At 40.6% G+C, this 72,089-nt stretch overlaps 1 pseudogene; it reads left to right on the forward strand.

The window, feature by feature from the left end:
* Positions 1 to 20,410: 20,410 nt before the first annotated feature.
* Positions 20,411 to 20,574, forward strand: LOC118758889 (U2 spliceosomal RNA; annotated as a pseudogene).
* Positions 20,575 to 72,089: the final 51,515 nt, after the last annotated feature.

The following is a 72,089-nucleotide window of genomic DNA, read 5'->3' on the forward strand; positions in this document are numbered from 1 at the left end:
TATTATTATTTTTTCTTTTTTTTAATTTTTATTAATATTTTGCATTATGTGACAGTTTCATAGGCTCTGGGAATCCCCCCACCCCTCCCCCCCCCCCGGTGGATTCCTCCACCTTGATGCAGCATTACAGTTCAAATTCAATCAAGATTCTTTCCTTGCAAACATATACTAAGCATGGAGTCCAGCTACTTATTGTCCAGATGGGTTGAACAGTTTCTTGGGGAGACCATTTCTGGTCCGAAGTCAGAGCTGGTATAATATCCTCACTGTCAATTAAGAGTCCCAATATAACATCAACAGCAATTTGCAATATTATGGAATTGACATGGTTTTGAGTAACCAGTATGTTAAAAAAACAAAACAAACAAACAAACAAACAAAAAACAAACAAACAAACAAAAAAAACAAGTCCTAACCACAACCTATGGTTAGCTCATTGACATCTCAATTTTAGTTTATATACAGGACCGGACCGGCTGCTATATACCTTGAAAAGGCTATAGGGTACCATTCAGCTGTCTCGTGTCTATTTCATTTTAGTATTTAGCCATTTGTTGTGTTGAAGTATAATTTTGTTGATCTTGGCAGATTTTGGGATAATCTAAACTGGCTTGTAACTCTAACAAGATATTTGTCAACATTTAAGGTGCAGAACATTTTTTTTGGGGGGGGGGTGGTGTGCAGGAAAATCCTCAACACCATGGTGAGGAGTGACTAATCTTTGTGTCCCACCCAGCAAGATATGATGGACTTCTAATGGAAAATGTACTGGAGCCATCACAAGTATTTCCAGAAAACAGGCCTTTAAATTAGTGGTAAGGACATGCATCTACACAACAGGACCTATATTTGATTTCCTACCCCAGTTTCTAACTCTATCTGCATGCTAATGCAGACTCAAATATTTGAGTCTGTGCCATTCAAAAGGAAGATATGGATTATATTTTTAACTACTGCCTTTGGTCCTAGCCTATTCTTAGTAGTTGTGGGAATTTAGAGAATGAACCAATGGATGAGGGCTCTCTCTGTCATTCTATCAAGATAAATAGGTATTTACAATGAACAGTTGCTAATATTCTTTGATTGTTCAAAACTTATGCAAGTTGATGTCATACATCTCTCTCACACACATTTTTTTTTGTTTTTTCTAATAATAATATATTACTGGATATTTATTGTATGGCAAATGTTTGGATTTTAAATGCATCGTTTTACTCAATTCTCAATTTCTGATAAAAAGTGGTATTACTGTATATTTCATACGTTATACTAAATACACATTATGCAGGTTAAATAACATGATCAAATTGCCCTAACTACCTAGTGGGGGAGCCAAGGTTTTAAGCCAGGTATTCCTGACCCTGAGATCCTGAACACTCTGCTCTTCTGTCTCTTCATAAAGATTAATGCATTCAAAGTGCCAAAAATAACTTGGCTCATATCCAAAGTAACTCAGTGAGAGTTGGAGGGGTGCTGAAGATAAACTAAAATAATATTATGATTTCTCTGTCATGAATATGACAGTTCTGCTCCATTTTGCCCAAGGAAGTAAATTCTCTCATTAATGAGAAAGCAGCTAAGATTCACAGCCCCCACAGGAGAAAAGCTCCCAAGTTTGAGTGATTCTTTATTAGTTTTAGATGGAGGAAGCTTCTTAATGTCAACCTAGTTTATGGCTATGACCTTGACATTTTCCTGGAGGAGCCAAGATCAAAGCAGGAAGGGTAAAATAAGGGCCAAGTTTGTTTCCCACCTCCACTATCCCCAGGAAGTACCTGTTTAATTGCAGAGCTATTGGGAGTTTGAATAATGAAAAATGTGTGTGTGTGAGCACATAGTGTGCTATCCCTATGATGTTGTAGCTGTGACTTCTGAGCATCAGAATTGCTTCAGCAACTCCTTGAGGAGGAGCCACTTCAAATTTGATTAGATTTTGAAAGACCCAGAATAAAGAGAAGCTCTCCTGGACCTGATCAGACAAGCAAAACATGCACACAGAAGTTTTTGAGTCAGGAGGGGTCAGTTAGACACATTATCACAACCACCTTGAAATGTTGTGTCAGACTTTGTACTACTGAAAAATTTTGTGATCTGCATTCTAAGAGAAGCTTCCAATCAACTTTGCCTCTCTAAGGAGACTATTGTATGCCTGGGATGCATGGGATACATGAGGCTTCCTGATGATACACGAGGCTTCTTGAGACCTTTGAATCCTCAAGACTCAAGAACTCCCTGGGAAAAGCCTCTACGAAATAAAGGCATTACCCAAGGTTTCCCAGAACAGGGTCCAAGAAGAAAAGCAGGGTTTCAAATGTTGTCTTAAAATACAATTGCATTTCCCTTCAAAGAAACAGATACATGAGACACATGCCTTGTCCCAAGGACAAAGCATATGAGGAAGCAGTTCATAACAGTAAGTCTGAAAACAGAGTGAAGACAGTGACAACACAAAGGCCCTTGGGATTGGGTTTGGGACCTGGACTATGCACCCCCTACAAACCTCATCTCTGGTGGGGACAGGGTGCTGAGAGCAAAAGCAGAGAGTTTAGCCAGGATCCCAAATTGAAATCATTGGTACTCCAATTCTTTTTCTCACATAGACTGCCAGGAAGTTATCTGCACATTGCAATGCTGGCTATCCACAATGTCCCTTCAGTACATGGAATCATTGCATTACTCAACTGAGGATGCTAGATACATTAGGACTATTATGATGTGTGTGGCCCAAAAAGGGGAAAGAGACACAAGAATCTTACTCCAGATTTCCAATTTCTGTCGCAGGGACCTTACTTGTCTGGCCTCCAGGCAGAATATTTTATTTTATGAGAAAATTCCTGCTGTAGGGAAACTTAAGAAACTCAGAGGCAAGGCCCATGGATGCCAATATGTGTACTCCACTCCAAGGCTGATATGATGCCTGAGACCTCTATAGGAAAGGAAGAGGGCCAACATATCCCATTCACACTCATAGAGACATGTGAACAAGTTATCAAGGACACCAGACATCAGAAAACTCTTCAATACAGGTCAGAGAGATTCCAGCAAATAGATTTCTAAAACAAATCCAGAGGACACAGAGGCAGAAGAAAATTAAATATTAGAATTTATAATTAATATCCCCAGGGAGTAAGAGCTGAAACAAGAATAGAATAGACAGACCCCTTTGAAAATTAAAATATTATCATCTCTTAAGTAAAATCTCAATGAAAAATCAACAGATGAAATCGAAACAATATATCAGAAACAGATAATAGGAGAAGTGAAAAATAAAGCAACAATACCTAAAGAAATTAGAGAAAATATAGTTTCACTACTTGGGGTTCCAGAAAATGAACTTAATGGAACAGAAGAGAAAATAATGAAGGGTCTGGTTCAAGCACTGAACTCTGTGTCTTCACATTGGAAACATTAAAGAGGGCTCAGCTCAGAACATATTACCAGTGGAGGTCACAGAGAATTGAAAACAGGCTAAAGATAAAAGATTCTAAATGAAAAAAAAATCTACACATCAGTGTGAGCAGGGTGGTACTGGAAGCTGAAAGACAATGCATAATTCTGTTTGCAAAAATATGCAGGATGATGCTTCTCAAGAGATTTTTATTCTCAACTATGGGGTAGGTAGCTATTGAAACATAGAGATTGCTCCCTCAACCCTGAACTCTGCTAGTTCAGTGGCTCATTGACATTAGAATTTCAGCTGTCCATTCAGTGGCAGCACAGATGTAGGTGGGACTAGAAAGACAGTCCAACTTCACTAGGATTCTGGGAGACCACTTCCCTCTGCCCAGATACTCTATTCCCTTCTAGCCAAAGTCATCATCCACCTTTGTCCAAGTGCCAAACCATGAGCAGGGGGAAGAGAACTTCCTCTTAAGGACGGGTGGCAGGATGTACACACATTGATTCCCTACATGTTCCCTGGCCATGACCTAGTTCTGTAATCACTCCAAGCGTTTAGGCAGGCTTGAAGTACAGACTCCAGAGAGGGCAGAAACACAGCTAAACTAAACACAACTAAAGGGAAATAGTTTCGAGGGGAGTGGAGGGTCTCTGTTACAGAATAACGTCAACACAGAATATCTGAAATTGATAACGCAAAGAGAGATATGCATGTTGTTCAGAAATAAGAATAAGTAGTGAGTAAATGGATGCAAGGGGTGAGGGCAGGTGATGCTGGCAAGTGGGATTAGATTGGCAAATAGGGAGAGTTAGAGGAAGAGCTTTCGATCTTCATGATTCTTAAATCATCTTCAACTTCAACTACATGCCTATACATGTATATAATAATTTTTAAAAATTAAAACTAATTCAAAGAGAAAGACTGTGTGAAAAGGAGTCTTAAAAACCGCATAGTGTGAAAGTTTACCAAAATGAGGAATTCAGGAAGCAATATTTTAAAAATATTTGTAGTTATAGGAAATGAATTATTTGAAAATCCTAATTATCTCAGTTTTGTTTGTAATATTGAACCAAAATTTTCTGTCTGCAACTGTAACTCTCTCTGTTACTCCCCTCTGCTTCCACTGACAGGTCCTTCAGGCCTAAGGCCTGCACGAGGTTCATTTCCAGCCCATTTTTTCACTGGTGGAGGGGGGAGTCAGTCTCCCCGTGGCTTCCACATGCCTGCCTGTGATCTCTTTAAGCATTGTAGTCACTGAGCTCCAGCTCAATCCCTCCTCTGTAGAACATCGTAAAAGTTTGCTTGGTAATAGCTATGAGTCATGCTGGTTGAATCACTTGACCTTTTTGTGCCTCTGGTCATGGTATTTCCTAAAATGTGGTGCCCAGGTGAAGTAATATCTGTGTTAGAGAACAAACTGAAATGCTCTAGACTTTCAGAGAACAAAATAGCTTTGACTAGGCACCCTGCCAATGGGCAAATCAAACTACCCTTCTCTAACATCTCTGAATTAGTGTGTGGAGAGAAGTAAGACTGTGCCTGAAGTGTTCTATTCACAGAGTTCATGGAGCAGCAGTAGTCGTAGTGTGGTCCAACTTCTGTTGCTGTTTGGGGAATAGAAGGAATCAGTTTGTGAGAGTAACATGGTCAGCATACCTATCATTGCACAATTCGTACGTTATGAGAGTCTCACAGTAAAGAACAGATAAGGATACTCTACTATCTTCAAAAAGAGAGCATTCAAGCAGAAATTGAGGATGAGTTTTGGTTAGCAGGGGAGAGCAGAACAACAGCTCTTACTGGTGGGAGGGCTCAATGATCTGAGCTATGATTCTCTCCCTTTTGGCAGAATTCGTATTTTTCTCATGGCCAAGGCTCTCTATGTTACAGAGACCTCTGGGAGAGAAGCTTTACTTAACCCAGCTCTGGCCTGCATCACACCCAAAGACCTCATTACTATGTTTTTGGAGGTTTGTTGCCCTGGCATGGCAAAGCCCAACACATTGAATCACCCTGATGATGCTGAGCTGCTTCTGTTCAGTGTTGTATCAGAACAGGAGACAATGCTCAGGCTTAGCAAAGCAGTGGATCCTATCCACTTCCAGCAAATTAGCTTTTAGATTTAGTGTGATGAAGTAGCAAGCTCAAAAGAAATGCTAGATATATCAGGCCAGAAGCTGGGTTTTCTGATTGCTAAGAGTGTACATTTTTTAGAGAACAGCTAGAGAAGGAGGTTGCAATTTTCTTCCTTGCTCTGATTACGGAGACACTGTCATCCCCATGAAACAATTGTCATGTGCCTTTTTTTTTTTTTAAGGAATGGGAGCCCCTTCATTGTCTTTGTAAAGAATTGTGGCCAGCTTGAAACTCTTAGTCATTATGTTACTTTGAATCTTGTACCTGCTGCTCCTCAAAATATATCCACTCATGTTTTGAAATCCTTCCTTCGTCTCTAACCTCCTAAATTTAGTATAAAAGTACTCATTTTAAACCTCCCCAAAGCCAAGCAAAAACATTTTAATGGGCCAGATCTGCTCTCGTGATATCTTGGATTCATTTGAAATCTAAATAATATTACTCACAACAGTTAAGAGGCAGCCTTAATATGTATAATGGCTCAAAGGGGAAAGAAAAAGCGTGTCTTACTCACGTAATGGTACGCTTGGGTAAAAATTTTAGCACTGTGGATTCTTCCATAGTGTCATTCTTAGACACAAGCTGACAGGAAAGTTGCCATCCAGGACTCCCTGGTATCATCTCCATCTCTGCCAGTCTTGTGGAAAAGAGAGGGAGACCTGTATGCGAGAGATTTGTGGGCCAGGGTGGTAAGTGATGCATATCATTTCCTTGCAAATTTTTGCTGATGAGAGCTCATTAAAATGCCCAAATGAACTGTTGCTTGAAGTTAAGGAAAAGTAATGGGGCTAGGAAACACAACACCTGGGTGGACACCCAGTTTCTAGCTTTAATCCTCTGCCAAGGAAGAGAGGTCATATGTTTGGGTGGGCAGCCATCTTTCTCAAATAGGCATTTTGTTGGTATTTTGGGGGGGCTTAAATCAAACTAAAACAGAATGTTCTCAATTGATGTCACATGACTTAAACAGGACTTCTTCCAACAATTCTAACACATCTTATTCTTCATCAGTAAGTCATTACCATACTGAATATCCAGCCAACTTTCACATGGCTTTTGTCTCTAAAATGGTAGCATCCAACTACTTCTGTTCATTAATTTATCTAAAAAACTAGTTTTTCTTCTCTACGTGTCCAGTGGGACACTAGATGATAAGGATTAACCAATGAGCAAGACAGACAAATTTCCTGCTTGAAGGAGCCTACGATGCCGATGGAGAACAGATGAAGAATAGTCAACAAAGTGGATTTTCAAAACCAGGCAGCAGTAAGCGAAGTAAATGAAGCAGGGTGGAAGAAAGTGAATGGCTCACTCAGCAAGGAATGAGGATAATGAGGATATACTAGAAAGAAAATGAGATCTCAAGGGTTGAGCTGACCCTTTGTGAGATCTTGGGTAAAACCTTTTTCAGGCTTGGAGAGAGATCAGTGCAAATGTCCTGGAATAAGTATCTTATCCTTAGATTTTTCAAGGACAAAACCTCTTGGAGTCTAGGCAGGAACTTTGGAGACCTGGTTCTTGTTTTCTCTGACTCGCTGTAATATTTATCCGCAAAACCCACCTTGTGCTCTTTAATTTTTGGAAGAAAATGAAAATGGCTTCTTTTATTTAGCTAACAAAACTGGTGAAGGGTGATAAATGGGATAATATTCTCTGTAACAAAATTTTAGTAGGAACACAAGATGTGCTTCTAGCTGAAATACGTCCTGCACATTTGAATTTTATCAGACCGTGGCATCTTTTCCTTACCCTTCTGCTAAGGTGATGACTCACTGACTCGCACGTGGGCGAGGAATACATGAAACAAAACCACTTTTGACTTAAAACTGTTCTTATCTCTTCCTTGAGTCACAGCTGCATAGACCACAACTGGATATGCACACGATTCTAGAGGGAATTCTTCATTTTATAAGGAGGGTTATTTCTCCCTGCTTTGCTGCCCCTTTCTCTAATTTGTCTTGAGCTACAGAAAAGTAGCCAGAAGTGCAGTGTGTGTGAGGTGTGATTTCATAATCTGTAGTATCAGCTGTCACTTTCTATAAAGGGGAGACGCCTGTAGGTCCCAGGACTTGTGAAGTGAGCATTCTCACTGCCCTCCAAAGCAAAGCACGGTTGCCAATCAGCATTTCATATGTAAGATTTTTTGAGTCTTAAAAATCATCTACGCAAACAGCAAACACATTTTAGTGATTTTGTGCAAACTCCTTATTTAATAACCCCAAGTAATAGTTTTGTTCTCATAGTGCAAATTCTGTCCCTTATCATGGAAGAAAAATACAAAGAAAAAAAATTCTGTATGTCCTGAGGAGACTCATCTTCTGTAATCTCTATCTTGCAGCATTTTGCATCATCATTCAAAACTAATGTTCTCTTATATTTTCCCCCCTTCAAGCTACTTTGAAATATGCTGCTCTGGTCTTGTAACATATTTCTTAAGTGGATACTTAAGACTGTAGGAGAGAAAGCTACATGGCTTTTCATACCACAAAGAAAATTCTTCCGATTATGAATGTCTGCAAAGGCATTTTTTTAATTTTCCTCTTATTCTGTTCCATGAATGAACAAGATGTATTATGCAGTCACTATTTCTAATTAATCTGTATAGTTTATTCACTTCATTTCTGTAAATTATCTTTAAAAAACTTCATAGTATATAAAATTGTCTATCTTTTATTACTATCTCAAGTTGTTTAAAGTCTTTATACTTCTTCTGTCCATACTTACCCTGCATTCTGGTCGAATTTCCTTGTCTTTTCTTTTTACAAATAGTTATTTATATTGTTTCATTTTATTTGAAAGAAGCAGAGAAAGAGACGCAGAGGGAGATCTTCCATCTGCTGATTCATTCCCTCAACAGGCAGGTCTGGGCCAGGCTGGAGCCAGGAATCTGGAACTCCATTCAGGCCTCCTACGTAGGTGACAGAAGCACAAATGCTTGAGTTGCCACATGCTGTGTATTTGCAGAAAGCTGGAACAGAAGTAGAGGAGATGGGACTTTAACCAAAGCATTTCAGTATGGGTTGTGGCATTCTGAGTGTCATCGTAATCTGTTGCACTCCTCCCCTGCTTGGTTTTTCTAATATTAGGTTTTGAGATGAACTTCTTTTATTATTATTATTATTTCCATATTGTTTCCTTCATGTATCTGAGGTAAAGGGGGATACTAAGGGAGAAGCCCCACCCAGTTTCCCACCCACCCCAGGTCCCGGATGTGGGGCATGCTCCGAGATTCTTGCTCAAGTGGTTTCGATAGTTCACCAGTTATGAATCGTTGCCAATCTTGCCACTCCAAGCACAATGAGGTCATTGAAGAATCCACTGATTGACATAGTCCATCATAGAGTCTCCATTTGCCCAGTCTTTCGCTGCCAACATATAGCTGAGGTGGTTGATTGACTTGTTCTGTCTTCTGTCTTTTCTTGGTTAGGGTTCTGAGTCTGGCAGTTCCTGAAGGGAGCAGCCCCCGGAGCCCAGGCAGGCCCGGAGACAGCTCATCACGTGCACGCAGTGGCTGGCATCAGGGATCTAGGTATGAGATGCCCCGTCCTGAGACCCACCCGCAGCCAGAAGGCTGTAGGAAGTCGAGATGAACTTCTATATAGCTTTGTCCACACAAATATTGTGAATCGTGGTTAGGATTTTGCAATTAATTTTGGGAAGTATTGCTGAATTTATCTATTTATGTACAAATAAAATCTCTGAGAATACTTTCATGTAATACAGACTTGTTGCTAACTGAAGTCTGTATTACCTGATGCTCACTTTCTGTTCCAGGACCCCACCCAGAATATAACATTGCACTTAATCCTCATGTCTCCTTGGACTCCTCTGGGTGCTTAGTTTCCCACCCTCTCCTTGTTCGTGATGACATTGACCCTATGCTCATGTACCTAAAATGTGTCATCAAAATCTGTGAAGATAAGTAGTTCAAATTACAAGCAAAAAATGGCAGAACTACTATCATGTATGAAAAATTTCTATGCTCCTCCCTCAGATTTGATATTCCACTAGATAAAAGTTTAGGAAGAATGTAGAGCATTGAAGTACTACAGTTATGAACTTGAGCTAATGCATGTTATGAAAAAGGTATGAATAAATTTCAAATATATATTTGCACCAAAATTGACTTCTTTAATTCCACTTTCCATGAACTTTTTGAAATCCTTTTGCATATAGAGTCCCCCTCCTAGGAAGCTTCTGAAGGCTACTTTCTCAAGAACACATAAAATATTTACAAAGATTGACTGTCTGCTCCCCCACAAGCCAGATTTCAACAAACATAAAAATCAGGCATTGTTCTTTGACCACAGTGCATAAGTTAGAAGTTAATTACCAAAGATAATTGAAAATCCACATGCATTTAAAAACAGAAGAACACACATAATTCATGGGTCAAATAAGACACCAAAATTAAACTTGGAAAATATTTAACATTGAAGGAAAATTTAGCAAAACTTTTGAGATACAGCTAAAACAAAACTTACACATTTTTGTTTTAAAATTTATATCAGTGAGGGGGGAAAAACCCTTAATTTGATGCACTGAGAATATTTGCTTTTTTAGAGGATTTATATGTTTTTTGAAAGTAAGAGATGCACAGAGAAGAAGAGAGAGAAAGAGTGCTTTTGCATCACTTGATTCACTTCCGAGGTGGAAACAATGGCCAAGGCTTGGCCAGGCTAAAGGTTGGATCCAGGAGCTTCTCCAGGGTCTTCCACATGGATGTAAGGGGCCCACCCAAGTACTTGAACCATTCTCCACTGCTTTTCCCAGTCACATTAGCAGAGAGCAGGATTGGAAGTAGAACAGTCAGGCTCTGTACCCTGGTTCCATCACAATTTCAACAGTTGAGACTACTGAAGAAGTCAGAAAAAGAAGAAAATAAGATCATTGAAGTGGGGGAAGGATGCTGTGATCAGCATGGTTTTGCCAAGGATGTAACAAGAGTCACAGCTGCACTCACAGGGCAGGCAGGGATTAGAAGGAAGTTTGGAACATTTCTACCACACATGCACAAAAGACTAAATTAATAATATGTTACTATCCATATGCTATTCAAAGAGATCCCATGATTTTAACATTTTTTTTATTGTTTATTCATTTGAAAAGCTGACAGAGAGAGCACGAGAAAGTAATATCTTCACCTGCTGATTCATTCCCCAAATGCCCTCAGTTCTTGGGGGTAGTTCAGGTGGAAGCCAGAAACTTAATTTGAGTCTTCCACAAGGGCATCTGGGACCCCACTGGTTAAGTCATCATTTGATGACTCCCATGTGGTGAATCAGCAGGAAGGTGGAGTCAGGAGCAGAATCTAGGGATTATAATATGAGAAGTGGGTGGCCTAAGCATGGTCTTATGTCTACTGGACCAAATGCCCACTTTACTTCTAACATTTTGTGGGATGGTTTTGCTTTTTCTCTTTCTCTCTATGTGTGAATATTTTTCTTTCTGTATCAATTCAGAGCAAGTTGTTGACATTAACTCTTTACATGTAACTCACTCAGTATTCATTTCCTTAGAATAAACTAATCCCCCACTTAATTACAATATCATTGTTACTGCCAAGAAAATTGATAGTGATTCCATAATATCATCTAACATAGACTCCATATTTAAATACCCCTAATTTCTGCAAGGATGTTTCTATAGCTCATTTCCTTTTCTTTCCTTCCCTTACAATCAGATCTTTCCTTCCTTTTTCCAATCAGATCCCAGTCTTGGCTAATATACTGCATTTAGTTATGTTACTTCCCTTCAGGGTAGTCCTTTAGCACAGTCTCACAAGCAGTTCTTCCGAATTATAAACCAAACAAAGCTGGTTTTTTTTTTTCTTAAAAGGACTTCCCTATTTTTTTTATTGTAGCATTGAACTCAACCTCGTATTTCTTAAGAAGTAGAAGTTAGATCTAGAAGCCTTGACTACATTGGGCAAGAAGACAGCATAGGACATTTTGTGAATCCTGTCCTGCAGAACACAGAAAGACACCATCACTAAGGTATTCCATCATCAGTGAGGCAGGGTTGGATCTCTTGGTGAATGTGCTGATCATCTGGTCGCTCTGCTGCGGCCATGATGTGCTTTCCTACACGGTTAAGTGTACAGTGGCATTTCAGCACTGTGTGAAGATTGGTTTCCCACAGGATTGTGCTCATTTCCCTTGATGATCTTTGCCTGAATCAACTCTTAGAGATCACAAAATGATGTCGTTTTTATGTTTCTATTAGTGCTGAGCCTTTGAATATAATTTAAGGAGTCTAAATTCTTCCAGTGCATGCTAAGTAGAGTCCATGAAACTATATGCAAAGAAATTTTAAACAAAATTAAAATACGGAGTGCTTTTTATGGAACTAGGAACAAAATTTTGGAATTTTGTAGGAGTTTGAGGATTCCTATGGAGATAATGACTTTAGTCCAACGGCTGCTACTAGAGAAGTGAGCTTTTCAATACCCTGGCTGGAGGATTTTCTAAGGGAACATTTGACGTAAACATTGTTCAATGAATTTCGTTCCTTAACTTTACAAATAACAAATACTTGCTTACATGCAAGAAGATCTGTACGTAATTTTGGTTACACTTGTGACATATATTTGTACATAAAAATGCTCATAATATAAATATATTATGTAAACATACATACATCTGCAAATGCAGAGTCAAAGGAGGCATATGGACAAGATTGTTTTAACATGCAGTATTCATATTTTCTACTCACAAGATTCTACTCACAAGAATTCCTCCAAAGGAAAAATCAGAAAAACGGGAAAGAAAATATGTACAACATCTCAGTATGGCTTATTTAAATAAATTATGCAGTCTTATGCCAGGAAAAAAGATAATAGTTAAATAAAACCTTGAGTAGCTATACACTGGATATTATAAAATATTGGAGATGGTATGGGAAAGTATCCTTACTGATCATAACACAGCTTCACCATATAAATTAGTTGTTGCAAAACGGCAAAGGACACAGAGCAAATGCTTTGCAGAAACATCCAAACTCTCTGTGTAAAGTGTATGTTTGAAATGTGGGCTGCCACATACTGCTTCCTGTCTGTATTGGGGTTTCCTTCTAGCTGGGCTCTCAGTGCCACGACTGTAAAGGGGATTTCTCTTCGTCTGTCTCACAGCATTTACATCCCCATTCCTTTCCAGGCCAAGTGCAGACACATGTAAACCTCTGCTGGATACCCACTTCTGCCCTTGTGCTCTCCTTTTTGAGTTCCTTTCATATTAATTTTACTCCTAAAGGAACAAAGGGCCATAGACAACCCTGTGGAACACACAGAGGTGAAGAAGATGGGCATTTCACAGTGCCAGGCTTTGTCCTCAAGTCTTCCCAGGAGACAGGATGTGATGCTTGCCTGCATACTGTGTCTGTACTGTGGATCTGCAACTTCCCTAGGCTGCCTCATGATTGCTGGCTCCTGCTCCATGAGAAATTATTCTGTAGGGCCTCTTAATCTCTCCTCTTCTTTGGCAGAGCAATTTCTCGCCTGTATTTCCTCTCCACTTTGTATTATCAGCTTATAATAGGTATAAAGCCATTATAGTGAGAGGAAAGAGTTTTGTGTAAATCCCCCAGTTACCTGAGTTTTAATTTTTATGTAGAGAGAAATTATAAATAGCAACTATTTTTCTCTAGCTAGCAATGTCTGAAATAAATAACATACTGTGAATACACATTTGTATGTAATGCATGTTCAACAAGAAGAGTGTTTTCTCATCAGTTATTCTAAAGCAGGACCTGATCTCCCAGGTAGAGAGCAGGTCAAAGTTGTAAGTAGCAGGTAGGGGTCTGGCAATAGAAATAACAGATTCTTGTTGAGTGATGAGATCAGAACCCTGGGACAGGGACCAAGGCAAGGGCTGTGTTCCTGGGCTTGGAAGAGATGCTGAGGGATTAAAGTTTCAGTTAGGATCCCTTTGGTTATAAACAACGGAAAAACAAATTCAAATATAGGCTAAGAACTGAATTTATGAGCACCTTGACAGACGTAGCAAATGTGATTGGATCCATGGCTAATGAATTGGAATTTTTTTGGTATTCTTGGTTTTCTCCTTTATTTCAGCTCTATTTTCAATCAGACTCTCCCAACAAGGGCTAATAAGACTGTCAGCAGACAGGGGAGAAATAAGAAGGCTCTTTCTCCAGCCAGCATTGCCAGCAAAATGGGTCACTTAGGGAGCATACCCATCCACTTACTGGCATGTGTTCTCAGCTTATGCTCAGGGTTCATGTTTCTTCTGAAAACTATGAGCTGCAGGTGAGGAAGGGCTAGATCCCTAAGTACTATTGCTGTTGCAAGACCCCTGGGAAACGGGTACCATGGAGGTACACAACAAATGCTGCTTAACAACTCTGAGGAGTGACGAAGGCCTGCGCCATTGCATAGGACTGAGAGCAGAATTTCTTAAAGCAGAAAGTTTGGGTCTCCAAGTTTGCTGATGTATGTCAAGTGGCACATGATAATGATTTTACAGGGTAGACACAAAGGAACACTATTTCTTGCCTGCTCTCAGTGTAAGCAGCCAATGGAGAGGCCTAATGAAGTAATATATGAATTTTATTGCTAGAATGACTCGTCTATATAAAGGTTTTCATCCCTACACCACTCCATAAAAATTATCCTCAGAAATATAAATCTTTCAGACTCCAATAATATTAAAAGCCCTCATTAAGTATGGCTTTTTAAAAGCTGTTGCTCTTCCTACCTACGCATCTTGCTTTAATTGGATGAAATTTTGAAATAGGCAGGTGAGCAAGTGAGGCTGAGAGATGATATTTTCCAGATGCATTGTAATTGAAAGTTACTTTTCTAAGGCACTTGCCTAGCCTGCAATTCTCAGTTAATCTTTTCTAGAAAATTTGCACTATCTCCGTTCTGTTTTCAAGTCCCTCATTCATGATAGATGAGCATTTTACAAAAGAAAACTGGAAACTGTGCCTTAAAACCTGGTGACCCAAGGTAAAACCTGAATACTATTATTGATTTTGTGACCTTAGAAATGTCTGTTTCTGAACTTCAGTTTCATAGTTCATAAATGGTAATGACAGCCTACAGGATAAACCTGAAGGTTAAGTGAGAAAACACTAGCAAAAGACTAACAAGAGCCTCTAGCACTTAGAAGATGCTCAGTAAACTCTGCTTCCCATTCTCGTCTTCTCCAACTTACACCACAGCAAGGCCATTTTCCTTTGTCATGGGAGGACTTTTCAACTCCATCTTCTAAGGATGGTTAAAAACTCATGAGAAATATTTTTTGAAAGATATATATATATATATATTTATATTTGAAGGAAGACATTACAGAGACAGAAGAAGAGAGTGAGACAGAGAGAAATCTTCCATGTGGTGATTCACTCCCCAGATAGACACACCAACCATGGCTGAGCCAGATCACATCCAGGAACATTTTCTGGGTCTTCCACATACATGGCAGAGTCCAGGGACTTGGAGCATCTTCTATTGCTTTCCCAAGCTTATTAGCAGGGATCTGAATTGGAAGTATGGCAGCAGGGACTTGAACTGGTGCCCTTATGGGACATTGCCTGTGCTGGTGATGGCTTTATCCACTACACTATTATGCCAGCCCTGAGAAATATGTTTTTAATCTGGCTTTGCTGCTTTCTGTGAAACATGTCTATAGAATTCACAAGTGTCCATTTGTAGGCCACACTCCAAATAGGAAAAAGGCTATTGCCTGAAGGATAGCCAAAAGAATTTGGAGAAGGTATAGTGCTACCTCTTCTGAAAAGCCTCCCTTGATACGCCAACCCTGGTGGAGGTAGACAGAGCCCTTTGTTCCCACATACTCCCAGGAGTGCAACCCTTAGAACAGGAGCTACTAACAGCAATCCATGCACCAAACCCAGCCTGCCACCCACTTTCTGTCAAATGATTTTTGGCATTTTTATATGGTTAAGTAAAAAATCAAATTAACAGTAATATTTTGTCACACATTAAATTGCATGGCATACGAATTTCAGTGTTTGTAAGTCACATTTTATGGAAACATCTGTATTTATATATTTGTGTATAGATTATCTGTTGCCTTGGTTGTTTCTACATTACAAGGGTAGAATCAAGAAATTGTGACAGAGACCACAAGCTCCTTCAGAAAGCTCACCTGATCTAGAACATTCATGGTTGAGTTATATTACACTTCTTTTTTCTGTCAGTATATACAACCTTTAAAAATTGAGATCAGGGTCCAGTATTGCAGCGTAACTGGTTAAGTCATCGTTTATGGGTGCCAGTTCAAGTTCTAGGTGCTCTGTGCTCTGTTTCTGATCTAGCTCCCTACTTGTATGCCTGGGAAAGCAGTGGAAGATGGTCCAGGTGCTTGGGCCCCTACCTTCACATGGGAAACTTGGATGAAACTTCTGGCTTTGGGCCTGAACCAGCTCCAGCCATTGTAACCATTTGGGGAGTGAACAAATGGACTCTCTCTCTCTCTCTCTCTCTCTCTCTGTAAGTCTTTCAAATAAATATTTTTAAAATAAATTCTGTATTTTTCATGATATAGTTACCTAGGTTCAGGAATTTCCCCCTCCACCCTCCCTAACCCTCTTCCCTTAACTGTTTTCCCCTGTATTGTAACAAGAGTTTAGTCCTTCAACAACAGTCAAGTCCATCATTCTGCTATTTAACTATATCCTGCCATATATACAGAGAGAAAGGTTTAAAGTCCAGCATTCTATTGTCAAGATATATTTATCAAATAAATCTTAAAAAAAAAAAAGAACTGAGATAAGCTCTTGTTAGTACTCATGAGCTATTAGTACTAAGGACACTCCCTGGAAAGTGTTAGATCTCCATCAATTTGCATCTGCTCCCTCCCTGTCCCCTGGTCCTTTTGGGGACCTAGAGTAAGATGTCCTTTTACTGTATCCCACAGTAGATATATCCCAGGTTCTCCAACCTCTGAGCACCTTGTAGTCTGTGGGTACTTATAATATAACTGTATATATAGTCATTGCCTGTTGAGTTCTTTATACACCTAAAAGCTAAACACAGAGTACTGGTGGAATGTCTCCTTTGACCTATCCTGGCCCTTGAGGGAGTGCAGAGGAAGAAATCTTAAATGTTGAGAATTTATGTAATGGAGTTGAATCCTGGACTGATGCATTTTAAGCTACGAATCTTCGGGAATACATCTTCTCTTCAAATGTCACATCCTTTATTACAGACACCATTCTTGGCTACAAAAGCTTGTTGAATTTCTGCTACCTTGGAGTCACCTGGGGAGCTTTCCTGCCATAACAGAGCAGAACTCAGACCAAATGATGGGAAGATGCTAAGATGGGTCCTGGACATCATGCTTCATTCTTAAGTTCCCTAGTACTAAGAGCCACTGCTATAGAGAGCTCGTTAAATGTGTGCTGAAGTGGGGCTGTTCCCAAGGCATTTTCCTGCTCTGTTCTTTGAAAGGCTGACAGCAGCAGCAGGTAGTTTATGAGTCCAGAGGACTGTGTGTGGCTCCTGTAACTCTAATGGGATTGCTCTCTGGTTCAGAGGTCCACCTGCAGCCTTTGCAGCCCTTGCAGGCATGCTCCGCTGACTATTCTCTCATTACTGCTTTCACTCTTCTGTGGCCCTTGCCTGTTTTGCTCCACTTACTTCTGGTCACTTTTCTTTTTCTCCTCCGTGAACTTCTCAGCCTTTTTCCCCTCTCACGGTTGCTATGTTTTCTGACAGCACTTGCTTATCACCAGTTACACCATGCACCTTCAAGTACTCCTACTTTTTACTGCTGCTAAATGGGTTTTATCCTGTGCTTCACTTTGGAAAGTAAATCTCTAGACATTCCTTTCTTCACTGTAAATTGCTGTCTCTGGAAATAGGTATTCTCACAAGGTTTGAGCTGGTTGAAAAATCAAATTCCATCTCCAGTTTATAAGAGAGGATACTGAGGCCCAATGAGGAGAAAAGTGGGCTCTGGGTCATCAAGTGAGCTCGCAGCAGGACAGGGGCTGAGTCAAAGATTTAGTCACACAGTCAAAAATGTAGTCAAAGATGTAGACCCAGTTCACACTCTTGTCAGGCAACCACTCAGCCTGGATAGCAAGGCCTGGGGCTCTTTGGACACCTGGATGTTTCTCTGTCCCTGGGGCTGACACCTTCCAAAGCCTCACCTTGCCAAACTCTATTAATGTAATCACTCCAGGAGACAGGAGCATCACCAACTGACACATGGAGGGTGGGAGGATGAAGCTGACTACCTCCGACTACTGACAGAGGGCATTTCAGAGGACCCAGCCTTGCATGCTCAGGAGAACCAGGTGCTAACAGACGGCCTGGGGCAGGCAGCAGTACAGTGAGAGAGCTCTGCTCCAGAACTACCTCCAGCTGCCCCCAACGTGTCAGAAAGTGCTGTCTACTTTCGTGTTACAGACCTGCACTGTCCAACACGGTCGCCATGAACTATACCTGTAATAAATTACAATGAAATAGCAGTAAAACTTGATTTCCTTAATTACAGTAGTCACATCCCAAGGGCTCAGCAGCAATAGAGCTACCATACTCAACAGCACAGCTATAGAATGTAACACTGCAGTGAATTCTGTTGGATGGTATCCTACCCGAGCTCTGGAAGCTTGAGTAGGATAAGTTAGTGTGCAGGCAGAACAACATGACTGAGGAATGTCTAAAAGAGACCATGCAATGATATCCCCCTTCAGGCTCTGCACTGAGACTCTAAGGCTGGTGCTGTAGTCACTCAGCCAGACCCCTCCCTTCGTGCTGCACCATGTATGTCTTATCTTCCTACTGGACTATGAGTTCTTTGGAAGCAGTCTCTGTTTCTGATTAATGATATTGTTCCCACAGAATTGAGTACAGGTTCTGGCATCCAATAGGCCTCAGTAAATCTGTGCTAAATACATTTTTAATTTAATGTTCTTATCCACTCAGTATTATCAAGAAAATACCCAGGTTTAGGACAGTGGTACAAATATGTCTTTTTGGTAAAGAGGAACAAACGTGAAAGCTGGTTGCTGTTTAAATGAAAATCAATGTGAAGTTCCTGCCCCAGAGGAAGAAGCTCTGAGTTGGGTGGAGGTAGATGGTAGGCAGGTGGAGTAGAAGGAGTGAGAATCTGTGCCTAGTGCCCTAGCAAACATGTTTGCAAATATGAACACCACCTCTCTCTGGGAATTCATTTTGATCTTACCGGGTACAGTAATTCAGGGTGCAACTTGGATGATCATCTGATACAGAGTGCTTACTGGGCTAGGAGCTCAAGGTTAAATTGTGGCTCCAACGCCAATAAACTCTGCTGTGAAATTCAGTCTCTTCACGGAGTGTGGGATACCGGCCCAGAAAAGCAGTACAAGCATAGTGTATAAGCAAAAGGGACATAGCTGCTAGCGACCCCTGCTGGACATGCCATGCTTTACATCTGGCAACTGATACTTGAGCTTTGCTAACCAGGAGTCTGGATCAACCATAGACTTACTGAAATAATGTGACAGGCACAGAATTTTGGAAAACTCAACAAAAACAGCTTCAGAACAGAATTTTGTTAATGTTATTTGAAAAAAGCTTCTGTCAGTATACCTCCAAAAGATAATAATTTCTACTCCCCTTTGATGTAAAAAATTATGCAGAAGTAAGTAGGAAGGGGTCAGACAGGACAAGAAGGAAGAAGAGTCAACTCACACTGAGGTCACTTACACAGATGGCACTTAATATGTGTTACTTAATTTAGTTTCTAAAGACTTTAATTTTTTTCCCAAAGATTTTCATTTATTTATTTGAAAGTGGAATAACAGGGGCACACACACACACACACACACACACACACACACACACACCTGCTAATTCAGTCCCTAAATGATCACACCAATCAGAGCTGGACCAAAGGTCAAAATCAGGAACCTGAGATTTCATCCAGGTCTCTGACATAGATGCAGGAACTCAAGCACCTCTGTTGTTGGCCCTGGAGAACTGGAGGGGAACAGGAAGTAGAGCAGCCAGTACTCAAACCAGTGCTCATATTAGGTGACAGCAATGTAGACAGTGGTTAACCTGCTGCGCTACAATATTGGCTCTAAGATTTTTAACTTTTGAGAAATCTACCCAAGTTGACACAGTTGCGAGTGACACCCTAAGGCAAGCCGACATCTGTCTGAACTTTGCCTCTCAGACAAAGCAATGGAGTCAGGGAACAATGTGTCCCTTTTCTCCAGTACGCTCTGGATGTGAGAGCGTTACTTTATGTTCAGTAGCTTTTCCAACACTCCTTGTTTCAATCATTGACTCCAATCAAGTCTCTGCCAGGCATGTCCTAATGTGTGTGATTATGATAAAACTGAAGATTTGTTGCTCCCTTTAGAAAGACCTAGATAATTTTGGAAGGTTTTCTGGTCTGTGATAATCTCATTCAAATATCTTGATCCTATTTTGTATTAAAACAATGTTGGTGATAATTCTATGTAGTTATGGTAACAAAGAAATGTTAATGTTGCCAGAGTCCAGCTAACCTTTGCGTTATCCAGTTAACAGTAAACAGCTCCTAACTGGTGCCATTTCCTTAATATTTGGAAACCGAAGAGACACAAAACTGTCAAAGCTTTTCTTTCTTTCCCAGGTTAAAATCACCTCCAGATGTAGTTCACAGGCAGAGAATTTTCCTCACTCAGTGGTTTTCTCTTAGCCAGCAGTTTCTCAGCAAGAACCTGGGACCCTTGCTGAATCTCCACCATGGACAACAGCAGGGTTCCACGTGTCCTGCGCAGCCTGGAGGCCCAGCATGGCACAGAGCGAGGTAAGAGACAACGTTGCCATTTACTTAGTGGTCTCTAGCAGCTCACCTTACCTTGATGACTCCAACCCTCATCTTATAAATGGGAATAATCATCTCCATTTTAATCACTTCTTGTCCTTTTGGCTAAGATCAAGTGTAGTATCTGTTCTTATCAGTTTAATAATCATCTCAGTTTTGCCCACTCAGAGACAAGATGATGAATTCAGGATATGAATTGTTGTGGATTGAATTGTTTGCCTCCAAAATGCGTATGTTGAAGTACTATTTGTAGTAACCCAGAATGGGCTCTTTTTAGAAGAATAGAATTAGTTAGCAGGAAGCTGAGGTTGCCCTGCAAATCCAGCAAAGCCAGTGCTTTATGATGTAGGGAGACTGGGACACAGACATGCACCTGAGAGATCGTGGGAGTGCACTATGTATAAGACATGAAGCTCAGGGCCCAGTGTGATGGCCAAGTGGCTAAATCCTCACTCTGCAAATGCCTGGATCCCTTATGGGTGCTGGTTTGTGTCCTGTCTGCTCCACTTCCCTTCCAGCTACCTGCTGTGACCAGGGGAAGTAATAGCAGATGGCCCAAAAACCTTAAGATTCTGCATCTGCATGGGAGACCCAGAAGAAGCTCCTGGCTCCTGGTTTTGGATTGGTTTAGCTCTGGCCATTGTAGCCACATGGGGAGTGAACCAACAGATGGAAGATCTCTATTTCTCCTCTGCAAAAATCTTGTCTGTCATTCAAATAAAAATCAACAAATCTTTTTAAAAAGACATAAAGTTTGAGACTGAGGGTGCTACTGTAAGGAATGTCAGAGATTACAAGCAAACCACTAAAATTGAGGAGAACCACACGAAAGAGTTTCCTGAACAGCCCTCCACAGGCTCTAGGCCTGCTCACCCTTGCTCTCCAATTTCCAGACTCCATCAATGTGGGAGGTTGTGATTCTGCTTCTTAAGCCACCCACTTGGTGGTCCTTTGGTTCAGTATCTCTAGCAAAGGAGTATACTGATGACGCTGTGTGCTGGTGAGTGAGCAGTGGGGGAACCATGAAGGAGCTAGTCCCCTCAGCTGCAATGGCCTAAAACCTTGGTCGCATCATGCAGTGCCTCCTGATCTCAGTGTCTTCACACAAGAAAATGAGATCAAGATACTCTCTGGCTCTTGACCCAGCTCGTCCGTTCCTCACAGATGTGACTCCCAGCCTCACTTCAGAGTTTGTTTGGATTCTCTCTTTCTTTGGAAAAACAAAATCACTGCATTTCCTGAAAAGCCTTCTCCATTCCTGCCTGCTCTTTGTGGATGTTTCGAAGGTGTCAGCCATTGCAGAGAAGGCACCTAGCTTTGAGCATTTGTATGTGTGGGCGAGCAAACACAAACCTTTGTTCATGATTAGTGTATACATCTCCCTCTCCACGAGGTCCCAGGACTGACCAGTTCAGGTTAGTACCTGGTACATGGTAAAAACTAAATACAGCCTGGCCTCAATTCTCTAGGGTCTACATCAATTTTAACCAAATTTTGACTGACAATTTGAGGAGAAAATTGTATTTGCCTTGAACATGTACAGATGTTTCTTGTCATTATTCCCTAAAAAACAGAGTGTGAGAGCTATTTCCACAGCATTTACATTGCATTAGGTATTCTAAGTAATCTAGAGATGATCCACCTTCTGGCAAGGACCATTTGGATATTTATGACATCATTGGCGAGCCATACAAAATTATCAACTCAAAAATTAGCTGCTATAGACTTACTGAATTTCAAGTATCATGCATGGTTGCCTTGGCAGGGCCAGACCAAATGGTCCTGAAGGCCCTTTAAAACCTGTGTGCTGCATCATCCCTGATGCTGAAAGTATATAGGTGGATTACACAGGTTATACACAAGCTCAATGCCCTTTTAGAGATGGGACTCTGGAATCTGCAGACTTTGGCTATCGGAGGGAGTCCTGGAAACAGTATAATTGTTAAATGAATACATGCATGGTTTTTTTGTGGGAAATTCAGTGTGATCTAGAATGAAGAATTTTGAACTGTCAAAAGCTACAGTTTAGTTTTGACATCCAGCAATAGCCACAACTAGCAGTATAAAAGGAACAAGACTTGACTTTGAAGAGATTCAGTTTCTGAGTCTGTAGACTGGAACAATGCTACTACCTTCCCTGCTTGGAGGGAAGAAATGTTGGAGGGTTCCAGTGATGGGAAGGGCAATGGAATGGTTAGCCTCATGTGTCAGCCTGATTGGGCTATGGTTCTTGGTTATTTAAGCAAACATTGGTCCAAGTGTGGCTCTGAAAGTATTTTAATGGTATAATTAACATATATCTTCAGTGACTTTAAGTAAAGATAATCTTGTGGATGGATCCATCCAACCAGCTGGGAGGTTTAGGAGCATGAACCTGAGTTTTCACAGTGAAGAAGAAATTCTCATGATGGGAGCATCAACTTCTATCTGAGTCCTCTGTGCCTCTACACCAACTTTTTAAACTTCATTGTTCCACCATCTTTGGGAATCCTCCTCTTATATGTTCCCTTGAGATCTCTGGCTGATACAGATGACATAGTGCTATTAAAACAGAAAATTCTACAGAGAAAGGCAGAGAATGAAGAAAGGATGATGAAATTTCCTCACTTCTCCTTGAGCAAACAGAGTTTACAGCCTTTGCCTCTTCCAGTTATACACACAGTTACTGTGCTGTCTGCAGGGATGGAGGTGGCCCACACAGTTTCCTGCTGCCACCTCCCAGGGTCCTGGCCAGCATGGGGCTGGAATACACATTCTCAGGAGGCTGATGGAGTAGGAAGCAGATTTGAACAAGCAGATCGCTCAGGTGGGGCGAAGAGGGCATGGGGGCAGCAACAACACGCACCTCCCCCATGCCCTTACGTTGGAGCAAGAACATGGAGCAGTCTGAGTGGGTGTTCCCCTGACCCACCCTCTCCTAAATAGAACATGCACCCTTGACTGGGGCATGCTCATTAATGCAGCCTTAAAAGGTCTTTCCTAATCAGTCAGGAAATATAAGGTTGGGAAAGATGAGAGTCCTGGTGTATGTGTGTCAGGTCAGTCTGGAAATTTCTGCAGACACACTTGCCCTTCATCAGTCCCTCCCACCCTCCCTGCACCCCTCCTCCGCTGTGTCTGTAAGCACTGTATGTGACATATGAAAATAAAACGCTGTTTTTATCAGATCCACACTTTTTTTTCCTTAAAGAGAAACCAAGGTTTGCAAAAGTTTTTAGCCCAATCATTAGCTCATTTGGGACCTAGGATGTGGTCGTTGGTGCTCCTTCAAGAAATACTGGCAGAGATATTGGGTAATCATTGTGCATCATTTATACCTATTATTTGGCCATTGTCTCTTATATGTCGGTCACTGGATTTGGCTTTAGGAGATCAAAGGTAACTGAATTGAGGTGGGATTACATATACATATACATATACATATACATATACATATACATATACATATACCATTTGGACTGCTTTCCCAGGCCATAGGCAGGGAGCTGAATGGGAAATGGGGCCTCTGGGACATGAATCAGCACCCATATGGGATCCTGGCATATGCAAGGCGAGGACTTTAGCCAGTAGCTCAGCACACCAGGCCCAAGGTGGGATTATATTTATTAACCATGAAAAATGTTTTTCAAAATACTGTCCTAGGGTGGGGGTGGGATGAGCTTTGTCAGTACAATGGGTTTATCTGCCCACTAGGACATCTGCATCCCATATTGGAGTGCCACCTCTACTTCCAATCCAGCCACCTGCTAATGCGTACTCTAGAAAGCAGCAGGAGGTAATTCTATTCCTGAGGTCCCTGCCATGCATATGGAAGACTCAGATGGAGCTTCAGACTCCTGGCTTCAGTCTTGCTGTTGTGAAAATTTGGAGAGTAAACTAGTAGATAGAACATCAATTAAAAATTAAAATAAAATACTTGCATGGAAGAGGCCCTATGGGGTGCTCTGGGAGGGGATGGCCAGCTGTCTAGGAAAGGAGAGGATGTTCATCAGAGGAAATGTCAGTCAACTAGGTCTTATGGGACAAAGTAAATCGGGCATTTGGAAATACACTTGTGCACACATGTAGGACAAACATCAAGATATCCCATCCTCTCCATACAATTCTATAATGAAAGGTCCTATTGGAGCAAGTGTGTTACAGCAGGCGAATGTTATGATGAAATTGTGATACCCAGTCTGGGTGGTGGCCACACAACTCCAGGTATCATCTTGTGAGAGGGTCTCAAGCCACTGAAAACGTAGCTTGAAGCAGCAGAAGCAGTCCTGATCTGGAACCAGGGACCTGGCTGATAGATCTGTATGTCAGACGTCTTCATTCACACCACACATGTGTGTAATAGCTGAGACTTAGCCAGGCTGCAGGAGCCCAGAACTCAATTTGAGTGGCAGAAACACAAGCACTTGAGCCATCATGTGCTGCCTCCATTTCGTCTGGAATAGAGCTGGGACTTGAACCCAAGCTCACTGATGTGTCATATGGGCATTCCAAGTAGCATCCAAGAAACTATGCCAAAATGCCTAGTCCCTGTGTTCTTTCCTAAAGAAAAACAACAACAACAAACACTGAGAGTTCTTTGTTGACCTAGATAGAAGCCCACTAGTGATGTGAATTGATAGAGGTTGAGTTGTGCTCTTTGAAACATCTGTCCTCCTCCTCCCCCCGACAAACACACACAAAGAACCATAGAAGCATCTCTCCTTCTACTACGCACCAAGAGATGGAATGCTTTGCTCCAAAAAGCTAGCAAGTGTTTCTTGAAATTTATCAAGGAATTTGAGTGTTTTTAAAATGGTAACAGCTAATTACTAATATCCATTGACCGCTATTTATCATGTTCTGTGCCAGCAGCTTGTTACAAACACCTCATAATAGTTTTCATCATGATTTTTGAGATGAATAAAAACAAAGAAAAACTGTGATTCACTCAGGGTCATACAATTGTTAACAAGTAAAAATCAAATTCAGACAGTATGGCTCCAAAGCCCATGAGAATAACCATGCTATATTGCCTTTTAACAACTCCACTGATGCCTTCCTTGACATTTACTTAAACAGTGCAAGTTACAGCTTAAGCTCATTTATTCTTTGGCACATAGTGGAAACAATCAATTGAAGGATTGCATATGTTATTCTGCAACTACATCACTGTCCCACAGGACAAGGTCATGATGAGGAGTGTGTTTTCCTGAATCCAGCTGGGCAGCAATTTTTGTGCCGTGTAATTCCATTTCTGTTTGCTCCCTGCCTATTCCACAGGCCCATTTTCTCCTCTGGTGAAAAGGAAGAACAGCTGATCCTCATCTTTAAAACACTTCCCATTTGGCCACCATTAACTAATTTCCTAGCTCCCTCAGCAACAGCATTAGACAGATCCAGGTACTTTGATATCCCACAGGGGCAGCAGGGGCTGCTCTGCCATGCTGGTTTCAGAATAGTCAGAGAAGTTCAGGGACAGGAGCATGAGGAAACCCCTGCAAAGTTCCATTGTTTGACCAGCAGTTATGCAAGTTCTTCCATATACTCTGGAATCTCAAAGCTCAGGATGCGACTTGTCTTTGACTTGCTGACATGTGTGCACTGCTCTGGGGGTCCTTAAGTTCCAGTATCTTTCAGGAAAACGTTGTCACAGTGCTTTCCCATTCTTAATTCTTGTTTTTCTTCTTTTGATGAAGAAACCTGTCTCCATCCCTTACTCTTCTGGCCTCACCCTTTCCTATTTCCTCCAAACACCTGGCACTCCCCCATCCCCTGTTTCACAGAAGTTTCCACTCTTCTACCCTGTCCCTTCAGGCAACAAACAATGGTGGGTCTCATTCATCGCAAATAACTTTTCTTCACCTAGCAGCCCGGTCTTGGCACCATCTTAATGCTATTTTTCTATGCTAACTTCTGAAAAAAATAGGACACAAGAAATTGCATGTGTATTTGTGTATCAATTCTGATAGGAAAAGGGTAATTTCTGCAAAAATATCATAAAAGCACCATTTTAGATTTTGACTCACTGATAAAATTTTAACAGGTAAAGTTGAGCGGTCAGGTGAAATTTTCAAGTAGATAGAATAGCTCGAGCTAAGGCATTGAGATATAAAAAAAAATGCCTGGGGAATTAGAGAAATAACAATAAGTGAATTGAAGGGCTTGTAGAAAATAGTGATAGCAGAAAATAAGGTGAGAAAGTCAAGCAGTAGGAGGCCTGAGGTGACTTTCTGTTTGCATTTAGTGTCAACAGAGAGCTTTTTTTTCAGTTGAAGAATTAGGATACTAGCCAACAGGATCCAACAGCACATCAGGCAGACTACTCACCCGGACCAGGTGGGATTTAACCCTATCATGCAGGGATGGTTTAACATTCCCAAATCAATAAATGTGATTCACCACATCAACCCATTGAAAAATAAAAACTACATAATCATCTTAATTGTTGCACAGAAGACATTTGACAAAATCCAATACCACTTCATGCTAAAAACCTCAAGCAAAATAGACATAGAAGAAACATTCTATAACAGATTGAAAATAATAGATGAAAAACCTGGTGCCAGCATGAGACTAAATGGGGAAAGACTGGAAGCTTTCCAATTAAGAATTTGGGCCTAGACAAGAATGTCCACTTTCATCACTACTACTCAATATAGTATAGGAAGACCTTGCTAGAGCTATTAGTTAAGAAAAACAAATTAAAGGAATTCAAACTGGAAGTGAGGATTTGAAATAATTCCTATCTGCAGATGATCTGATTCTCCCACAAGCAGGGAGCTGGATACAAAGCAGGACTGCCAGGACAAGAACTGGTGCCCATATGGGATCCTGGCGTGTACAAAGCAAGGACTTCAGCCACTAGGCTACCAAGCAGGGCCCAAAATTTGTTAATATTGTAAAATTGAATGGTAAAATCCTAAAATTCGCGAAGTTCAGTAAAAATCACACTTGAATTTTATAAGATGGTAAAAATAAAAATGAAAATAGACACGAGACAGCTGAATAGCACCCTATAATCATTTTTTAGGTTTATAGCGGCTGGTTGTGTATATGCTAAAATTGAGATGTCAAGGAAGTAGTTACAGGATGAAGTTAAAAACTTGCATTTTTAAATATATTTGTCACTCAATACCATGTTAATTAACTTTACGATGTTGTTAATTTGTATGTTTCTTCCTATTGTTGAAGTTGTGTAGTGGTACCTCAGTGGTGGGGATGATATCTTGCCATTGGTCTCCCAATGAAACTGTTGAATTTGTCTGGACAATAAGATGCTGGACTCTCTGCATGATCCATGCCCGCAATGAAGGAATCATGACTGGATATGATCTGTACTACTGTAACAATATGGAGGAATTTAGTATGGGGAAAGGGTTTGGGGAGGGGATGGGGGAATCCCAGAGTCTATGAAACTGTGTCATAAAATGAAATAAATAAATAAAACTCAATGGTAAAAAAATAAAGAAAGAAAGGTAAAAAGGAATAAAAGTATGTATGAAAGGAGGGAAAAGGAGAGAAGGAATGGAGGAAGGAAAGAAGAAACAAAAGGAGAAGATGGAAAGGAAAGGAAAGGAAAGGGAAGGAAAGGAAAGGAGAGGAGAGCAGAGGAAAGGAGAGGAGAGGAGAGGGAAGGGAAGGAGGAGCTGGAGAGGAAGGAAGAAAGGAGTGAGAAAGGAGGGAAGTGAGGATGGGGGAGGAGTGAAAGAGGGAAAGAACAAGGCAAGGAAGCCAAGAAGGGAGGAAGGGATGGGAGAAGGGGAGTAAGCAGGGAAGAGCTACTTCCACCTCATCTAACATCAATCTCACTTCTAGAAAGCACCTCTGTTTTCCCATTGAATTCTTTGAAATTCACAGAAAATGGTGAAACAAAACCCTAAATATGGAGGCAATATTCTGGGATTTCTCTCATTTGTGCTTAGTCATTTCAGACTACAATCTCATGTGAAAGACTCTCCTTAGAGTAAAATTATGGAAAGATATAATGGAGTTCCACCACTATAATTCTATAACTGTGCCTAGTAAGAGTAATTTCTTTAATGTATAGGTTTTGTTTTATGAATTGAACAAGAACCTCTCATGTCACCCTTACATATACTAACACATAACACACACACACTCTCTCTCTCACAAATAGCCTTTGCACGTATACTTTTGCACTGAACTGAGGAACAGAGGCTTTGAGAAAGCAATGAAGTAGGGAGTGATGATGCATACGTGAAAGTGGAATCGGATAAATAAGGATTGAGAAATGAAGGTGGGAATTGCTGATGACTGGTGGTATCTTTGGAAATTCATATCCCATAAAGATCTACAGGTAAGGAGCAAAGTTGAATTGATGAAACAGTTATTGAATAGATTGTTTTACCTTCTATTTATTGGTTCAGAGTATATACTCATAAAAATTAGTATGATGGGCCAAGGTGGTGGCTTAACAGGCCAATCCTCCAACTGCAAATGCAGCATCCCATAGGAGCACTGGTTCAAGTCCTGGTTGCTGTATTGCTGGTCCAACTTTCTGTTTATACTTGGAAAAGCAACAAGAGATGCTATAAGTCCTTGGGATCCTGCACCCATGTGGGACCCCTGGAAGAAGCTCCTGGCTTCAGATTGGCTTATCTCTGGGAGAGAACCAATAAAAGGAAGAGTTTTCTCTCTGTCTCTCCTACTCTCTGTAAATCTACATTTACAATGAAATAAAGCTTTCAATAAAAATTAGTATTAATAAGCAGAAATTTGGTGTAGCAGCTAAGATGTCAATTTTTATGCATGCACCACATGTTAGAATCTGTTCTGCTTCTAATTCTGGTTAATGTGCACCTTGAGGGGACTAACAGGTAGTGCCTCAAGTAGCTGAGTCCCTGCCAGCAATGTGGAAGACAGATTGAGTTTTGAGCTCCTGGCCTTGGCCTGGCCCAGACACAGCTGTTGTGGGCATTTACAAAGAGAATCAGCAGATGGTATCAGATTCTCTCTCTGTCTCCCCCCACCTCTGTATCTTTGCCTTTTAAATGAATAAAATATGTAAAGATTTTTTAATTGATGTGAAGAGTAGTTAATAAATAACCAAGTGGCACAAATCTACAATTTGTAACAAAGAGCTACGGATTGTTGAGACACATTAGAAAAATGTTGAACATCACACGTAATCTTTAAAGTCCAAATGAAGCATTAGAATTCTATCTCTAGTTTTCATACTGATGACAATTTTGAACAATAGTAGTACTGGAGTGCCCTTATATACTGCTAGCCATAATTTACTTACTAAAGGACAATTTGAATATCAATGTGACTAAAATTAACCATATCTTTTCTACATAAAGAAGGGTTGGGCTTTTTCACTGAATAAGAAATACAGGTGCCATTTTTTTTCTTGCAGCATCAAAATAAATTGATTGCAATCTGTCTACACTATTTCTGGATAGAAATCTGCTGTTGGAGTCAGTTCTGTGACTCAACAGGTTAATACTCCACCTGCAGGAACTGACATCCCATATGGGTACCTGTTCTAGCCCCAACTGCTGCTCCGCTTTCCAACCAGCTTCCTGCCTGTGACCTGGGAAAGCAGCAGAGGAGGGTACAGATTCTTTTTTTTTTTTTTTTAAAGATTTTATTATTATTGGAAAGCTGGATATACAGAGAGGAGGAGAGACAGAGAGGAAGATCTTCCATCCGATGATTCACTCGCCAAGTGAGCCACAACGGCCGGTGCGCGCCGATCCGATGCCAGGAACCAGGAACCTCTTCCGGGTCTCCCACGCGGGTGCAGTGTCCCAAAGCTTTGGGCCGTCCTCAACTGGTTGGTGCAGATTCTTAAGCCTCTGCACCTGTAAAGGTGGCCCGGATGAAGCGCCTGGCTTTGGATTGGCTCACATCTGGCATTAGGGTTGTTTTGACAGTTAACCAGGAGGTAAAGGATCTCTCTGTGTCTCTCCTTATCTCTGTAAATCTGCCTTTCAAACAAAATAAATTTTAAAAACACACAAGAAATCTGCTGTTATTCAGGTAATTGTCCCTCTATTTGTAAAACATTGTTTTTCCTCTGGCTGCCTGTAAATAATTTTCTTTTTCACAAATTTAATGAATTTTATCATCATGTATGAGCAATGATCTCTTTGAGTTTTGTCTGTTGAAGTTTAGTGAGTTTTTGGATCTCATTAAATTGTTTTCAGTGTTGGAACATCTTTTTCAAAAATTTCATGTTTCCTTTCCTTCTAGAACTTTGATGATATGATTATTAGACATTTTGGTGTTGTCATAGATATCCCAAAGGGTTTTTTTTCAATTTTTAAAATCATTTATTCTTATTTCCAGGTATGAAAATTTTCTAACTTAAAAGAGTATGCAGGACCACCATTGTGAGGGAGCTGGTAAACTCACTGTCTGTGAAGCTAGCATCATATGTGGTCTCCATATGTGTCTTGGTTGCTCGATTTCTGATCAAGTTTCCTGGGATGAATCTGGGGAAAGTCCCTGTCACGCATGTGAGAGACCTGCATGAAGGTCCTGACTCCTGGCTTTGGCCAGGCCCAGTGCTAGCCACTGTGGCCATCTGGGGAGTGAGTCAGTCGGTGGAAGATTTCTATCACTCCCTCTGTGTAATTCTAACTTGCAAAATAAATAGAGTAAGACAGAAAGAAACAGATTTCTCATCAGCTGATTCACTCCCCTAGATGCATTCAGTGACCCCAAGCCAGAGGCTGTAAGGGAGAACTGATAATTCAAATCACGTCTCCTACTTGGGTGGCAGGCTTCTGTCCATTTGAGCCTCCAGCTTTGTCTTCCATGGTGTGCATTATCAGGAGGTTGGGAGAGGGAATGGTACTGGGACTTAAACCCATTTTCCTTGATGTAGGATGCGGACACCCTAACTACACCTGCTAGGCCAAATACCAGTTTCCAGAAAATTCTGAATGATCTATTTTCAGGTTCAGTAATATTTCTTTTATTATATCCACTCTATGATTGGCTTTGTTATAATTTCTAGTTCTAATGATTTCTCTTAGATCATTCTAATATTATGTTTTTCTCTGAATTTGCATGTTTCCATTTATTTCAGTAGTGATTAACTTTGTTTCTTGGAATATTTGTAAAGTACCTCCTTGATAGCTGATAATTCTAACATTTGTGTTATCTCATGTTAGAGTCTATTGAGTGTTTTTCCCTTGCAAGCCTTTGACATTTTCCTGGTCTTTAATACTCTGAATAATTTTGGGTTGTGTACTTAACATATTAAATATTACCTTCCAAAACTATTGCTCTTAATATTCTATTTTTTTGTTTTATTAATATAAACAGAGCATATTTCATGCATTTCATAGATAAAATTGAATATAACCATACTTTCATCCATTCTTTGACCTTCCCTCCTTCCTTCTTTTTTTCTAATTATTGTATAATCACAGGTTTAATGCACTATTAACTGTAATGTTCAACAAGTAAGAAGTAAAAAGAATGTTGTGCTATGGGGATATATAAATAATAAATCATAAGGTGTCAGCTTCATTCTTGTGTATCTTTTTTGTAGTCTGTTGATTGCACATCTGAGAAAATATTTGTACTTTACTGACTGGCTTAGTTTACTAAGAAAAAGGGTCTTTAGTTGCAGCAATTTTGTTGCAAAACACAAGATTTAATTCCTCTATGTGGCTGAGTAGTATTTAGTCACATAGACATATATAATATTTTCTTTATCCAGCCATTATTTGATGGACATCTGTGTTGATTCCATGTCTTAGCTACTGTGAATTGAGCTGTTGTAAATGGAAATAAAAATAACTTCTTCATATGCTGCTTTCATTGAGTTTATGTAAATTCCCAGAAGTTGGATGGCTGGGTCATATGGTAGAACTATATTCTGATTTCTGAGGAATATTTAGGTTTTCTTCCACAATTGTTGAGGTAGCTAGCTTACATTTGCCACCAACACTGTATTAGGGAACTACCTCACAGCATTTATTGTTTTTTATTTTTTTAAAGATTTATTTATTTTTATTGGAAGGTCAGATATACACAGAAGAGAGACAGAGAGGAAAGTCTTCCGTCCAATGATTCACTCCCCAAGTGATTGCAATGGCTGGTGCTGTGCCAATCCGAAGCCAGGAGCCAGGAACTTCCTCCAGGTCTCCCATGTGGGGGCAGGGTCCCAAGGTATTGGGCCATCCTTGGCTGCTTTCCCAGGCCACAAGCAGGGAGCTGGATGGGAAGTGGAGCTCTCAGGGTTAGAACCGGTGCCAATGTGGGATTTTGGTGTGTTTAAGGCAAGGACTTTAGCCGCTAGGCCACCACCCCAGGCCATTTTTTAATTTTTTTGAATGAAAGCCATTCTAACTTTGTTGAGATGATAACTCATTGTGGTTTTTATCTGCAATTCCCTGAAGGCTAAAGAACACTTTTTTTCTTTTTTAATGTACTAGTGTTCATTTATGTTTCATCTTTTGAAAAATGCCTATTCAGGTCTCATGCTCATTTAAAAAAATTTTTTTTGAAGTGTATTCAAAAGGTGAGATTACAGACATGCAAGCCATGTTTAGGGAGTGGTCTGGGAAGGGAAAGGTGCAAGTGACAGGAATGTTTTTGCTTCCATTTTATGTCTATGGGAAGGAAGAAGCTCGCCTTTTGCATTGCCAGATTTTATGCAGGCCTTCCCCATTTCATTCCCCTCTCAGAGATTTCCAACCCTTAATCTTAAGGGTTGTTGAAGGGTAAAGAATCATCACATCTTCTAGAGTCACTTCCTATTGATTAGGGGTAGGACTTGCCTATCCAGGGTTTAAAAATCTCTATCTCATCTGATGGATCCATCTCACCAGCCAGAGAACTTCCAGTCAGTGCCAACGACTGTGTCCCCCACATCAACATCATTACTCTGAGAAGGTGTTGGTAACAGAGGTAGGCTAATCATGCAGCATTTGTGCCAAGGCCAGACTGTACACCAACAAACTGTGGTCCTTGAAATCGAAGATTCTGATGTGTCTGAGGCAAACAGGACATGAAAGTATTAACTATTTGCCTTCTCCTCCAGTGAGTACTGCAGCCTGGCCTGGGGGTGCCTCTAGTGCTGGCTCTGCCAGCATCAAAAGCCCTCAGCGGGCTCTACCTTGCCCACCCTCAGCCTAGTGTGCAGGTAACAGCACAAGGACACAATCCACTGGCCCCTCAGTCCACTGGGGGTTCATGCAGTGGTGGGTGCTAGCATAAGGACCCTTGCTTGTGTTTTAAACAGGGTGCTTGTTTTGTGGTTGCTGAGTTCCTTATGTACATTAGATATTAATCATTTATCAGACTTACAGTTTGTAAATATTTTCTCCCATTCTGTCTGTTGTCTCTTTACAATATGTTGTTTCCTTGCTGTGCAGAAGCTTCATAGCTTAATGCAATCACATTTGTCTGTTTTTATCTTTATTAACTGGGCTTCTACGGTGTTATCCAAAGAGTCTTTGCCTAGGACAGTGTCTTACAGAGTTAGCAAGTAATTTGATTGTATCAGGTCATAAATTTAGATCATTAATCCATTTTGAGTCAATTTTTGCATAGAGTATAAGGTAGGGGTCTCGTTTCATACTTCAGCAAGTGCACATCCAATTTTCCTAGCACCATCTGTTGAAGAGACTGTCCTTCCTCCAGGGAATAATTTCAGCTTGCTTGTCAGAGATTAGTTGGTTGTAGGTGAGTGGATTGAAGTCTTGGAGTTCTACTCTGTCCCACTGGTCTACATGTCTGTCTTGGTGCCAGTGTCACATTGTTTTGATTATTACTAACTGGTGGTATCTCGGGAAATCTGGTATCGTGATGCCTCTAGTTTTGTTTTCATTGTTTAATATGGACTATCTATTTGAAGTTTCTCGTGTTTCCAGATAACTTTGTAAAACCATGTTTTTCTAGATCCCAGAAGACTGTTTTTGACATTTGTGTGAGATTACATTGAATCTGAAAGCTTCTTGGGTAGTATAGACATTTAGATTATATTAATTCTTTCATCATGGAAATTAATTCTGATGTTTTAAATCAGGCAATTTTCTAGGGTAACTTTTGGCCCTAAGCTTCATATAACTTTTGTTTTACTTGTCAAATTTCTTTGTAGCTTTCAAAGCTGTTGAATCTTGTCTTGCTTGTGTGCCCCCTCAGTGATCATTGTGAGTGCTGAGCAGTGGTCAACTTGGTTAAGTTCATGTATATCCATACAAAGTTTATGAGGAAGGCCAGGAAATTATATACATCATTAAGGAGCTGATTTTCTAAATTCACCCAACTGCACGATGTCCCTGATATTTCCAGCTCTGGGAATTTCTGTTGTCTTCTTCTACCCAGAAAACTGAAGCTTTGAATGATTGTTTCTCTTCGTACCATTTTTTTAAAAAATAAAATTTATTTTCATTGAAAGAAGGAAGAAGAGACAGAAAGATCCTGCACCTAATGACCCACTCCTAAGCAGCTACAATGGCTAGACCTGAGCCTATTCAAAACCAATAGCAGTTCAGGGCCTTGGGGTTGGGGGCGGATGGCAGCCTGCCACAGAGTGGTGTCTGTGGGGGGTGCCCCTGCAGGGCGGATCTGAGACTGGGGACTCAGCAGGCCAAAACCACTGCCAAAAGGCAGTGACTGAGTCCTTGGCTTTGGGTGGCCAGTGCACCAAATGGTGCCAGGCTCTGCCTGCTGGCCGCAAAGCGGTGAGCTCTGGGGTTTTTAGGACATGAAATTGCTGCTTAGGAATAAAGCCAGCTTTAGTGCACGTGAGAGATGAATTCTGGGTGATTTCCGGTTACAGGGTCCTAAAGCATTCGAGTAAGCGTGGGGACTGAGACCTGATGATTTGGAGGGGAGTGTCCATAAGATCTATTTGAACCAGACTGAATCACCAGCCAAATCAGGAATCCTGAGATCCACTGTTAGCATAGAGCATCACTGACTGCCACACACCGGTCCACACCAAAGCTATGGATGAGGGCCTATCTAGCTGGGCACCATTATTTGACTGGGTGGTGGAACAGTGGACTGGTCACATTCGGCAGGGTCAAGAAAGACACTTACCAGCACACAAGAGAATTTGGTCCGAGGGCAAACTCTATGGGGGAAGTGTGGGCCTAACCCTGTGGAAATACAAGTCGCGCAGGTTAGCTCTTGGGCTGGAGTGGCGAGGGGCTAAGCTAGGAGTGACTATGGCACCTGCCATCACTTATGGGTAAAGGAACCAATGGCATTCTGGGCAGGTCAAGGCAGCAACACCTGAAGGCGCATCCTAAAACAGGATGTGGAGTAGGCCGAGCTGCAACTGGAAGGGGGCAGACTGGGCAGGGCCAAACAAATTTCAAATCACAAAAAAAGAATAGAAATCAGGTTGGAGCACATGTCATTCCAACCCAGGCTCTTACAACAACTGGTCTACAGGAAGCAGGGATACTATGCCAAAGCACTGAAGGCAGAGGCTGAGACAGGTGAGGGGAACACCTGTGAGCCTCATGTGAGCTAGATCGGGGAAAGGCCTGATTAGGTTGACTGTTCTGAATGCTACAAGCAAAATCAGAGTGGGCAAGGGTTGGTAGGGCTTTGCTGTATCATCAGATGGCAGAGACTGGCACCGGAGGCAAATCCTGTCAAGTTAAAAGCCGGAACCACCTGGAGAGTGTGCAATCCAGAAGCTGGAGTGGCCTAGTAGGGAGATAGTGGGCACCTCCCTCGTGGGTAACCATTCCCACTGGAGAGCATGAAAACCAGAACAGGGGCAGGGGTTACTAAACAGAAAGGCACCTGCCAGTATGTGTGTGGGCTGGATAGTAGGCTAGTTGGGTCGAACTAGGCTTCAATGCCCATTGACAAGTACCAGAGCTTAATGGGAGGTGGGACAGACTGAATAAGTCTGTGGTACATACTCACATGCATGGGAACTAGGGAAGGGAGCAGGCCTGGTGGGGGTTATGGGGAGTCGCCCCAACTAGGCTGAAGCTCCCACTGGTTTGCATGAGGACCAAGTATGAAGTGGGTAGGATCGAGCTGGACCACAATACCCATTGGTCCAAGTGGAAGACAGGGATGGAAACAGAACTGACCCAGCAGAGACCGGTCACATTAAGCAGGGCCATGACATTAACAAGCACACTAGAGAAACATATCCGGGGGAAGATTCTGTGGGGGATGTGTGGGCCAAACGCTATGGAAATTCTAGCCCCACAGGTTACTTTAAGAGATGGAGTGGTGGTGGACTAAGCTAGGTGTGACCGGGGAGCCTGCCATCGATCAGACTGGAGAACCGACGGCAGTCTGGACTGGTCGGGGCAGCGGCGCTCGAGTGTGCATCCTGCGTGGGGTGTGGCCTAAAGCCCAGTGGCATGTATGAGAATTGGGTCTGGGAGGGGATCAGGGGGATAAACTTGGGAAGCTCCCCTGGCGAGTCACAGCTCCCGTTGGTGAATAGGTGGTCTGGACCTGGGGGTCGGACAGGCTAGGCAAAGTAGCACCAACAGCTGGTCAATGTATGAAAAAGGTGATGGAACGGGTGCACCGGGCAGTACTGAGTAAATCTTAGCCCACAAGTAAGATTGGAAACCAGGATGGAGCACAGGACATGCCCAGCTAGGTTCTTGCACCAACTGGTCTGCGTGAGCCAAGGGCGCTGAACCACAGTGTCTAAGGCAAGGGTCATGACAGGTGACGGGCTGTGCCAAACTGAGTCACAGCAACCACTGGCATGCTGAGCACTAGCTGGGAACAGGCCCAGTTGGGGAGCTAAGGGGACATTCTAGCTGGGTGGAGGTTCCCACTAAGGGGCGCACAAGCTGGAATGGGGCTGCATTCTGGTCAGGATACAGTTGTAGTCTCCCTTGGCACAAGCGAGAACTGGGACAAGATGCACCAGGCCGGGCCAGACTGCAACACCTTCTGGTGTTGTGGAGGACCAGAGTAGATGTGGGATGAACTAGGTTAGGTCTCAACCCCAACTGGGCCATGTATGAGCTATATGTGGGTATGGACGAGCCGTGGCTGGGCTGAAACATCCAACAGCAAGGACCAGAATGGATTGAAGGCCAGTTAGAAAAAGCCACTGTTCCTGCTAGGACAGGAGGTGAATTGAGTAGTGCTGGCTCATGGACTCACTAGTATGCGCAAAATCTGGCATTGGGAGAGGTTCTGATGGAGGAGCCTGGGCAACTCCTCTGGCAGGACACAGACCCAGCAGGTAAGCGCAAGAAGCATGGAGGGAAACAGCCCAGAATAGGCCATGGAAAGTTTCCCACTGGCATACATTTGGCATGGGTCAGGGGCAGAATAGGCTGAATCAGTTCACGTCATCCACTGGCAAATCCGAACGCTGGAACAGAGTGTGGGTTGAGCCAGGTTCGGTCGCACAAAAGCAGTGAACAACACGGAATGCCAAGGTGAGGTTGCCTGTGCCAGATGTGACCACAGCACCCAACCAGCACACGTGAGAATCAGGAAGGGAGGAGGCAGAGCCCGCAGGGGAATAAGGGATGGTTCCCTTGCTGGACAGCTACTCCCACTGGAGAGCGTGAGCTGGGATGGGGACAGACCAGACTAGGCAGGGCTACAACACCTGTGTGCCTCATGTGGACCAGATCAGGGAAAAACCAGACTGGGCTGATTATTCCTACTGGTGCAATCTACAATTAGAGTGGGTGAGGGTTGTTGGGGCTTAGCCACAGCATCAGCTGGCAGAAGCTGGCACTGGGAGCTAGTTCTGTCAATTTAAACCACAGAACCACCTGGAGAGTGCATAATTTGGGAGTGTGAGTGGCCTGGGAGGGAAGTAGTGGGCTCCTCCCTCTTGGGTTACCACCCCCCATGGGGAGGACATGAAAACTAGGACAGGGGCTAGGGTGGCTAGACAGACACCCAACAACATCCGTGAAGGCTGGATAGTTGAGCTGGTTAGATGGAACAAGGTTTTAATACCCATTGACATGTATGAGAGCAGAAGGGGATGTGGGACAGATTGGACTAGTCTGCTACACATACTGGCAAACCAGGGCAGGGGGCACACCTGGTGGGGGTTATTGTGGGTTGCTCCGACTAGGCTGCAGCTCCCACTGGTTTATGTGAGGGCTTTGTATGTGCTGGGCAGAACCAGGCTGGACTGCAAACACCCATTGGTTCCAGTGGAAGACAGGGATGAAAACAGAACCAACCCAGCAATTGCAACCACCAGCTGATCCAGGAATGGAATGTGCCGGTCCCTGTGCTTGCTAGTACATACAAGAATCTGGTCTGGGAACACCTCAGACAGTTTCTTTGGGGATCCCCCTAATTGAGTTTCTGGACTCAGAACCCTAGCCAAGAAAAGACAGAGGACAGAACAAGTCAATCAACCACCTCAGCTATATGCTGGCAGTGAAAATACTGGGCAAAAGGAGACTCTATGATGGACTATGTCAATCAGTGCATTCTCCAACGACCTCATCGTTCTTGGAGTGGTGAGAGTGGCAGCAATTCAGAACTGTTGAACTATCAAAACCACTTGAGCAAGACCCTCAGAGCATGCCCCACATCTGGGACCTGGGGTAGGTGGGAGACTGGGTGGGGCGTCTCCCTTAAAATCCCCTTTTACATCAGATATATTAAGGAAACAATACGGAACTAATTGTCTTGCCCATCTTCCTGTAGTGTGTGTACCTTTTTACCCTAATTATGTCCAGATTGTCAAAAAAAAAAAAAGAAAAAAAATCATATAGTGATATAAAATTTACTGTGCTATAAAAATTTGTGCTATATCTTTGCTTTTTAAAAATAAAACTAGTGCTTTTGGAAAAAAAAATTTCAAATTAAAAAAAAAAAAGCAATAGCAAGGAGTCTCCTCCAGGTTTCCCACTTGGGCACAAAGACTCAAGGCTTTGAGACATCCTCCACTGCTTTCCCAGTGCAGAGCGCAGTCAGTCGCCATTACAAGATGGCGACAGGCACAGAGTAAACAACTCTGCCCTGACGTAGCTTCCTGCCCTAGTTTGCCCGGCAACAGCAGCGACCTATCCCAATCTGACAAGTAAGCACTCACTGTCCTATCACGACCGGTCACTGAGCCACAGACACGCCTCTCATGGAGGTGTATATAAGCCATCCGCTTTGCTCTCCCTGCGCCCCCACCACCATCTCACCCTCACTGAAGCGGCGCTCCAATAAAGTGTGATAAGAGAAGGACTTCGGTGTCTGCGTTTTATTCCCTGCTGGCCAGGGGCGCGCTACAGCTGGTGCCGAAACCCGGGAAACTTCGAATCCAGCGGACACCAGTGAGGGGTTGAAGTTCAGAACTCTACACACGGAGCGGACTACCGGTAGGTAACCTCTCAGGTATGATAAACCCTGTTCTTGTTGCTCTTATTGTTTTTGGTACAGCTATAGTAGGATTGTGGTGTTGCTTTTTCCTGCGCCTACATCAGCCTGGTCGTGAGTGTCTTTGTTGCTGTGAACCCGGACAAAGTGAAAGTAATTCCGCTGTAGATAAAGCGGCCTTTCACGAGATCTAAGAAAACGGGTAATAATCAAGGCCGAATATCAGCCAGCAGCGAGTTCACTGACCCCATACTGGGACTCCTTAAACAACGAGGCTTAAAAGTTTCAGCAAGGTCAGTGCAGAAGATAATAAATGATTACGACGCAGCTGCGCCGTGGTTCGCAGTCTCTGGAGACCTGACCTTGAGCTGCTGGGACAAACTAGGCAAAGATTTAGAAAAAGCAAAAGAGGAAGGAAGGCTGGGACCCGGATCCCTCCCACTTTGGAAGTTGGTCCGGTCCTGTTTAAAAGAAGGACGGAACATGGAGCATGTTAGACAGGGTCGAGAGCAGCTCATTAAGTTTTAAGAGAGCCTCTCGGAAGCAGAATCAATTGATGAGAGGGGGAAGAGCCTCTCGGAAGCAGAATCAATTGATGAGAGGGGGAATAGGCCTAAAAGAAAAAAGGAAGCATGCTTAAAAGAAGATAAAGAAAAGAGTAATAATAAAGAAGATAAAGAGTAATAAACGGCCGCTGTATCCAATGTTAGATAAGTTTAGAAATTTAAAAGTAGATGAGTTTAGAAATTTAGAGGTAGCTACACAAGAGGACTCGTCTGACGATGAGTTATCAGAACTTGAAGAAAAGGACCATGGTCTACATGAGGCTTCCGTGTCTTCTGGAGACGTGGAATGCCGACCTCCCCCATACCCATCTAGTGTAGGATGGCACTTTATTCCCCGGAGGGCGCTAAGTCGCCTCTACTCTGCATTTCCGGTTTATCAGAATCCGGAAAATGGGGACAGATATCATGAACCTATTACCTATAAACAGTTGAAAGATCTGGTAGAAGCATCCAAGACATATGGGGTAAATGCAAATTATACTCTCACTTTGCTGGGGAGAATTACTCAACAGGCAAATACTCCCAGCCGATTGGTTCGAGATAGCCCGAGCCTGTCTCTCCGTTGGACAGTACTTAGATTTTAAATCTATAGTCACGGATGCAGCTCATGCTCAGGCCAGAACTAATGCTCAAAACCAGCATCCTCACTGGACTGCAGACATGCTTCTAGGACAGGGTACTCATCTTGGCGTTTCAGAACAACTTAATTTGCCTGAGGAGACATTACAGCTTATCTCCTCCTTGGCATTGGGCACATGGAAACGCCTGCCATCTCCAGATCAGAAGTCCTCGGGTTTTGTAAATGCAGAAGCCTGAGGAGCCTTTTGCAGATTTTGTAGCTCGACTCACCGAAGCAGTGAGCCGGACAGTAATTAACAATACAGCTACAGATCTCATAGTTAAACAGCTAGCTTTTGAAAATGCTACTCCAATTTGTCAAACCTTAATTCAGCCAGTGAGAAGGACAGGAGTCTTGTCAGACTATGTTTGAGCTTGTGCTGAGGTAACTCCATCTTACATGCAAGGGTTAACTATTGCTGCAGCTCTTCAAGGTCAAACTGCTATTCAGATTTTAAAGAACATCAAGGAAGTCAAAAAAGAAACAATTGTTATTGCTGTGGTGAAGTAGGGCATTTCAGCCACAGCTGTCCCACTAAAAATTTGTCTCAAAATTTCAGACAGGAAAAAATTTGTGTGGACACTTCTAAACCCAATTTAAATATTCCTCGCACCGTCTGTCCATGGTGTGAGAAGGGATTTCATTGGCAAAAGGCTTGTCAGTCTAAATTCCACAAGAATGGGACAGTTCTATTGCCTCGAAGTCAACGTAAATTGAGTAATCAGCCTGTACAGGGTCAGAAGCAGGGAAATGGGAGGCAGGCACAGTTCCAGGTCCCCCCAAAAATAAGAAGACATGTATGAATATTGGCTCTAAAGTGTACAAAACTAAATTGATGGCTGCTACTTTAAGCACTGAGTTAAAGCAAAATAGGCATAAATGTTATAATTGCGGCAAATCGGGACATATGTGGAAAGATTGTAGGCAAGAAAATACCCAAAAATCTGGTAAACAAGTTATGGGTTATCTAAAGGCCTGCCACAACATAAGGACTTTGAAACATCCTGCCCACCTGGCAGAGCTTGAAACCTTTGTTATCCAAAAGCGAATGAATGCTAAATGTTTTAATTCTGATAAACTCAAATACCTTCAAAAGCAATGCCAAGCATCTCTTTTAGCTAGAAAATATGGCAATAATACTGCTAAGGATCACTGCCCTAAAATGTATCCTACATGTCACAGAGCCATACATTGGGCAAAAGTATGTAAATGTAAAACTAAAATTGATTGTGATGGCCAGCGCCTGTGGTCAGGAAACTCCTGGCGGGGCCAGTCCTGGTTCCTGAACAATCAGAGGTTTGCAAAGCACCAACATCCAATCCAAGTTATGCCTATAGAAGAGTAACAGACTTAAAACCTGATACTGATAATTAAAAGTTGGTATCTTCCTTGGCAGTGAATTATATTACCTATTGTTCATACCCCAACTGGATGCTTGTGACAACAAGGGTGTTTAGAGTGGCTACATCTCCTCTCCATGTAGGAAAAGGTTATTACTCCTTATTGTGCTTTGGTCTCCATCTTAATTATAAAGAGATGTCATAAGAATAAGAAGCCTTTTTTCAAAGATGTAAATAAAATAATTATTCTTTATAGCTCTAAACAGCTTATTTTTAAGTCATATTTATATTTTGTTAAGTCATACAGTTATATTTTAAAAGATTTGTTCCTTAACCCCTTTGTTTTTAACCTTTTTTCGCTTCCTTAACCAACTTCTTTACTCTTTACAGATGGTCATCTGACGGAATAGTTTCTCTAATCATAGATTTTGAAAACATCCTTACTGGCCAATGGAAAGGACCTGATTTGCTCTTAACTTTTGGAGGAGAGAATGCTTTCATTTTTCTCACAGGGCTTGGACTTGCTGACTCGGATTCCAGATCGACTAACTAGATAATTTTGTCCATTTTACATTTCTACCCCTCTGTCATTTCGCAGCAGCAAGCATCCTCTACAGAAGTTCCTCCTCCTGCCCAGCAACTTCAGGGTTAAATTCTCTTCTCCCCAGCAGTTACACTCGCTCCCGACCCCCTCCTGCTGCTCTTTGTTAGGATACTCATCCCACAAGTGCAGTTTCTCCAGGACCTTTTACTTTTTTTTCCCTTTGTCAAGCCTCAAACACCCAACCGTTTTTAGCACAAAGCGACAGGATAGGAGATAAACTGGGCCCACAGAAAAATATCTAGCGTCTTGTCCTTTATAAATAATGTTTGTACAAAATTAACATCTCATAACTCTATTGAATTTTTACCTTGAATTTTTGCATCTTAAGAATATGACTCTTAAGCTAGTGTTTAAGGCATTGCTTTAAAAGTGTAACATTTACACCAAATATAGACTGTTATAAAAGTAACATCTAATTCACTGTTAAAATTTTTCCAGGTATGGGATGCACCATGTATTTTTATCTGCTATTATAAAGAATAAATTCAAGGAGTTTTATCTGCTATTATAAAGAATAAATTCAAGTATACAAATGCGTTCTTGATGAAAAAGGTTGTAGAGGAAAGTTCTTGGATAAAAGAAAAAGGGCATGACTTGTAAAATTCTCCTATAGGAGAATGGCTATGTTAGACTGCAGCACTGAAGAGGACACAATATTGACAAGATAAAGTTTGTTGAAGAACGAATGAGAAAGCCATGGAGGTTGTGCAAGGAATACATCCTGTATGATTTATATTCAATATAATTAATCATATTCTCTACACACTGTTTGCAGCATTTTCTAAAATATTCATCCTTGATGCATGGAATCTGATCATCTATTATAGCAACAAAGTTTTAAAATGATATGGTATTATAATATCTTCTCTTAAATATTTTTATCTACCTAATGATTAAATTTTTCTAGTTAGCTCCGGCGAACTCCAGACCTGACTTTGCTGAAGTGTCTCAGAATATGATAAGATTCTATATCGAGATATCAAGGTGATACTTGCATTTTCTGCCTTACAGTATGTTCATATTGCTTAAGATTGATAAAAGTTGTGTATTTATTTTATAGGTATTTGGGTGATCATTTGATGCCAATCATCAAACCTAACCTATATTGTGTTATATAAAGAGATCTTATTTTAACTAGATATTATAAGCCCTGGCATCTAAATAATTCAGAAATTTCATTTCATAGATATAATAACTGAGTAGGCTTTTGGATTGTATTATATATGCTGTCAGATGCCAAGTAGAGCAAAATTTTGTCATATCAAAATACTACTAATTTTTTTTTTACAGATGTCTAATTCAAATTTGTGTGTTTTCCAATGTTCCAGGACAAGTAGTGCTTAATAATAGAATGCAGGCCAAAAAGCCAAGAAAGGATAGATGTTTACAGTTTTGTAAATATGTCCAGGCTATTAACTGCATGTCTCTTTTGCTAATTTACATTGTTGGGATAACTAATATCAATGTCTTCAATAATGACCAATTTTTTTTTTCTCTCAGGGTTTCTATTCACACTAAATTATCATTGTTGATTCTTCACTTATTAATTTTGAATGGGTACTGCTATCACCAAGCTTGGTTTATAAAGGTGCCTTAGTAAATCCTAAATTTGTCTGACATGATCTCTCATGCACTTTGCAACTTTTTGGAGGCCTCAGTCAGAGGATAGTGGTCATCCTGTGTTTTAGAGCCTGGCTCGGTAGTCTGGGGAGGCCACCGTGATGATTAACACGGCCCCACTGCCAGTCCTGGCTTTCTGGCTCACAGGATCTACACTGACCTCTACCAATAAACAGGTATCTCATCATCCAAATTTGCTTGTTTTGAGTACTCATCTGGGACTCAAGAGGGTTGGATATAACATGACTTCTTGAGTCAGGGTCCATACAAGACATCGTTATGGCCCGTTAGATTTTTAAAATTGAGTGAGTGTGGTGGCCACCTATGTCTGTCTTTCTGTACGTCTTTTGTCAAAATTGTTTGAAATTTTACTTATAGTCCTCTATAGTATGTTAAAAAATGTGTGTGTGTGTGTGTTTGCTGTTTGGCTTCAGTGTTCCTTGATATCACATGAAATATAGATATATAGTAGATCTTAGTTTTATGCTGGTGTTTTAGTTGTTATCATATTGTTTGTGTTTACCGGTTAGGAAATGCTATACTTTTATTTGATTTTTGAAGTTTTTGTTACAGAAATATTATTTGAAAAAGCAGATGTACATGACTGACATATTCCCTTGTCATCTTGGTAAGATCTTAATCATAATCCATTTTGTATTCTCCTCTAACTCTACTTGTAAACCATCTGAACAACCATGGCAAACTCATGTTGCTACAGAAACAGTCATCTTCCGACGTTTGAGCTCCATGATTCGAGCCACTCGCAGAGAACTGCGCATCCTTCTACTCAATAATATAGAAAGGGGAGAATGCTGGGGTCTGTGCAGTAGGTGTGGATGACACAAAGGTGTGAAGAAAACAGCTCCCCTGTATGGCAAGGCCCGGTGAAAATCTCTCTCACCACCTTAGAAGAGGGCCTCCTTAATGTGTCACAATGAGAACACTTGGGAGAAGACTTAAGGAGAGCCAATAACCAATGGCCTCTTCCCCCAGGGATAGGATAGCTCAATTGCTGATCTTACCCAGCTGCCATAGTTTATTTTCAGTTTAAAAGCCTTCAGAATGTCCCACTTGGTTTTTGATCATGGTAACAAAAGCACCATGGAGTTTTATCTTTCTTGTTAACAATGATGGTTAGGTAGGGATTCACTTAACTTGTGGAACAGATTGCTCTTTTTCAGAAAATTGGAATACAACCGAGCACCCCCTGGCTGTGGTGATGTGCGTGCCCACCTATTTTTCCAGACCAGCGGCAGTTAAAGAAGACCTGTCAGTCCTCCTGTGACCAGAGCACGACTTCGGGGTTACTGCTGCCACTGTGACAGCAATAGCTACAGCTGCCACTACTGACGCCATGGCCATTGTGGCCCTAATGACTGCTGTATTGGCAACTATGACTAAGCAGCCCTCTATGGTTCTTCAGACACAGGAGCAGTTTAACCAACATGTTTGGACTGGCTTGCTAATTATGAACATATGAGTGGACTTGATTTAAGAACAGGTGGACATATTATCTGAGGAACTCTCAGTTTCCAACTTGCAGCTAATTTATAGAGAAGCTTTTTGGTTTATTTGTATGGGAGTTGGAATGTTCTGTTTGATAATTTATACACTGACTGCTTGGGAAAGATTGTAACCATCTATGCCACCCGAGCTGAAGTTGTGACCCTTCAAAATTTTACCGAATGGATCTGGGACACCTTCTCCTATTTTAAGGAGTGGGTTGGAGTAGGAATGTTTGCAGTATTTTGCCTTGGAGGCATAGTCTTGGCTCTGTTCTTGGTCTGTAGGATTCGGCGAAGTGTCAGGCGGGACAAGGTCGCCATCGTTCGAGCCTTGGCAGCTATGGAGGCAGGCGCTTCCCCCCAGGTCTGGATCAGTTTGCTCAGAGGAGAATGATGAGACCCTACCTGATGCCCTTGCACTCGGAGGCTTTTGAGCCATTGCACCCGATAGGGATCAGTAGTCTCAAGTCCCTCAATTCTGGTTCTCACCTATGCGGTAGCCAGGGCTGGTAGTCAAAGACGGGCAACCTCTGACCTAGTCAGGTACCAACCTGAGACAGGAGTTAGGCCTTACCATCTGCCTAAGCTTCCCATGACGGGTAAGGACCTGACGGGAGGTCAGATGACCTAAGACAGGCACAGTCACTGAGCCATACCTTTGCTGTATCATAGAAAAAATAAAAGGGGGAATTGCAGAGCGCAGTCAGTCGCCATTACAAGATGGCGACAGGCACAGAGTAAACAACTCTGCCCTGACGTAGCTTCCTGCCCTAGTTTGCCCGGCAACAGCAGCGACCTATCCCAATCTGACAAGTAAGCACTCACTGTCCTATCACGACCGGTCACTGAGCCACAGACACGCCTCTCATGGAGGTGTATATAAGCCATCCGCTTTGCTCTCCCTGCGCCCCCACCACCATCTCACCCTCACTGAAGCGGCGCTCCAATAAAGTGTGATAAGAGAAGGACTTCGGTGTCTGCGTTTTATTCCCTGCTGGCCAGGGGCGCGCTACATCCCAGACCACAAATAGATAGCAGGTTGGGAAGTGGGGTAGCTGTGGCACAGACCAGCACCCATACGGGTTCCCAGTGCATGCAAGGCAAGGATTTAGCCACTGAGCAATTGTGCCACACCCTCTCTTTGTACCTTTTACTCTGTTGCTCAGGTAATGTGAAAAGTCTGAGGAAGGGAAAAGATGAAAAATGGAGATTCCTCACAAGCTCCTGGCTGAGTTCAGGGTTCATGTACCTCGTGTTGCCACTTCTTCCATTGGTGGTACAATCATTCTTACTTATTTAAGGGTACATTTACTTACATATGTGATGGTTCTCTTCATGGTGTCATTTTGACACCTCGCCTTTGGACTTCAGGATTACACCCATAATTCTCTTTCTGGCACTCAAATTTTTCAGGCTGAAACTGAGACAAACATCCTTGTCTGGTACCGAGTTCCTTAAACTTGGTCTTAGCCATGCTGGTGGCATTCCAAGCACTCCAGATCACAAATGACCTATCAAGAAACTGCTCAACTGTCACAATCACATGAGCCACAGCCCCTAGTAAATCCTCCTTCATATACTTTAATTCTGTATCTGTGGAGACAGATACATATAATATGTAAGCCTTTGCTAATATCTCCTATACTAAATATATGTGGATGGGCATTTATCTGTTTATCTTTGCATCTTAACATTAAATTTGGAAGGAAGTTCAAATCGAATTTCTCCTTAACATTTCTATTCTTTTTCGTAACAGGTACAAGTTTTAAGTTGATCTTGATGCCATTTCTGTGGGGAATGATTTGACGTATTACAGTGCTCTTAGGAAAGCAAACTGTGACCTAAATGACCAAATGTACAACTTCAGGCACTTCACTTTTTCTCTGGGAATAATTTAAGCAGAGGACACATAGTTCTCTCACTTCCCATCTTCTAGACTGATAGGAAGGTAAAAGTGCTACCAATTTACTTGAATTAGTCGTTTTTGCAGCCTTGCAGCTTTATTTCATGGGCAATAAAACGTAGCTTTCAATGCAAAGTGGTCCAAATATTTACATAGATGAAATCTTTAAAAAGCATTCCCTCATCCTTAAAAATGAAAAGAAATCACTGTGTGAGTCATGTGTTAACTCATCCATTAGTGGAAGTTAGGAAGAAGTCAAACTAATAAAATCAAATTAATTTGATCATTAAAAGAGGCAATGAAAAGTAACTTCCTAAGTGGGAGTTTTGCAAGGTCGGGGTTGCAATGGAAACACCCACTCCCAGACATTTGGACTTTCATTTTGGAAAACATTAAGGAGAATTTAGTGGAAGAATAACGTAAACTTCGTTTTTTTTTTCCCCTCCCTTTCATTTTCATTTTCCCTGGTACTCTCTCCTCCAGTCAGAGTAAATAAATCAATAAAGGGCATCTAATTATCGGACAACCTGTAGGCTTTTTGAACTGAGTTTAGGGGTATGCTGTAAAATAAACAGTAAGATCTTTGTAACTGTTTACAAGCTTAGTAGCCAAACCTCAGGAAACTAATTATCTAACTGCTGAGGTGGCAGGACATGGAGTATTTAAGGAACCCCTCCACCCCCCCACACACCCTTTTTCTTTTTCTTTTGGTTTTTGCTTTTGGCTGCGATTTGTGATGTGAAGATGGGAAGTCTTTGGTTTTTATTTGGGAGGAGGCATTTTTTTCTTAGATTTTTTAGCACTCACTCTCATCCCAGCAGGACACTGAATGAACTGAATGTAGATCCTAAGGATGCCTCATTACCAGCAGCATTTAAGAGGTTTGCAGAACTGTTATAATAGCTAATGGGGATCATACTGAAGAGAGCGTAATCATTTCAATCTGAAAACAAAACAAAACATAAAGACATAGGATTTTGTTTTCTTGGAATTTTTCAGCCAGAGCAGTCCATAGAGGTACACATCGTCTAGTTTCCAGCCGTTTGATCCCTTACAAGACCATGGAGCAGGAATAAGGATTCTCAGGATATTGTAGTTTTTCAGAATTATGTTGTGTTTATTCAGTCTTTCAACTACGTAAGTGATATAAGGTAATCATACTAATGAGAACTGTCTATATGAAGAGGTTTTTAAACATATCCTTTAAGCCATTCTCTCTTACCATCCAACTACTTGGTGTTTTAAGGAGTCTTGAGAAAATGTGCATTTATCTGTAACAAGTTGGTAAAAGTACCTAAAAGGTCACTGTTCTTTTACTTTGAGTGGAGTTATAACAACTGATGCAGTGATGCTACGATGCAGTGATGCTGCTTCATAGAAGCAGATCACAAGTTCTGATTGGTAGCTCTATGTACTGTTCATGGGTACAAATGGGAAACTTCAGGATTACATAAGCAATAGTTTGGGAGCAAAGTGGAAACCAAGGTGAGGGTAGTAAAATATATTCTTGAAGGTCACAAGTTCCAGAATCTGCCATCATTTTCTGCCTGGCGCAGCTTTAGCTAATTCATTGCACTTTGAGTCTATCTAAATGGGGTGTGAGTCATATCATATTCAGGAGGTAACTCATCAGCATCTCCTTCGTGAAGGTGGCCCATTCCAGGGACATGGCTGGCAGAGGTAATGGGTTATTGATTTTCATATTGTGGTTGAGTAATGATCACTTTTCCCTGCCTTCCCATTCCTGCAGTAGTAACTATGAAATGGGAAGTTTCTGGGCTTAATGGACTCCAGTAGTTATTATCAGGGTGACATTTATGCCTCTGGAGACTGTCAATTTCCAAATAATGAAATCAAGCCTGATCGGCCATTATGCTAGAAGGAGTCTTCACAATCTCTCAATTGAATTCTTCCTTCCATGTACTCCCAGCTCCATGTCAACTGAGTCAAGAAATTGTAGGATTATGGATTTCTGAGTCCTCTTACAAGCTACATCTGGTTCCTTACATACAAAAAAGAGTACTCACATCTTTCTTGTGGAGTTAGAGTTCAGATCAACACTAAGTTTTAAACAAAGGCATAAAAGTTTGGTGAAAATCTCATTTTCCTTGGAAGATAAGTTCTCCCTCAAGAAGCCTGAAGCCTTACTACATTTCTCAGACATGTATGGGGGATATTGTCACAGGAGAAATTACCATGCTTACCTGTCTTCAAGCAATAATCTATACACAGATGAAAACAGAATTACACTGAAGCCTCTCATTAAATAGTCATAGGTCTATCACATAAAAGTTTAGTGGGAAAAACTTTGGGGAAATGCTGAGATAGAAAAGTGATACAGCTGAGGCTGGCATTGTGGCATAGTGGGTAAAGCCATGATCTGTGTTGTATCAGTGTTCTGGCTACTTTACTTTTGATCTAACTTCTTGCTAATGACCTGGCAAAGGCTGTGGAAGATGGACCAAGCACTCGGGAACCCGCCACCCTATGTGGAAAATCCAAATGAAGTTCATGGCTCATGATTTCAGGGTTGGCTCAGCCCTGGCTGTTGCAGCCAGCTGGGGAGTAAGCCAGCAAATGAGTTTCTCTCTCTCTCTCTCACCTTCTCTGTCTATAGATAAGTAAATTATTTTAGAAGAAGTAGTAGCTATTTTTATTGCTGGAATTCTCAGTGTTTTATAAATAGTATTGTGTCAGCAATAGAGGTCTTATTGTAATAATCTTAAAGCTTATATGAAACTCAGGTAGCCTGGCATTTGCTTGTTTGATTTGCATGATCTTGTTGTATACACATATGATCTATACTGATGAACACCGTACATAACATTATATGGATGTTATCTGCTGCAGAAATCTAGGGGGCAGCTTTTCCACAGGTTAGCTAGCTGGATTCTGCTTAGCTATCTCCCATAATGAGGCTTCTCTTCCAAGGTATCTTCTTACAAGTTGTATATTTTTTGATGCTTACAAAGGCTTTCCTTATGTTGAGTGACTGATTATATCTTTTGTCTATTAATCATGGTTTTGCTTTCTGAGGCAGATTAGGAAACAGCTAAGCTACTCAGCCAGGTAAGTTCATAGTTTCTAATTACAGAAAAGAACCAGACTTACTGCTATCCATTATAAGAGCAAACTTCCTGCTCTTGAATTCAGTCTCATTAACTGTGAGTCCTACATCGTTACTTTTTGGAATCCTTGAGACATTTCTCCATGGAACAGACACAGTTTTTCCTCCCTAATTTAAAGAACTGCTGTGTGAGACTTTCTTTTCAGTGCTTAAAGTAAATAGAGCCATCAGACATAGTTCCACCCTCAGAAAGGCTGGCGCATCTGGAAAAGGATCCATAATAATGCCACAGAATAATGATGCCAAAAGATCTGAGGCACTGTGGGAGCAGAGGGAAAAGCTCCGCATTTTCTTGGGAATACCTCCAGAAGATCTAATAAAGGCAAAATATTTGATCAGCTTTTTGAAAGAAAGATGAGTTTTTCATTCTGGGAAAGTGGGGAATGACAATGGCAGTGAAAAGTGGCATCACATGCAGAAGCATAAAAGTATATCAGCTGTGAGAGAAATCAGAAAATTGTTGTGTGTCTAGAAAGTGGGTTGCATTAAGGCGGGACGATGGCAAAAAGAGGTAGGAAGAGGGACAAATGAAACACAGCCTGCAGCTCTGGACTTCTGAAAGAAACAGGAGAAAGAGGAATCACTACAGGGAAGAATCAAGTATACAGGATAAATGGTGTAGTGCTGAAAAGAATAGAACACATGTGAATGAAACTGTTGGATATATCTTGACAATAGGATACTGGACTCTGCCAGTGTCTATACCTTGTCAGGATACACTTAAATAGCAGAAGGACGGACTTATGACTGCTTATGAAGGACTATGCTATTGTAATAATATGGAGGAAATCGGTTGCGGGGGAAGGAATTTGAGGAGAGGATTAGGGAAATCCCAGAGCCTATGGAAATGTATCATAAAATGAAAAATGAAATAGAAGGAAAAAAGAAAGCATGTGAGCAAAAGTAGATACCTAAGAAGCACAAGCAATGACTGAGAAGTTGATTCAGCATAAGTGGATCAGTGATATTAATTTGCATTAAAACTAAAACAGATTTCTGTAACTTTATTAAGATTAGCTCAGTATCAGATGTGTAGAAAGCAGGCAGAAAAAACTTTGAGAGGCCAAATCAAATATCATAATCTATATGGCATTGCAGGATCCTAAAGAGCTATTGCTGCTACCTTTGCAACTATTACTTGTATCAACAAAAACCAAACATTACAGCTAGCACCATGGTGCAGTAGGCTGGAACTCAGTCTGTAGTGCTGGCATACCACATGGATTCCAGTTTGAGGCTTGGCTGGTCCATTTCTGATCCAGCTCTTTGCTTGCAGGCTGAGAAGGCAGCAGAAGATGGCCCAGGTTCTGGGGTCCATGTATCCATGTGGGATACCTAGAGTAAAGTGGTTCCTGGCTTTGGATTGGCTCAGCTCTAGCTCTTGTGGCTATCTGGGGAGTAAACCAGCAGATGGAAAATACCCGTCTCTTTCTTTCCTCTCGGTAACTGTGACTTTCAAATAAAAGTAAAATAAACCTAAAAATCAAACACCAGAATAAGATCCTAGGGTGGAGGCAATAACATCATTAAATGCAAGCTAAATTGAAGGAAAGTGAGGCCAAAACTGAGCTGAGTAGACCAGGAAGACTGAACAGCTAGAAGTCACAATAAGAAAGAGGGTGATACACATGGGAATAAGACAGAGTATTAGAACAAAGCTGGCAACTGTGGCAACATTCATTCAACCATTGCTCCTTAACAGAATTGAGGTCTAGCTCACCTGTAAGAAATCCACCGATGTTCCAGGTAGTAACTCAAAACCCCAGGACTCTTAATTCTAGTACCTTTTAAGTCCTCAACTTCAAGCTGACTGATGAGAAAGACAAAAAGAAGTATGGGTCCTATAGTGTAGATTAGGGTCAATTAGAACTGATATGCTTCCATTTGGCTCCGAAGCTTACCTTAAGGGTTTACTGAGACATTTCTGCTGGAAAAGAGGGTCTTTCTTTGTACCTCCAAGGCAAGTAGAATGGCCTAACATCACCTTGCCTTTGTAGAGGGTCTGCAGAAGGCAAGGGTGAAAAAATTCCAGATACAGAAAGAACATTAGCCAAAACATAGAAGATAGGAAGAGAACATGACATACTTGTGTATGTACAGAAATAGGGAGGAGATATGAAGGATGAGGTTCTGGGGGGTAGAAAGGCCCTCTTAAAGAAGATGAAGCAAAATGAAAGGTGAAATGTGGCTCCATGAGAGATACTGAAGAAGGAGATCAAAAGGATGAGACTGAATTTTAGAGAAATAGCTTAAGCATAATTTGTACAAGATTGGAGAGAAGCAACATAGAGAAGGCTTTGGAGTAGTCATAGGAGGAAGTGTTGAAAACTCAAATGAAGGCAGTAGAAGGGGTGACAGACAGGGTCAATCAACCTCACCTCTTTGTTGACTGATTGAACAAAACCAACTTCCCATTTCCATCTACCAGTCACTGACGTGAGGGTGTTGATACTAAGCTAAGGGAATCTCATCTTTCCTCATCTTATGAGATCTACAACTCCATTTCAAACCCCTGAATCTTGATTTTTGTTTTTTACTATTTAACAAGAGATTTCATTTCATTTTTAAAAACTTGGGCAAATTTCTGGCTAGTTAAAACTTCTCCAGTAAAAATAAGACTGTGAAGATTAAGAATAAGAGTAGAATTTCAGGCACTGGAGAAACTTATAAGCATATTAGTTTTTTTGTTTGTTTGGTTGGTTGTTTTTAAATTTTACTTCCGTGCCCCTCCTGGAAGTTGTTTCCTAATTCTTTCTCTCGATCAGGGAAATTTTCCCCTATTATTTTATTAAGTAAATTTCTAAACCAGCTTTTCTTTCTGTACCTTCTGCGACTCCCATTACTCTTATATTTGGCCTCTTATAGTGTCTTTCAATTCTTGAATACTTTTTTTGGCCTGATTAGCTCTGCTTCCAGCTTTTTGTTTGTTTCTCCCTAGTGACAGGAAATATTTTCTAATTTTGAAGTTCTTTCTTCTGATTCCTTCATTTTATTTTGGAGACTCTCCACTGTATTTTTCATTTGCTTCCGTGTATTCTTTATTTCTGATATATCAGCTTCCATTTGATTCATTTCCACTGTGACATATTCCTTGAATTCCTTGAACGCCTGCTTTATGTGCTTCTCATTGTGGATAAGATGTTTTATAACAAGTGTTTTGAATTCTGTATCCCCCATTTTCTTGATGTCTTCCTCGGTGAACTCTGAGGTTGGCAAAGGGCTTTGCTCTTTTGCAGGGGAGTCTTCAGTAATATTCATTGTGCCTTTGTCTCTTTTGTTCTAGGTTATTATACTTCTGGTTATCAGATTCTTCTCCTTGGGGCAGGTTTTGAAGCTGTGTCACCCACAAGTCTGTAATTTGATTTTACTTATTGCATTTGGTACATGGCTCTTTGTTTGCAGTCAGCTGTACCACTCCCTCCAGTGAGTTACAGGTCTGGGTTCCTATATCAGATTTCCACCATGGTCTCCACAGCCCCAGCTCTTGTCTCACCACTCTCCACCTCCTGTGATACCATGCTGAGGCTGCACCATCGTCTATACAACCTTTCTCCCATTTCCGGTTGGAGCCGGCCCCAGGATTAGGGAGACACCAAGTGTCCTATATAGTTAGCTTGTTGGTGGTGCCGATCTTGCAGGAACCTGTTGGCTGTTACGTCTGAGGGACACACAGACCTATTTTGACCCGTATAATGCCATAGTCGGTATTATTTTCCTGTGAGACCAGTACAACGCAATGAGCTTAGTGAGTTCTTGCCAAGCTCAGCACATGTACAGCTCACTGTTGTCCCCTGCAGTTTTAAAGTCTTTGCCACATTGTAAGAAATGGCACCTGATGTGCCACTACTAGAGTTCTTGATTAGCTGGCCGTCAGGTCAGAGGGCTACTTGGACCTGTCTTGGGTGGAACTTGTAGAATGCCACGTTGATGCAGTTCACTGAGCCAGAAAGGAGTTCACTCCCAGCTCAGTGCATGCTCAGTCCTGCCCTATAGCCCTTGCCTCCTTAAACGAAATGGCACCTATTTCAGCTCTAAGAGGTGGACTGGGCTGTGAAATCCACTCTGTTCCTGCACTGCCTGTCTGTGATCTGCCACACTTTCTCTGCTGCTGGTCAAATAAAAAAGACCAGCAGGATGAATAGTTCTTTGTCTGGGTTCACCTCCTAGCTCACCCAGTAATCGTCCCTTCCCACCTGGTTGCTGGTGGAGTTCTAGCTGCTGGTGGAGTTCAGATTGCCCTTTGCTGAATGCTGCTGGAGAATCAGTCAGTGCAACACCACACAGTTGTTTTCACTGCTTTCCTGTGTCTGTCAGTCTCCAGGCACCCTTCTGCTGTTGTTCTGTCTTATCCTATTTCCTGTAATGTGCCCTTTCTGTTTCACACTGGCTAATATTTCTCCATCTGCTTAAACATGCCCATACCCTATTCCGCCATCTTGATTTTGCAGCATATTAGTTTTTAGTTGAACATTCTTTTATGTTCCATGAATAAGGCTGCCTATATGTGACTGCTTCCTTGATTTCTATATAAAGTATTATCACAAACCTGATAAACCAATCCTGTCAGTTAAGCAAGTCATTTTGCTTACAGTTATCAAAGATACAACTTTCTTTTAAGCAAATGACTTCCTTCTTTTAAAAGCAGAGTGATAGAGATAGAGGCAGGAAAAGAGAGAGAGAGAGAGATCTGTTCACTCTCTAAATGCTTATAACATTCAAGACTGGGCCAGGTAGAAGCCAGGAGCCAGAAACTCCAGCCAGGTCTCTGACTTGGGTGGCAGGAGCCAAAGTCCTAAAACTATCATTTGCTGCCTTCAGTAGAATTGGCTGGAACTTGGGTCAGAAATACAGAGTACCTAGGACTCCAACTGACACTCTGATTTGTGCTGTGCATATCCCAGGCCACTGCTAACCCACTGCACCATAAGGATCACCCGAATTCCCTTTTTTGAACATTACCATTTCTATATTCAGTACTGCCTGATATGTTGTGGTCAACATACCTAATGACATGTAACATTTTTGTCTTATATTTAAACAGTCTCGTGGGTTTTTGCTGCCCGCATCTGCACCACTGTGTTCTAGCCTTCTCTTGCTGAAACATCTCTCAAGAGGAGTTTGAGCAGTTTACATAATCAATAATGCATATGTCAAATTGCTTATGACATTGGGGGAAAAAGAGATCAAATAACAAAATCATTGAGACCTAACTTAGTCATATAACATTGCTTTTGATCAGTGATCTGTTAAATGATCAGACATAATTGGTGTTGTGTTTAAAAATACATACTGCTGATAAGTAATGAGGTTAACACATATAGTAACAAATGTGCAATTGAAAACTTTCTCTTCATTTCCTTCTTTCCAGTTTCCAGCTCCTTAGCCTCTTCCCTATCCTGGAGACAAATATTGCTGTCTACTGTCGGAGAAGCTTATCATTCAGCCTCTAAACAGAACTACCTGCTTAGATTTTTGGTAGAAAGGGCATTTAGAGTTCCAGATAATAGGCTCAATATTGGCTTGGGATGCTTGTGAGGATGCATGAAATTGACTCTAAGTCAAATGACCACAAGGCATTAGCAGAGCATTCAACAATGTTGAGGTGCTTAGCTTAATTCTTCTACCAATTCTATCAGGAATAAAGGAGAATCAAGTTCTGCAGTCTGTTCAATAAACACAAGTTGGATGTCTGTTGTAAGCCCAACAGCAAAGATAAACCAGGGTAGGATGAGAAGATAAACAAAACTTGCTGTTTATGCAAGGAATTCCTAGTCTAGGAAGGAAGAGTTACATACATTCATTCCTCACAGGAAGAATATAACACAGGGAAAAGAGTCAGAAGGCATTTGAGAAGGTGAATGGTATTCCATTATTACTTATGAGTTTTGGTTAAAAAGTGTTAAAAACATTAAAAATGCACTATGCAAAAAGGGCTTTTATGTGCAAAATCCCATCTAATCTTGCCAAGTTTCTAGAGTATTACTCTCACTTATTTACAAATCAAAAAAAAAAAAAAAAAATGAAGCTCGGAGAAGGTGGGTAGGTTTTCCAAGTGAAAGGCAGTGTAAAGTCGACATTTAAATCCAGTTACATCTGGTTTCAAAGCCTGACCTCTGGATTGTGATGCTAGGCAACTTCCCTGGAAACTGGGGTTAGGAAAATAGACTGACAGTGGCCTACTTGGGGTTTCAAGTGAAAGCAACTGAAGCAACAGTGTGTGTGTTTTTTTTTTCCCCCACACAGATGGACAACACTTACTTTAGTCTTTATTGTGCTCATTTATTTTGGCCAAGTTCAGGTGGTCTAAGTTGAATAAATGAGTAATGAAAAATGCATGACTCCATTTATTTGAAATTTCATTGATTTGGGTAACTAGAGGAACCTAAAACAAATTTCTTCTGTTAAAAATATGGGACATAACAGGAAAGTATCAATGTTTTGCACTCAATGCTTATTCATTCATAATAAACATTATATGCTAGGCACTATTCTACTCCCTTTACGAATTAATCCTCATAACACATAGGCACTACTTTATAGATGGCACAACTGACAGGAAGAGACATTGATGCTTTTCCAAGGTCTCATCATATGGGTTGTATACTTGGTACTTAAGCCCAGACAGAACTGATGATAGAATCTGATTACAGACACTATGAACCCTAGCTCTACTTCCAATTGGTGCTGCAATCATCCAGAGCTACTGGGTCCTCATCTGGAGGTCAGTCTCTCCACCAGTTTCTAGAACCAACATTTTGTCTTTCAGCCTATTACAAGGAAGCCTAATTCAGTAGGTCAATCTTGGCCTGCTCGGCCTATGGGCTGCCTTAGTTTTAGATATTGGATGCTTTGTATACTCATATAACTAAGCTGTTTTATTTACTTCCTCCTGAAGAACTTTGTCTTCCCATGCCTTGTTCCTTTATGCAATTAATAGCCTCTCATAGGATTATCTTCCCAGGATCCAGGACCAAAAACCTCTGTAGAGTTGTGCTTATAGGTCTCCAACCTAAATTCCTGGCTGAGATTATTATACTCCCTTTCAAAATGTCTCCCTGAGTTTAAAGCATGCCCTATCTGCAATTGTTATTTGCTCCCAAATTGTTTTCCCCTTGTAATGCCTCAGCCAACATATGAAGAAATCCCTGAACTCTTTTCAGGTCTCATTGATGTTGATTTTTACCATGCCTTCTGACCCTGGCCACAGAGAGGATCTCAGATATGGGATATGACCTTGAAGCACACGTGTTGGGACGGGGCCTCCTCAGGTGCTGGTGTCAGTGCAGTGGACAGTATGTCCAGATGCACATAAACGACACGACAGCCAGTTCATCTAGGCCAATTCAGCAGACGACATTGAGTGCCTTGTTAGAGGATGGAAAGCAGAACAAGTTGGACAAACTTTGCCAGCAAGTGTCTACACTAAGGAGGATTTAGCCAGTAGACTTTGGAAAGATTTTCTCTACTCTGGTGCAATGAAACCAACAAATTCTCAGAACTGTCAGGAGCATTCGAGTAATACCCTTGAAGCATCACCTCCTCCCCGCCCCCCGCTACTGGAGTCCATAGAATGACATCGACCATCTCCCATCCCCAGATGATGATGTAGTTTGACAGAAACGAGCAGTCCCCTCTTCTTCCCCCTCTGTGGACACAGGATATAGAAAAATTAAAATACTTGCCCCACCCACTTCCCCCCATACCTTACCCTCCCCACCCTAATCAGAGGCCTAAGTAGACAACCATTCCTTTCAGCTATGTAAACAATACTAAAAATCAAATATTAAAAATGTTTTAAAATGTTCTACAATGGAAACTGAAGAAATTACAGAATGATTTGCCAGGCATCTCCCAAGAACTGCTTCTGTTTGTGTGTTGCCACTACATGTTAGACTTCCTAAGTTCTCTCCTCCTAAATTCACATTCCTGCTTGGATTTTAGTGACCTGTCAAAGTTATCTTAACCTCACCGACCACACTGTAGTCGATATGTTAGCAAGCATAAATGGGAGATCTTTGCACAATACCCAGCAGATATGAAACTAATCCAGGATTTACAAAGAACTTCAGAAACTTTACAACAGCTAAACAAACAACCCTATGAATAAATGAGTGAAGGAAATGAACAGGCTTTTCAAAACAACAAATTCAAATGGCTAAAGGACATATGAAAAAATGCTCAGGTTCTCTTAGCTCTTAGGGAAATACACATTAAAATCACATCGAGATTCCACTTAACTCCAATGAGAATGGCCTACATTCAGAACTCTGCTAACAACCCCTGCTGGCATAGATGTGGGGAGAAAGGTACCCTCCTTCACTGTTGGTGCAAACGTAGTCTAGTGCAGCCACTGTGGAAATCAGTATAGAGAGTTCTCAGACAACTTCAAATAGATCTACCATATGACCTTGCTCTCTCACTCCTGGGAAGAAAGCCAAATAAGTGAAATCTGCATATGAGAGAGTGACCTGCAACCCTGTATTTATAACAGCACAATCTGCAATAGTGAAAACATGGAAACAATCCAGATGCCTGTTGAAAGAAGAATGAGTAAAGAAATGGATCCATTTACTACTCAGCCATGAAAGAGAATGAAATTCCACTATTTTCAACAAAATGGTCCCCAGTAGAGACCATTACGCTTACTGAAATAAGCCAATCCCCAAAGGACAAATATCGTATGTTCTTACTGACGTAAGTCAAACTTCATGCAAAATACAAAACAGACACACAGATAAGCATTATATAGATTCATTCCCACAGATGTACTGCAGAAAGGAAACTAGCATACAGGGAATCGAAGATATGCTGCATCTCTACTCCTGAATAAAAAGTGGACACCCAAAAGAGACTGCTAAACATATCTTGACAAAAGGATACTATACTTTCTTCTTTTGTATCTACCTAGAGTGCCATGAAAAACATAATATGCAGCCATAATAAATAGCCATAAATAGTAGAATGTTGGTCTTGTGACTACTGCTGAAGGATTATACTGTTGTAATATTATGGAGGGAAACAGTAGGGGGAGAATGGGAGTTAGAAGGAGAAATCCCTGTGCCTATGGAACCATATCATAAAAAAAATGTTTTATTATTTGAGCAATCGAAGGAAATAAAGCCAGTTGAGAGAATACTCATGCAGTGCCAAAACCAATGGACAGTTTGATGAACATTTTTAATTAGTCAAAGATATTTGTTGATCCTTTTCTTGTTTGCCAAAACACCTGCTGGTGCAAGACAGCATTCACATGATGGGAGACTAAGCTTATCTCTGCCCTCAGAGAGATTTCAAGCTGTTTCAGGATAAGAACTATTTATACAGATAACTGTGACACAGGACAAGGAGTGAAAAAATGAGAAAATTATATAGACTCTTTCCTTGTGCTAGAATAAACAAGAAGAAACTTGGGTGAGTCATCAGGCTCACTGAAATTGGACAGAAGGCCACAATCACTGGAGGTGAAAGAGCACAAGTAAGGAGAAATGTCAAACAGTATAATCATGCCCAAAACTGCAGATAGACGTGCTTGGGAACATCAGCTAAAACTAGACTACTTTACTGATGCAAATGATCATTCCACTTATCAGAGACACTGAGTGGAAAAGAAAATTTAGAAGAGAGAAAACTATTCTGAAGGATCCATTTGAGCTATATTAACAAAAGTGTGTTGGGAATTTGGGGGAGATACTATTTGCTTTTAATTTTGCATTTTTCTCCTTGTTTAGGTCTTAAGTTTTCTATTCTAATGTGTCTGATCAAATTCTTGGGTTTCATTACCCTATACAAGATAAAGCATCTTATTTTCCTCTCATATAAGCTTGTTAAACAGATGGGCATCCATTTTTGGGTCTGGGGTCAAAATAAATTTTTTAAAAGATTTATTTATTTACTTATTTATTTATTTATTTATTTTATTGCAAAGTCAGATATACAGAGAGGAGGAGACACAGAGAGAAAGATATTCCATCCTATGATTCACTCCCCACGTGACCGCGATGGCTGGTGCTGCTCTGATACGAAGCCAGGAGTCTGGAGGTTCATCTGGGTCTCCCACGTGGGTGCAGGGTCCCAAGGTTTGGGGCCGTCCTTGACGGCTTTCCCAGGCCACAAGCAGGGAGCTTGATGAGAAGCGGGGTTGCTGGGATATGAGTCGGCACCCGTGCGGGATTCCCGCACATTGTTGGCAAGGACTTTAGCTGCTAGGCCACTGCACCAGGCCCGGGGTCAAAATAATTTTAAAGTTAGTTTTTTTAGGATCTTAAAAGATCTCAGAAGGAGACATGCTTGACCAGTGTTAATATTTAGCATTCACAAAAATATTCTTCCCCAGGAATATGCAAATGAACATTGCATATGAAGAGCTTATAATTAGGGCAAATGGTCGAGCATCGTAAATCAACTCATGTGCAGGCTAGGACACTAGCATGGGAAAGATAGCTTCACAGAAGAGATGACTCTCAAATCCTGAAGGTTTGGTGATGGGAAACTCTGCTCTCCCAAGTATCGCTGAGAATACCTAGAACATAAAGCATGATTTGAATACATTCAGGCGTATACATACATCAGTGAAATCATCACCACCATCAAGCTCCAGGATGTTAGCATTGCCCCGTAGTTCCCTCACACCTGCCTGTTTTGTGCTAACTTTCTTCAATGAAAAATGCCATGATGATTCTCATATAACCAGGTTAACTAATTCATTGCTAGTGAACATTTATCATATCTGCTCACTTTGCTTGCTTCCCTCTATCTGTCCACTCATTTGCACAAGTTTTCAAAGTACAGACTGTGATGATGCAATCAATACATGTAACAATGGCTTAATATAGATGTCTGTCACCTACTCTACATTCAACTTTTGCCCATTGAACACTATACTTGATAGCAACTTTTTTTTTCTCAAGCCAGGTTTCAATTTGGGATCCTATAGTGAATTTGGTACTCAATCTCTTTAGTTGTCTTTCATTTCAAATAAGTGCTGTGAAAAGTACAGGCTTTTTGAATTATGGAATAGTCTGATTTCTACCTTATGATTTGACTTATCTGTGTGTTTTTCAGTAGCAGAGCCGTATTTCTTTGAAAATATATGTATTTAGTGAGTTTATGATGGTAATCCAGATTATTTCTGATATTTTGCCTAATTGCTGAAAATTCCATCTGTATGTACCTTTTCCCTCAAAGAGGGATGACAACAGGAATGATGGTAATGAAATATAACATAACTACTCAATTACTTTATTTCATATTACAAATAAAGATCAATAGTTTCTGCCTGCACATTATATCATCAATAGATACAAAAAGATTCATTTACTTGTTTTTTCAACTCATAGGAGTTTCTGATTTAAATCAGATTTCATTTTAAAAACCAGATTTTATTTTAAAACCATGTGATGGAGCAGTATAATTTTAAAGAAACAAAGTGTTTTCAAGCAAGTCTAACTTCTAATACAAAATTTTCTCCTCCAGCACCACTTACTCTGTTAACATTTTTATTATGTTAGATTATATGTCAATAGAAAAATATCACACAAATTTTGGATTATACAAATGCTATTTTCCATGCCTAATGTGTTAAAATATATATTTTAAAATTCTATACATTGTCTCATTTGTATAATATCTCTCTGAGGACAAATATTATTTTCATTTTATAAGTATTTAAATTGTTTTAAAAATGGATATTTATTCTCCAGCTCCCAGAAGCAGTGAATTCTGCACAGACTCGATCTGGACAGTCAGTCCAGTATGCTTCATGTGTATCACACTCTGTTTTCGTGCCTCTCCCACTGATTGCTTTTGCTGACACGAAGAAGAAAATATGATGGTTTCAGATTTAAATAACCCTTTATTGAATTACAGCTTTACAAATTTTTAATTGTTATGAAATCTTAGAGAAACTGTTCAATGTCTCTGGGGTTCAGTGTTCATCTTGGTGGAAGTGGGATCCCTGCAGGTTAAATGATTTACTGTGATATTGTGGTCCACATGGGACTGCTTATGCTCCAGTTTCAAAAGGCACAATTTCATGGTGAGGCCAAACCACATGAATACAGATCAAAGTTCTGCCCAACAGAGGAAAAATAATCAGTTCAGATGTGGTCAAGTGTTAATGTCTCTGAATGATAAGGGGTATGACACTTTTCAAGCAGCAACTGGACAGCATTTATAGGGATAGAACCCAGCTTACAGGTATGGACACACAGTTTTGAGGGATGCTGAGCCACTGGGCTTTGGCACCACCATCAAAGAGTCAAGCCAAACCAAAAACTAATCACTGCCTTGGATTTTACAGGAAAAAAAATATCAGCGGGATTAAAGACTTCCTAAATACTACTTTTGTATTTAGGAAATGCATGTTGAGCCAATCCAAGAACAAAATTTAGGACTAGCTCAGCAAATCACAATCAAGCTCCCATGAAGAACTTCAAGGTTTCATTGTAGTGTGGTGAAAGACCATCTGGGGAACATCCAAATAACCAATACTGCTTGAGTTATTCCAAAGTATTAAAATTAGGAACAATTTCAGTTGGACATGCTGTTGCCTATTTCCTAGTGATAAGAAAGTCAGACATGAATGCTGGAACCATATTGTGCCTACATTTACATTTCAATTAACCATATAAGTTAGGTATGTAGCCTAGCAGTTAAGACACTACTAGGGATACTCCATTCCTTATCAAAGTGCTTGGTTCAAACTCTTTCTTCTCTTCCAATTCAATTTTCTGCCAGTGTTCATTCTGTGAGGTAGCAGCTGGTGGCCTAAGAAGTTTGGTCCCCATCATACATGTTTGAGACTCAGCTCAACTTCCAGGCTCCTGGAATTCAGCTTGGTCTATCTCTGGCTGTTGCATGCAGTTGAGGAGTAAGCCAATGGATGACATTCTCTCTATGCCTCCCTGTGTCTCTAATGATTTACCTTTGTAGTAAGATAAAAATAAGCTAACCATGTAGAGAAAGAACATTTTTTTTTAAAAAGTCTTTGAATCAGTTTGCTCGATTTTGATTGAAGTTTCCTTTCCAAACTGTTTTGAGTGTAGAAGTCTCCTGGGTACAGATAAAGATACACATTCAATTTAGGTGAACAATCCAAATGTAACTATTTTATTTTAGACTTTAGCTATCAGAGGGGCAATATTAAATGACTGCACTTCTTAGAGATATTCGATTAAACTAGGAGTCACTTCTGTCTGAGTCTGATACAGTTTCCTTTTCTTTACAGCAATGCCAAAGTAAAGGTTTCTACATTTGATTGCCGTCTTTTTCATATAGAAGAGAAGTGACACAGGGTGAACAAGCCACATCCCATTCCATTAAATCAACATCTTGTTATTCACTACTTGTACAGTAGTGAACATTAAATAGCATGGTTCATGCCACAAAGAGAAATATCTTCCCATCAAATGATTTCTCCTAAGTGTTAATAGCTCCTCTTTGAATTGAAATAGGACTTTGTTTTATGCCTAATAAAAATAAGAGTCCAAACATCTTTAAAACTCAATATGCCATTTTCTTCTTAATTTCCTGAGCTGAAGAAATATAAAAGAGCTGAGTGGGACACTTACAAGCTGGTTTTAAGGATAATAATATCTGGGATATACATCTTTAATTATTCACTGATTAACAAAAATATTTTTCATGGATTAATTTTTCTCATCTTGAATATGAAATTGAAAATTACAGTCCTTTCTTTTTCTAAAGAAAATATATTGATAGTAAAGTCAAAAGTCATACGTAAACTGCTACTAAGTACCATAATTATTCAGGTCAGTACCTAGATATTATAAGGACTAGTTATAAAACACCTTGAAACAAAGAGTTCCCATGATTTGATTAAAAATTTTCTATTTGACTAAAAGACTACTTTCTTTTCCTTTTCCTCCCCATTAAGGAGGATCTGATTTCATAAGAAGCAACAATGTTCACTTAAAAATCCTTCAAAGAGTCTCATTTCTTATAAATCAAATATAAATCACCCATATTACCAAATCGAGGTTTTTACCTTTCAAATAAGATAAAAACAAACTAACCACATAGAGAAAAGACATATAGCCTCATACGGAGAAGTATCATCTCATGCCCTTTTTCAGGATTTGTATTTCATTATTTTCATTATACTTATTGCAGAAGATGAAATCATCTGTTTTCTGAATTGATCTCAGATTTCTTTCTGTTTATATTCTCAAGCTGTATCTTTAACCCAGAACTCATTCTCATCATACATTTTTATTCTCCTAAGGGACATTTTAGGAATAAAATTCTTTATGAAGCGTAAGACTTCATTTCCTGGTCTGAATCTTATTCTATTAGCTCCTTGAGTTTCTGATTTCCTCCTTTTCCTGGTGTCACCAATCTCTTCCTCCTCCCTGGATCTTTCTGCTCTTGGTTTCAGTGTCTCTGCATTATGGTAAACAAATTAAGAAGCTCCTCTTCACATTATATTCATGGGATTCCTACACTGCATCTGATAGGAGATTATGGCAAAAGAATTTTATTTACATCTGTCTATTTGGTTATCTATGGCTCTGAATCCATGGCTGACAAATTTAAGAGTTAATGACTAGCTTCATTATCCTATATGGGAGATTCCAACACAGACTTAAATTTTCTTTGTTTCCCGATGACTGCCATTCTCTCACAGGAGACGTGTGGACTGCAGCAGAGTTACGGAGATGATGGAGACACACAGGGTGGTAGAATACACTAGAAGTGTGCAGAGATACATTCTAATCTTTAAGTATTGACGAACTAGTGAAAGAATTTCCATAAAACAGGAAACCTCACAGACAGCAGGGATTTTTGTAATTACATCAAACAATGGAGCTGCTACATAAGACCTTAGTAATGAAGTCAAGTTAGCCACTGAGTAAAGGCCTTTCTTGGTTTGTTATAAGAACGGGTAAAATTCAGACAAGATAATCAAGCTGTTTGCAAGCAATTATAAGTTGCAACAAAGATCAACACTTTAATAGAAATACAACAAAACCCAACAACCAAAAAGTACGTAGGACTGGCATCCAGTCAAAAATTCCCTGACATCCAAAAACTGTGAAACTCAGACTCATACTAAAAATAGTATCTCTTTAGCGACAATACATACTTTAAAGACACTGATAAAAATAGACTCCGAAATGACATGGACATGATAAGAGGAAAATAGAATATGTAGTTAAAATACTTAAATGAAATTTGTAAATATTAGAGTTTATTAAGAAGAAAAAGCATACTAGATGGAATTCACAACAGCTTAGACACTGGGGAAAAAAAAGAAAAACTGAGAACATAGTAATGGAAACTGTTTAAAATGAAGCACATTTATCAGGTCAGGCAAGAGGATGAAACAAACAGAGGCTAAGGGAGTGTGGGATGACATACAAAAAACCTGAGTTACAGAAAGAGGGGAGAAAGATGGAGAAAGTCGCAGTGAATCTAAAATATGCTTGCGTGCACACGCGCACACACACACACACACCATAATTTAAGCAATGATTCATAAAAGTGTTTGAGATCATTGCAACCAGAAAATGAAGAAATACAGAGAGAAACAAAGGTAAAATGACAACAGACTTCTTGTTGGAAATGATACAAGTCAATGAGCAATGGGATGGAAAGGATATAGTTATACCTTCACAGTCAGAAACAGAGGCGAAATCAATAACTATTTCAGGCAAATAAAAGCTGGGGAAATGTGGCATCAAAAAATCCTTTTCATGAGAAATGTTAGCGGAAATCATTAAGGAAAAAAAATTAGACCTTCAATCTGAATAATTCCTCCCTTCCACAATTCTGCAGTTTCCTCTACCAGATCCTCTGATCTCAATCTTTCACTGCTGGTTTCATACCATGTCTACCATAAAAGTAGCATATTGCAGAATTCAATTAATTATTAATAAATAAAACTATAAGTAAGTTAAAAATGCTAATTTATTTTTATTTGAAAGATTTACAAAGAGATGGATAGACACATAAGATCTTCCATCTGCTAGTTCACTCCCCAAATGATTGCAATGGCTGGAGCTGAGCCAATCAAACCAGGAGCCTCTTCCAGATCTCCCACTTGGATGCAGGATCCCAAGGAAATGGGACATATTCCTCTGCTTTTCCAGGTCATTATTAGAGAGCCAGATTGGAAGTGGAGCAACCAGGACATGAACTAGTGCCCATATGGGCTGACTGGCTCCACAGAGTTGAAAATTAGCCCATTGAGTCACAGCATCAGTCCCAGACGTCTCTTAGCCTCAGGTCAGAACATTTCATTTCTAGGATATAAGCCTGAATCTGGATATTTCTGCCTTCCTAGTCCTGCAGATACACATGATCTTTTAGAGAACATGTTTTCTGTCAGCCTGTTTAGCCTGGTCTCATGGGCAGGTCATACCTTCTTTCAACAGTTCATGTGACTGCATTGAACACATGGTTTCCTCTTGGAACTATTCTTTATATTCTTCTTAGACCTGTTCTCTAAGTGGACTTTCAGCTATAGCTGACTGCCTCCAGTTTCCAGAATATCAACATTACCTTTATTACCTTCCCAGTCCAGCAGCTTCTCTCCTTGGGTTCCCTTTCTGTTCTCCCACATTCACTCAACTCATTTTCTGAGTGAGAGATGCCATGATGCCCATCAAAGTTCAAATGTGATCACGTCACGGCCCTGGATAACATCTCTTTGCTCTTTATAAAGTAGTTTTCTTTTTAAGCTTCCCAATAGCTCTAACAGTCAGGACTCTCTCTTTGCTATAGTGTCATTTCTCCTCTTTTGTTTTTGTTTCATCTTTTATTTTGATCACCAAATCACTACCACGGTTTCTACATTTTCTTGCTTTCTTTAGATTCTAGGACTTAGCAGCAAGCAGCAAGTGTTCTGTCTTCCTCTACTGCCATCCCTTTCTTCCATTTCATATGGCATCACCTCCCCAGTGATATCCTTTCTGATCTGGTGAGCCTGGATTATGTGCTCCTACCCTGTTTTTAAGCCTGTGTTGGTGGTACCAAAGCTATATTTGCTTCTGCCTCCTCATATGAATAATGGGGCTGCCCATTTTTGGCATCATACATGATATAGTGCCAGGTGCCCAAGGAGATGTATTGAATGAATTGCAGCTATTAATATTACTTGTTGATTTATTATTATGTTTATGCTTATAACCTCACTGAACCTATGTATCAGACACATATTCATCATCCAACACATCTAACTGTATTATATTATACTATATTATATTATATATAGTATGTGATATTACTGTGTATATCACATATTATGACTTCCCTTTGTAGACACGATCACTTTTAATCTTGTCAACACAGTGTGTGTATTTTTGCCCTCAACGAAAATGTAAAGAAGCATTAAATAGTTCTCCCAGCATCAAATTAATCATCAGGAATGGTGCTAAATTCCAGCTTCTCTTCCCAGTTGAAGAAAACACATTGTTCAAAGAACGGAGAAAGAATATCTTTGCAGCTGCCTTGCTCTGTCCAGTCTGATCTTCATCTTTGTGTTAAAGGAAAAATTGCATCTTTGTTACACATTTCCCCAGTAAAAAGTAATAGAAAAAGAAAGGAACCTAACACTACAGAAACAGAAGAACATGATGTCTGTGAAGTCTATTGAAAAGGAATATAATTCTGAGAAGCGGCAGATTGCAATTCTTGTATGATTAAACCTTTATCTACAAAAATTCAATAGAGGCTGAGAGTCAACCAGAAAACATGATAGAATATTACAGCGCCATTCATAAATGCACTTGGCTGGAAAAAGAATGAAGTGTATAATTCAGACTTTGTCTCCCAATTGTTTTATGAAATATTTACATTTTCAAATTTATGTTGCTCAGATTAGTGCATATGGACGATTTAAGAGGCCATCCAGCTTGTATTATTGGATAATAACTAGAAGATAATTCTAAATAAACAAATAAAATAAAACTTTGTCTGAAATTCTACTTTGATGCATTCTTTCAGGCAGAGACTCTATGAGGGAAATCCTAGGCTTTGCTTTTCTAAGGTGGAAAGAAAATCAAGTAACTAGCATACCCATCTTGATAGCACTTCGAGCTACATAAATGTGTAGTTTCTGACTTTGGATGGTTCCTCAAGCCTAGAGAAAATAAACCAATTACATGCTGCTGAGTCAACTACCTCTAAAAAATACATCTCTTTCTGAGGAGCCCGATTCTTTCTTTGTGTAAACATGGGGCAGCATCTAATTAGAATTGTGTTGCTTTAACGAGAAGATGCCTATGTGGACTCTCACCCTTAAATTGCCTGCCCTGGTCTGGAGATTGCCATGGGGCCGAGACTCCTGGTTGGTGTTTTCTGCTACCAACACATTTTAAAGAGCTGGGGTTAGAGGGTCTGACAATGATGCCAGTAATGGTATCTTATTTCACATGACAGTTAATTATAACATTCATTCAGAAAAAAAAAAATAGGGACTTGTTGTCATAGTAATGGCTGAGTCTCCAAGCAGAATCCATAACTCCACTTGGGGCATCTTCCTTCGCAGAGACAAATATCAATTTGTTGTGTAAGCTGTAGGAACAATTGAAAAGTATGTATCAGGGGAAATAAATATTTGACAATTTCTCACTCTTGTTCCATGTTGCATCCTCTTTTGTATAACCACGCTTCTTCTCTAATCTCTATTGCATTTTCCAAGAATTTCACTTCTTAAGAATTCAGATACAGTCAGGGGATCTGCAGTAATGCTGGCTCCTGGTATCCAAGAGGGTTGGGGGTGCTCAGGTCATGAAGGGGATGTTGTCCAGGAACGAGCCTGGGGGCAATCAAGCCTCATCATGGTATTGTCAGGTCAGATCCAGCTGATTCAAAGGATGGAATTGAAGATGTTTGGGGGAAAGTCAGATAATGCAGTTCTCACCCTTTTGATTTTCTTGCCATTGTCTTTTTCTAATCTTCAGTGTCAACACATTCCCCATGATGTAAGTGAGCTCCCAGTTTGTTCTTCTACCTTTATTTGAGTCCAGAGGAACTGGAGGAGTTGGAGGGGGAAAAATTTAATAAAAGAACACTTCTATCCAGAAATTTTAATTCAAAGAAAAGTACTAAACACATTTCAAAATTCTTTGAAAAGTAACTAATGAGATCACATCACAAAGGAGAACCTATGAAATACAGCAAAAGCAATTATTTAGGAAATATTATAGTATTTGATCTTCACTGAATAAAAATTGAATAAAATTAATTAAATACCCAGTCCAGAATTTAGAAAAGAAATAATAAGTTGAAAGAAATAATTATGTTTCTTTAGTAAAATAATAAAGATGAAACTTTGTTCTTTGGAAAAAGGCAACAAAATGTTCACACTAGTAAATACCCTAAGTTTTTCATAAAAGAAGGAAGTATAAATGTAAAAAAGTATAAGTTCTATGATAAACAAGTCAGAAAAATCCATAACATCTTAAATTAGTTTGTAAACTTCATGCAGATTCATTTGAACTTTTCGATGAATAAATAATTTCCAGAATTTATGGCTTATACAAATTTACTTAAGTGAAGATAAGATTTGGCGTAAGTTATTTAGTTTTTCTGATACTACTTTTCTCATCACTAAAACAAGAATAACAAAAGTATGTATTTGATGCACCTTATGTGAAGATAAAATAAAAACGAAGCTTATGAAGTGCGTGGCTAGACAGTAACCACTCAGTGACTGCTGGCTATCGCCTTTCTGACAGGAGTGGGAGTGATAATAATTCAGGATCCACATATCAGTGTTGTACAAAGACCACAGTGAGGAAAACAAATTTGAACGTGAATTTGAGCTCTAAATCCAATCCCTTTAAGCCAGAGGGAATACTGTGATCTGAAACCTTCTGTTCTTGTCTGCATTCTATCTTCCTAATTCAAGACATTTTCCTCAGGAAATTCTGGGTAATGCTGGGTAGATTAAAAATATGGTTGTTGTTTTGCTCCATTCCCAGTCTCATTAAAGCAATGCTGAAACATTTATTTTTTAAAAAAACATTCACAAGGGTAGAACAAGCGAAGACGGGCAATGCTGCAAGTAACAGAGCTTTGGAAAGTGAAATGCAGATAAATGGATGCTACCTAGCCGACAGCACAGGTAAAGTTGAATCCTAAACCAGTGTTACTCCAGTTCCCATATACATACAGAACCCCTCCAAATTTTAAAAATCTGCACCACATGCCTTAAGAATTTTGAGTAAACAGGTTTATTTTAACACAGATCTTCAGAGCCCCTGTAGCACGGAGCCATTCACAGATTCATCCCCACTCTGGTAGGAGACTGGAAATGCTCCCTAAATTACAGAACACACGGTAGATTCGAGAGTGAGTTATCATATTGAAAATAGGGACAGCAAGGAAAGGCTTGTATTCTAAATACCAAAAGGAATAGCCAGCTCAGTCAACATAATTCTAATAATGTCAACAGACAGTGCCCCCTACTGCAAGATGGAAGGATTCCTCTCCAGAAGTCTGGTCAGCAGAGAAGGAAAGATTTACAGACACTAATAAAGATGACCCAAACTTATCACTGAAGTCCACAATCGTTCAACAAGTCCCACTCCATGAATTCATGTTTCCAATAAACAATTCCTGTGTCCTGGTACAGTTTATATATACAGTTACTCAAACATCACCACCAATTTCTAACTCGAAATACAGTAATCAAAGGCAACACAGAAGAGAACCTTAGAGAAAACAGAACCATGCAAAAAGAATAACAATCAATCATAAGGAGTCAAGAGATGGGACAGCAACCATGAGAAAAGGATGCAACTAAAAAGCACACCCAGAGGAAGATAAAAGAGCCACCAGGAACCTGAAAATGTAAGCAGATCTGTTAAAAAGCAATAGCAGAGTGGAAGCAAATACTGAATATAAATTCCACAAAATAGAATAAAATGACAAATAGAAGAATAGGAAAGATGTAAAATAAAAAAGACTATACATTGAGATTTAGTCTTTAAAAATTAAGCTTTTAAAAGGGGAGAGAAGAAATAGAAGGGAGGAAATCAACAACAGAATAAGTCAGAAAAAAATTGCCCATTACTAAGTGACATCAGTGTCCAAAGAAGGTCCCATCCAACGAACAAAAATGTGATAATAATGCTGTAATAGGCTTGGAAGAGAGGCAGAAGGGTTGGTGGGGGTAGAAAGAGAAAGAAAGAAGGAGGAAGTGATGAAAGGGAAAGGAAAAAGAAGAAAGAAAAAGTAGAATGTATTTCCAGTGAAG

The sequence above is a fragment of the Ochotona princeps genome, chromosome 3 (genome assembly GCF_030435755.1).
Source record: "Ochotona princeps isolate mOchPri1 chromosome 3, mOchPri1.hap1, whole genome shotgun sequence".
In the NCBI taxonomy this organism is placed as follows: Eukaryota; Metazoa; Chordata; class Mammalia; order Lagomorpha; family Ochotonidae; genus Ochotona; species Ochotona princeps.